The 63,664-nt window shown below is 41.3% G+C and overlaps 1 protein-coding gene across 7 annotated transcripts; it reads left to right on the top strand.

Annotated features, from left to right (window-relative positions):
• Positions 1-12,389: 12,389 nt before the first annotated feature.
• On the top strand, positions 12,390-60,748 carry PHAF1 (phagophore assembly factor 1). Of its 7 annotated transcripts, XR_014713758.1 has the most exons (18): positions 12,488-12,669; positions 14,060-14,191; positions 20,135-20,217; positions 25,138-25,221; positions 31,640-31,683; positions 34,077-34,156; positions 38,507-38,601; positions 41,984-42,081; positions 43,915-44,027; positions 46,721-46,854; positions 48,060-48,143; positions 48,922-49,004; positions 50,286-50,329; positions 52,864-52,907; positions 54,447-54,505; positions 56,235-56,307; positions 56,840-57,015; positions 57,177-60,748. XR_014713758.1 is itself a non-coding variant. In XM_084644665.1 (17 exons), exons 2-17 carry the CDS (start codon positions 14,128-14,130, stop codon positions 56,927-56,929), a joined length of 1,272 nt encoding a protein of 423 aa, XP_084500791.1. In that variant the 5' UTR covers positions 12,390-12,460; positions 14,060-14,127; the 3' UTR covers positions 56,930-60,748. The 7 variants fall into 7 exon arrangements, 6 of the variants coding, with proteins under 6 accessions (XP_084500791.1, XP_084500794.1, XP_084500795.1 ...); XM_084644665.1 differs by lacking the exon at positions 12,488-12,669 and adding an exon at positions 12,390-12,460 and having other exon boundaries at positions 56,840-60,748; XM_084644668.1 differs by lacking the exon at positions 12,488-12,669 and adding an exon at positions 12,439-12,460 and having other exon boundaries at positions 14,065-14,191; positions 56,840-60,748.
• The last annotated feature ends 2,916 nt before the right edge of the window (positions 60,749-63,664 follow it).

Consider the following 63,664-nt stretch of genomic DNA (forward strand, 5'->3'; position numbering starts at 1 on the left):
ACACTTTCAGAAAATACAGTGGGTTATACCCAGCCATGCCCAGGAAGATATTTGGCCCAGGATTCATAAGAAAATGTGTGTGTGCATACAGTAACAAACCTGTTTCATTGCACCTTCTTGTGGAACCTACAGGTATCTAACAGGAGGTGGACTAGCAAGAGACATGGGGGCAGACAGGGTGTAAGGCAGGGGTGGTCAACCTGAGCCTGAGAAGGAGCCAGAATTTACCAATGTACATTGCCAAAGAGCCACAGTAACACGTCAGCAGCCCCGCATCCGCTCCCCAGCGCCTCCCACCTGCCGGCAGCTCCGCCGATCAGCACCTCCCCCTCCCTCTCCGCACCTCCCGATCAGCTGTTTCGTGGCGTGCCGGAGGTTCTGGGGGGCGGAGAGTGGGGGAAGCGAGGGCATGGCAGGCTCAGTGGAGGGGGCGGGAAGGGGTAGAGGGGGGGCAGGGCCTGTGGCAGAGCCAGGGGTGGAGCAGCGAGCACCCCCCGGCACATTGGAAAGTTGGCGTCTGCAGCTCCAGCCCCAGAGTCGGGGCCTGGACAAGGAGCCGCGTATTAACTTCTGAAGAGCCGCATGGGGCTCCGGACCCACAGGTTGGCCACCCCTGGTGTAGGGGGTTCTCTGAATAAGACACTGGATCTGATTTCCTCCATCATGTTTTTGTATATTGCTAAATATAAACACCTCAGTGACACCTGGGTCTTTTGCTTCCACAAGAAAACTACAGGCCCAGTGCTTATCCCAGATGACCATTCAAACCCAAAAGCTAGGAAAAGGTGCTTTTAGTTACAACCATTCTATTCAATAGCGCATGCATAGTCTGTTGGAGCATAATATTTACATAATTTGCTGGCATTCAAAGGCATGTTTTGGCATTCTGGAGTTTGTAACTATCACATACAGTAGACTAAGTGGGAACAGCGTAGAACATAGCTCCAATATCCTGAACATAAGAACGATGCTACTTAAATACTGTGAACAAGTGTACGCCCAGGGAGTATAAACAGATTTAAAGTTGGATGTTCTCTTTCTAATCACCATTGAATATGGTGGGCATCAAATCAGATTGGAGACAGAACCAGATTACTGGAGACACAGTTGCATTATAAACCACCTGTTGGTCCACTGAGGCAGACTAGCTTGATTGTGGGGAGATTATCTGTCTGCTCATAATACAACAACAAACTCGTCAGACATGATTTATAGGCCCTTTGTGGAAATAAAGCAGGCTGAAAAATGTAGCAGAAGTATCAGAAATGTGTGTCTTACAAACAAGCAATAAGAGTTCCACGTATTGGCCTCACGCTGCGGCCACTGAAATCAACGGTAAAACTCCCATTGTCTTCAATGCCAGCAGAGTTAGACCAACACTGAGTGCTTTTGAAAATCCCACCCTGCATGGACAGACACACGTTCTTTTGTATTCAGTGGACAGATGCCCCAGAATAAAATTATCTGTGGACACAAAAGCAATCAAGGCCCCGATCCTACTGCCATCCTTATTCCAATGGAAGTTCGGCCTGAATAAGGAATGTGGGATTAGACCCTAAAATAAATATGGAAAACGTTATTTGCAAAAGGAGCACAAGCGGCCAACCCAGGGGAAAGATGTGCCAAAGGTTCAGGAGACAGACTGTGAAATGTTTGAGGAGCTTCCTTGGAGGAAAATGTTCCCATCAGGTCCTTTTAAAAAACCATTGTGGAGAGTCCTTTTAGCACGCTCCTGCAAGGTGTCTCCCTCACCCACCCACTTGTGGTCCTGGCTCATCAGAGGGAGATCAGTAAAGAGACAGCAAAACCAGACTCAGCACCACAGTAGAACAAGAATCCATTTCCCAACCAGAAAATCCCTGAGCGTGGGGTCTCACTCAGTGTGGTGACCACTGGGCGTGGCGCTAAAATGGACTTGCTCCCTTCTCCACTTCTCACTACCAAGTGGCTGTTCTTAGGGACTTGCCTGCACTGGGTTCTGGTCCCTGCTCTATGTCCCTTAATGTGTAATTCAGGAGACTGGAAGTAATTATAAGTGCTGCATTCTACAGAAACTCTGTCTCAATGCACGCCAATTATGAACTCAGTTTGGATACTGTTCCTCGCACTGTCTGCTCCTAGAGAGGGGAAAGGAACTTCATGACCTGCTCCCTAATCTCTTCCTGACCACAGGGGGATTGTATGTGGTGTAAATCAGAGCCGAATGTGGCCAGAATGTTGCGGATGCTCTGACCAGTATAACGAAGAAAAAGAACATGCTGAGGAAGAGCAAATTATCAGTAGCTGAAAGTGCATGTTCTCTAGGGATTATATTTGTAAAATAAATGGGAGGAAAGGCTAGATCCACATGTTATGTATACCCCCAGATCTAGAAACCCAAATTCATTGCTGGATTAAGATGAAGCACCTCTACTGAAGGGTTTTTTTATTTTTTTAAAATATATAATAAATAAATAATATTTTCTGAAATCTCATCCTGAACAAAAAACTGATGTATTTGCTCTTTTCACCATTTTAGATGCTTGCCAAGAGCAAATACATCAGTCTGTTGCTGTATGGGACTGATACCTGCATATTAATGATGACTTTGAGAAGCTACAGGGTGCAGGGCTCTAGAAAGCACAATTTAACTCCTTAGTCACTACACACATGAAAACACCAAAAAGGCACATTACCCCATCTAAGGCTAGCACTAATTCACACCCAAGTTTTCTAATCCGCCTGTTTCGGGCAGCATATTTGGTGAATGCCACTCGTGCTCTCTAACCCATCAATACCAATAAGTATGTCTGGCCTTGCCGGCTGTCATTGCCACCAAAGAGAAATTCTATGAAACCATTCCAAAAACCTCTCAGTTAACAGACCAATGCAAGCAACAAATTCAACTTTCAGTAAACTAAAGTTATCTGTAGATCATCATTGTGGTATGCCTGGCAGTAATAGGCTTGAGTGGTTTACCATACACAGTCGTTTGCCTTGGAAGACAAGAGGGACGTCATTGGTGCAGCCTCTGCTTTCTCAAATCACATTGTTTAAGTGATGACTTTGGTTTAATACTCTTCTCTTTCTGAGTCATTCGTCATCTCTTTCTAATAACTTTGCCTGCACTTGCTCAGTCTTTCCACTAAGATTTTGTTCCACAGCCTTCTGTTTGTATTGAGTTTTTCCCAGATGAATTGTCAGTAGATTTCCCTCTATTTGCATCCTGACAAAATTTATTTAAGGCACAAGTGCTATATTCTACACCTTGGGATGGGGTGTAAAACCCCACACTGGAGAGGGAGGGCTTAAGAAGCTGCTCTGAACCCAGGCAGCTCCGCCCTGCCACACCTGCAATTTGCCCAGCCTTGAAGAGGAGCTTAAAAGGGAGCAGGTTGTTGCTTACTTGTGGGCTGCTAGAGGTCCATTGTGGGAAGTCCATCTGCTAGAGCTCTTGACTATTGATGGTCTCTCTAACCTGCTGAGGGAAAAGGACTCTGGACTTTTGCAAGGTCAGAGACCTATTCTTTGATTTGTTTTGTTTACATGTCCTTGTTTTTTCCTCTTGCATGAGGCAGCTGGTAGGCAGTGATCCAGGGAGGCAGCCACATAACACTCCAGGGTTCAGGACTCAGCTGCTTACCTCTGGGTCCTGGATTGGAACCTGATGGACAGGGTGGGCCTGGATTCTTGTACCAACCCCCTGTTGGAGCTGGAAACAAAGAGCCTTTCCCTGATGCTAGTGACCAAGGACTAGGAAGACACCCCTATCCTGGGGAGTCCTGACTCTGGGATTTTAGCTAGGTGAGGCCTGGAGCCCCTTTCTGGACAGTAGGACTAGTCTTGGTGACTCCTCATGTATCATGAAAGGCCCAAACATAGGTGGTGCCTGTGAGGAGCAGACCCCTTCACAAACCTATATAAAAGTATCTTAATGCAGCTGCACCACAGGGTGGATGCTCTATCTTGGAATTCTGTGGTGCTTCTTAAATGGAAATGCATAGTGCTATAAGAAGCTGTTAAAAGTCTTGGCCTGGCACCGCAAAATAATGAAATGGCTTAGCAGATAGCATGTCCAGCTGACATGACAAGCAGGAAGAAGTTGTAACATCAGCTGGCAGTTATGCAAATACACCTGATCTAATTATCCTACTGGTGTTGTATATAGCCTAATGGTGAGATGCTATCTAAATATACATATACTCTAAAATTTTGCCCCATCACTGTCAAAAAAGGCCTGCAACCTCAGTCTTATTAGACTCATCACTGCTCCTAAATTCGCAGATCATGTCAGTGACCTGTCTTTTATCTTCTGCTAGCAAAGAAATGACACCACCTTGTCTCAGATGCGGCTCTCGGATGCCTTCGTTACTTCTACACTTGAGAATTGTAACAGATTCCAAATGGGATCAAGTGTGATGTGCTGAGGTATCCTGTCACACCGGTCCTGTATTTGCTACACTGCATTTGGCTGATTTTAGTTATGAACCTTGGGGTTGTAATAATTTGTGTTAATTTTCCTTTTCTTTAATCTGTCTAGATGTGGGAATGGTAATGGGGGGAGCATTCAGGGTCTACCAAAGACAATGGGTAAAATGGACATAGTCTAGTGGCTGGGCACGACCTCAATATACGTATTGAAAGGGCAGATACAGGATCTGTGCCTCACCCCCAGGGGGTTCCACTCTTAACGGTAGGCCATGAGGCACCAGTGCCTCTGAGACTGAGCTCTAGGCTTCAGCACTCCTGTTTCACATGAGCTCCGCCCAGCGAGTCCAACGGAGAGAGACGCCTGGTCAGAGACTTTTTGCTCTCTTCAGAGATCAGTGAACCTCAGCAAGTATTTGCAGTGGTACCAGGCAGCCTAGGGTGTATAGTTATGGAACACAGCACCAGGAACTCCTTACGTTAGCACAGAGAAGCAAAGGAGACAACGTCATGTGTAGTGGACAAGCCAGAGCTCCCTTGAGCCTTCTGCTAAAGGAAAGCTCTTGGTTTCCTCTCTGTCTTTGTCCCTTTGTCTGGCAGTCCCACGTGAGCTTTCTGGGTTTGTCTACACACTGCAATAAAAGACCCATGGCACAGCCACGGCTGGCCTGGGTCAGCTGTCTCCTTCTTGTGCGGCTTGGGCTGTGGGGCTATGAAATTGTAGGCTCAGGCTCTGAGACCCACAATGCGGGAGAGTCTCAGAGTCCAGACTCCAGCCCGAGCCCAAACATCTACACTGCAATTTTATAGCCCCACACCCTGAACCCGGGAAGCCTGAGTCAGCTGACCTGGGCTCTGAGAATCACTGCAGTGGGTATTTTATTGCAGTGTAGACATACCCTGTGACCCTCCAAAGGTCAGCTCTAAGCCTACCCTCCTGTCACCCCTTGGGCCATTGTCTTCCTCCTGTAGACCCATGCCGATTTCACATGTCCTACTGTACCTGATGGGGTGGTTCCCATTGTGTCTCTGAATCCTCCATTGGTATAGGTCAGTTTCAGCTAGACCTTTAGAGACCAATTCATACCACCCGAGGCAGTTATGTGACACAAACACCTCCTGTTTCCTGCTTTGCCCCAAGGAACTTTTTAACCCTTTACACGGTGCATAGCAATGCAAAGCACAGAGGGAAACTGAGGCATGCACAGGAATTAAAAAAAAAAAGATTACCAAAATTGCCACATTTGTTACCATGTGAACTGAAGCCATCATAAATATTCCATCCTGCAGGAAATTTCAAAATTTGGTTTTGTCCGGAACAGGAATGAAAAGTCGACATCACAGAATTCTTCAGGTAAAGAAATATTTTGAAATGTTTTCTTTTGACAATATCATGTTGACACTATGATAAGTCAAAAGGATAAAGTCAAAATGAAATGTTTTCAGAACTTCTCATAGACCATTTTGATGATATACATTCCTGTGAAACACTTTGATTTCAGTGAATCAGTGTTTTGTGACAGAAAAATGTTCAGTTGGAAAATTTTGCCCAGCTCTAATAAATATATCTTGAAATGCCCAGTGAAAATGGTCTTACCAGAGAGGGCAACCAATCCCATCCTATCATGCCAGGAAGTTGGATGTGAAGGGGTATATAGCTAACAAGGCACAGTGGGAGGGAGGAGTTCTTCAAGCTCTATACTGAGAGAAGCAAAGGGATATGCCCATTTTAGCCACAGCAACAGAGCTTTGCAGTGACAGAGGAAGTTGCCTCAGTCTCACCTGACCTGCCAGGAGCAGCAGCAGAAGATGCAGATTCCACCAGGATAAAAATTAACTGCCTGAGCTTTGTCTATATATTTGTCAACTATGGGCCTATTCTTGCTTCCACTGAAATCATTGGCAAGATTATTTCCTAGTGTAGCTCCAGTAACCTTATAGAACACCTATGGGTTAATTTCTCTATCTCACTCTTTCTCTTGTACATTAAAGTGTGCATCTTTTTCTAATAATAAAGTTTAACTGTGGTTTATTTTGGCACGGTCCATCCAGTGAGATGTAAATCTTGCCTCTGTCAAGAATCGGAAAGAGCAAGAGGTGTAGGTGTGTATGGATATACACTCATGCACAATTTGTCTTGCAGAGATTCTTATTTAAAGATATGAAGTTCTGGGAATTGTGTTTGTGTGTATCCAAAGAGCCAGGTGGGTTAGCTGGAGCTAAAGAGACAGGTGCAGTGCAGATGCTAGCATGAAGAAAAGACCAAGAGAGACCTTTTAATTCATGCCAGTTCTTGAATATAAAAGGTTTGTTTGCTGTAGCCAAGTCTGCACTCTCTGCTGGATGTCTTTTTGTATAACATTTAGGCAAAGTTATTTGAAAAATTTTCCATTCCACAATTGGTCACCATCTAATCTTTGTTCAATAGATCTTTGCTTATGAATTACAGCATTATTATTTTATGGGCAATATATGTTCCTTATTTGGTTGGTTCAGTGAGTCCCTTTCAAATGTTTTGATCCTAGTGTGCCTGTTGATGAAAAATTTAACAGTTTATGACACCCTAATTTAGTGATTTGTTGTCTAGACTATGGTTTCATCAGCAGAATCTGTTTTACGAGTAACTTTTGATACAACAGTAGGCGGAAGAGAAGAGGAATTTCATCGTGCCTACTGTTCCTTAAAGGAATAAAAGAATGGAGCATTTGTGTTCTACAAACCCTTTAATGCAAAAGCTTCTCAAAGTGCTTTACAAATTAATGAGGTTTTGGTGGTAGTGTAGGATTGTGGAAGCAAATGGAACAGCTATTATGGGTTCAATATTAATAACTTCCAGCCTTGCGCATTAGTACCTGTTTTATCAAGAAACTCTAGCTAAGACACTGGGGTTATCACTTTATTCCTTTAACTTCTACCTAGCCCCAGAAGGGAGTGTGGTTTCATGTCTCATCTGAAGGACAGCACTCATCCCTATGCAGTAAGCCCTATTATGGTAATTACCACTATCTATGAGGGATAGATTTTCAAGGAAATGCACATAGATCTTCCCCCACCCATTTCCCTCTCACAAGAGGATAGTACTCAAAGCAATATAATGCATAATCTTACTGAACCTGAATTGCCGATTTAGCCCCTGTTTAAATCTGTTTTGTTCCTCTCGCCCCTTGCCACCTTGTCCTCCCTCCCCCATGCATGCTGCCTGGTTCCCTTCTTTCCTGCTAACCCTGGACATGCGGCCTGGGTTCCTTCTCCTCATTGACATTCTAGCAGCTCCTCCCCTGTGGATTACTCTGTCCCCGGGGAATCTCCTGTTTCCCCTCTTCCTCCTGTATTAATAGCCCCTAGATCCACCCACTTCCAACTGCTTTTCTCATGCAGTGATGAACCTGATATGTGTAGTATTGCTCGAAACAAGGAAAAGTCAGTATGACCTACCAGCAAGGTGGACAGCCTTCAAAAGCTCCCTGAACCATTGGTAGTCATAGAACCATAGAATATCAGGGTTGGAAGGGACCTCAGGAGCAGTCCAACCCCCTGCTCAAAGCAGGACCAATCCCCAACTAAATCATCCCAGCCAAGGCTTTGTCAAGCCTGACCTTAAAAATATCTTAAGGAAGGAGATTCCAGCACCTCCCTAGGTAACACATTCCAGTGTTTCACCACCCTCCTAGTGAAAAAGTTTTTCCTAATATCCAACCTAAACCTCCCCTGCTGCAACTTGAGACCATTACTCCTTGTTCTGTCATCAGCTACCACTGAGAACAATCTAGATCCATCCTCTTTGGAACCCCCTTTCAGGTAGTTGAAAGCAGCTATCAAATCCCCCCCCCATTCTTCTCTTCCGCAGACTAAACAATCCCAGTTCCCTCAGCCTCTCCTCATAAGTCATATGTTCCAGTCCCCTAATCATTTTTGTTGCCCTCCGCTGGACTTTTTCCAATTTTTCCACATCCTTCTTGTAGTGTGGGGCCCAAAACTGGACACAGTACTCCAGATGAGGCCTCACCAATGTTGAATAGAGGGGAACGATCACGTCGCTTGATCTGATGGCAATGCCCCTACGTATACATCCCAAAATGCCATTGGCCTTCTTGGCAACAAGGGCACACTGTTGATTCATATCCAGCTTCTCGTCCACTGTAACCCCTAGGTCCTTTTCTGCAGAACTGCTGCCGAGCCATTCGGTCCCTAGTCTGTAGCTGTGCATTGGGCTCTTCCGTCCTAAGTGCAGGACTCTACACTTGTCCTTGTTGAACCTCATCAGATTTCTTTTGGCCCAATCCTCTAATTTGTCTAGGGCCCTCTGTATCCTATCCCTACCCTCCAGCGTATCTACCTCTCCTCCCAGTTTAGTGTCATCTGCAAACTTGTTGAGGGTGCAATCCACACCCTCCTCCAGATCATTTATGAAGATATTGAACAAAACCGGCCCCAGGACCGACCCTTGGGGCACTCCACTTGATACCAGCTGCCAACCAGACATGGAGCCATTGATCACTACCCGTTGAGCCTGACAATCTAGCCAACTTTCTATCCACCTTATAGTCCATCCATCCAGCCCATACTTCTTTAACTTGCTGGCAAGAATACTGTGGGAGACAGTGTCAAAAGCTTTGCTAAAGTCAAGGAACAACAAGTCCACCGCTTTCCCCTCACCCACAGAGCCAGTTATCTTGCCATAGAAGGCAATTAGATTAGTCAGGCATGACTTGCCCTTGGTGAATCCAGGCTGACTGTTCCTGATCACTTTCCTCTCCTCTAAGTGCTTCAGAATTGATTTCTTGAGGACATGCTCCATGATTTTTCCAGGGACTGAGGTGAGGCTGACTGGCCTGTAGTTCCCCGGATCCTCCTTCTTCCCTTTTTTAAAGATGGGCACTACATCAGCCTTTTTCCAGTCGTCCGGGATTTCCCCAGATTGCCATGAATTTTTGAAAGATAATGGCCAATGGCTCTGCAATCACATCCGCCAACTCCTTTAGCACTCTCGGATGCAGTGCATCCGGCCCCATGGACTTGTGCTCGTCCAGCTTTTCTAAATAGTCCCGAACCACTTCTTTCTCCATAGAGGGCTGGTCACCTCCTCCCCATGCTGTGCTGCCCAGTGCAGTAGTCTGGGAGCTGACCTTGTTCGTGAAGACAGAGGCAAAAAAAGCATTGAGTACATTAGCTTTTTCCACATCCTCTGTCACTAGGTTGCCTCGATCATTCAGTAAGGGGCCCACACTTTCCTTGACTTTCTTCTTGTTGCTAACATACCTGAAGAAACCCTTCTTGTTACTCTTAACATCTCTTGCTAGCTGCAACTTCAGGTGTGATTTGGCCTTCCTGATTTCAGTCCTGTATCCCTGAGCAATATTTCTGTACTCCTCCCTGGTCATTTGTCCAATCTTCCACTTCTTGTAAGCTTTTTTGTGTTCAAGATCAGCAAAGATTTCACTGTTAAGCCAAGCTGGTCACCTGCCCTATTTACTATTCTTTCTACACATTGGGATGGTTTGTCCCTGTAACCTCAATAAAGATTCTTTAAAATACAGCCAGCTCTCCTGGACTCCTTTCCCCCTCATGTTATTCTCCCAGGGGATCCTGCCCATCAGTTCCCTGAGGGAGTCAAAGTCTGCTTTTCTGAAGTCCAGGGTCCGTATTCTGCTGCTCTCCTTTCTTCCCTGTGTCAGGATCCTGAACTCAATCATCTCATGGTCATTGCCTCCCAGGTTCCCATCCACTTTAGCTTCCCCTACTAATTCTTCCCGGTTTGTGAGCAGCAGGTCAAGAAGAGCTCTGCCCCTGATCGCAGTTGAAATGTCAGCTGCTTTTAACACTTTTGTCAAAGTTTTGATTTTAGACTAAAACACTGAAAGGTAAATTCTCAGAACAGCCCAGAGATTTAAATCATATAATATCTACACTTTATTTCAAAGGAGCTCGGGTTTTTTTTGTTTTGTTTTTTGTTTTTTTAACTGCTGCTATGTACCACTTGCTAGGAAAAAATCTAGAGCTCAGCTCCTCTCACTTTAATTACTGCCAGAAGAATTAAAATAAAAACCTCTCTCCAAAAGCATGTCTTTACTACCCTATATGCACATCAAAGAGCATTTTAAAAGTCCTGCCTCTGGGCATCTGAAATTCTGGTCAACATGAGGTCAGCAAGCACAACATCCAGGGTATTTTCTCCTGAGAAGCTGTATAAAAATATATATTTTTGGAATGATAAGAAAAGATGCATGTTACTTTGTGGAATGGTTTATGATGTCACAAAATCATGCAAATTAAGAGATGGAAAAGACCTACAGTATTAGGTTAATTAGTCCATCTCCCTGTTAGTGCAGGATTAGTCCCTGAAGTCCATTTGATTTTTATAAACACATTCTGTAGCGCAGATACAGAAGTAGACGAGGCTGTAGAACTGTTTTGTTTTCACTTTGCACTGACTCTGAGAAGATAGAATGAAACCTTGTTTATTTGATCCTTCTAGATTTTGCTGTTTCAGAAAGAGCTTGTGAAGGTTGGAGATCAATCTGCTGGTGAGGTGTGACCCCTAAAGTACAGGGAATAATATCATGATACTCTCCTTTCCATAGGGCTTCTATCAGCACACAGCCTGCAACCCTTGTCCCTTGCCTTGGTCTATTTATGCATGTTAAAGTGAGCTGATAACAAGGGTCCTCAGAAGACATCCCTCCTCCAATTTAGGAGGAAGTCGGGAGCCTAGGATTCTTCTCAACCAGCTACATCTAAGTACAACATCTTTCCCTGTCTATGCTAGGATTTTACAATTTTAGCCACCACAGGTTGGCGCTCTCATCATAAACCCCACCTTTTTCCTAAACACAGTCATAGTTGCTCAGGTTTAACTAAATGCATAATCTTAAACCAATCTAGTGTTCATCCACATTCGGAAAAAAGGTGTGTTCTTACCTCCTATTAGCTAACACAAGATAACTAACACAACTTGGACTGGAGCTCGGTCTCCGATCTCCCCCACGCTACATCATCTACACAGCTATCTTTAGCACACTAACCTAAGTCTGTGACCTCAGGCTGGGAGGCTGGCTCCTAGACACAGTGTAGCCATACCCTAAGGAGCAGTAACATTAGAACAAGCCTGGCTAAAGATGATCCCATAAGCCACTCTAATTATGAAATCTTCTGCTTCCCTGAAGCTGGATCATTGCTTGCTGGGGCTCACTGCCTCCATCCTCCTCTTCTGTTAAAATAAAGGGCAGCTCCAGCAATCTGCTCTGTTTGGAAGAATGACAGGGGTGCCAAAATCACAAGTCTCCTGATATTTTTGTTTTTGTTTTTCTTAAAGCCCTGAGTGCTGCACAGCAGAGAGCACAGGAGCCTCTCAACTTTCATTTTAAAACGATGTAGGTTTCTAGCCTTTCCGGCTGCTGAGGAAAGCTTGAAAATGTGACCCAAGTGCACCCCAAAGTCCCAGAAACCAGAAGGCAAATAAAGAGAGAAATTGGTTGAGAAATTGGTTTAAAAATCAGGCAATCTCAGGAGTTTGGGGGGGCAGAACCCTGATTTTTAACTGCTGGGGAGCTGACGATGCTAAAATGAGGTGCTGTCCCCAATCCCCTACCATACTACCATGACACCCTCCTTGGTCCAACCATCCCCAAAGAGGGGACATGGTTCCCCCTCTCACCTGCTGGTATTGGAGGGGTCAGGCCCCCTTTCTCTGTTAGCCCCACAACGCCTTGTTTCCCCTTGTCCCTGCCTCTTTTGCCCCACCTTATCCCAGCCTTGCCTGCCCCTGCCCCTAGTGGTTCCCCTGGTTTGGGGGCACAGCCCCCAGTGGGTGCCTAGGCTAGGTGAGTTGGCCAAGGCTCCACAGGGCATCTGTGGCACAGGCGGGACTCGAACCCAGTGCTCCCCAGCTCCAGAGGCGGGCCCTAACCCCCGGCCTCGCGCCTCTCGCCCGCGCGCGCGCGCGCGCACACGCCCGCGAGCGCCAGGCCCCCGCCCCCTCGCCCCGGCCCCGCCCACCCGGGGCGGTCTCGCCTGACGGCCGTTGCAAAGGACTTTTTCAGCAGCCGCAAGTGAGGTGAGTCGTGGCCCTTCGGGGCGGGAGGGAGGAAGTGTTATTGCCCCGGCGGGGGCGCCCTCCACCCTCGCGCACACAGCTGCGGCGGGGGGGGGGGGGCCGGTCCCCCTTTCTCGGAGCGGGATGAGCGTGGCGGGGGGGCCCAGAGCCGCTGTCCCCCGGGTCTTGGCCCCGGTGTGAGGCTCTCCCGGGCGCTGCTATAGCGGGCGGTGAGGCCCGGGAGGGGGCTGGCGTGGAGCGGGGGGGGCGGGGTGACTGTGTGTCGGGCCGACGTTTCTGTGGCCGTAGCCCCAGAAGCCCAAAGCCGGCTGGGCACCGTTCAGACGGTCCTAGCCCCAAAGCGCTGACCGTGTAAGAGGGGGTGGGTCGTGGCCCTGCTTTCGGGGCGCCCCATGAAGCATTGGGGGAAGGCTCTTCTCCCGTGGCAAGGGCCCGCCAGGGGCGTGGAGGGTGCCAGGAAGGACTCTGGGGAGGGGGCAGGCAGAAGGATCAGCAGGGTGGCCTTAAAACTGGGGGCTTGCACTCTGTGGGAGCCCTGTGGTTTGGCTACGATTCAGCGGTGGATTTCTTCTCCTCCTTCCAGCAAAACCAGAAGGAATGAGACAGCCCAGCTTTTCTCACGGCTTTTATCTGTGAATTTCTTATGAACATCATTGTAGTATCTGTTGTTTAATAGCTAAAAAGTGTCATAGGTATGTAAGGCACTCTAGGGAAATAAAAATACTGTCCAAACAGTCCTATCCCCAACAGCTTTCAATCTAAGGGTATGTCCACATTACAGTGCTTCAGGGTAGATGCTTCCTGTCAGTGGAAGGGGGTTTTCTGTGGATATAGATAATCCACCTCTCTGAGGCATGTTCGAGACGACACAGTTAGGCTACCGTAAGGCAGTTTAGGTCGAACTAACTCTCTGCGCGTCTACACTAAAACATAGCTCCCAGTGATATAACTCGCCCGCTACACTGACTTAATAACTCCACCTCCATGGGAGGCGTAATGATTAAGTCGCTGTAGTTAGAGCGATACAGCTTCCGTGTAGACACTGTGTTGCTTACATCGAGTGTTGCTGCCTTTCAGAAATCATCTCACAATGCCCCACGCTAGCAGCTAAATTGGTGCAAGCGCTTCTGGTGAGGACATGGGCCGCTGATGAGCATAGTGTGGATGTATAAAACCAATTCAATTACTGCAGTGGCTGTATGTTGATGTAACTTAGGTCAACTTAATTTTGTAGTGTAGACTTGCCCTGAAAGGGAATAACTAAATAGACAGAATAATTCCATCAACCTAGCTGCATCTACAAGGGAGGTTAGGTTGACCTAACTGCATTGCTGGGGGCACAGTTTTTCACATCCCTGATTGATGTAGCTAAGTCAACCTAAGTTTTAGGTGTAGACCAGGCCTTAGCTACACTTGCATGGGGTCTGGTGACAACAGACAAAGGAGGGAATGGAATAAGATCACAAAGAAGACACAAAGCCAGCCATGAGCAGTGATTTCTCCATCAGAGTTTGGAGGGGGATAATTGCATGTTGTTTTGGGTTGTTCCCTGAGAGTCAGATGAGGATTGTAAATTAGGTGTTTTTTGTCGTGTGCCAGCACAGGTCCAGCTGCAGTAACGTTGTGATCTGCTGTGTGACTACTGGGCCGATACTCTGGCAGAGCCAATGCTAGATCTGGAAGTGGTTCCCGAGCGATCTCTTGGGAATGAACAATGGGAATTCACCTTGGGTAAGTCCTGTGCTTGGCACTTGCCTTGTCATCACATTTTTCCATGCTGTAGTAGTGATGGCCAGAGGTTTCCCTAATGCTTCTAGCATTATTCTGAATTACTGAAGACGGAATTCCTCAAGACTTTTTTTTTCTCCTTTGTTTTTGGCAGTTATTTTAAAAAGGCAAAGTAATGCTAACTTTTATATAATACTGAGAATGTTAATGTATATATGTAAGAATACTTCATGTTTGTTTTTAAGGGTGCTCTTAGACTGACTGATGTTTTATTTATCATCTGCGTTTCCTTATATTCATAATTCCTCCAAAGCCTCTTGTTGCTATTTTGGACCAGTCATTTTGAGTAACACCCAGAGGAGGTGTCCTAGATATACTGATCATAGTCTGGGTAACGTCAATCAAGTGACATCAGCCTGCTCAAAAACTTACTAATACTTTGCATTTATAGAGTGATTTTTGTACAAGGATCACTAAGCAATTTACAAATACTATTTAAACATCATGACATCCTCATTGGGGTAACTGAATTGTGGCATTTCCATTTTACCAATGAGGAAACAGAGTTTAAATTACTTGCCCAAGGTCACATAATAAGCCTTTCTCCTTCCAGGGGTTCTATACAGTCTTCCTTAGACCACATTTCTTTGGTAGATTCCTCTTCCCTTCCCCCCAGCAGTGTATCAGAGAGAACTCTTACAACCAATCCAAATTTAGTTGATGGTGTTCAGAACCAATTCGAGGCACTTAAGTGTAGCGGTAGATTTTTATATGTTATGGGTCCTCCTACAAATGATTGATTCTTCCGACCTATATTTTAATAATAAGCAATCAGCATTTAAACATTACTACAGTTTGTCCTAATTGTAAAGCAGTTATGAGGTTATTCTAGCGGGGGTTAGGAATTTCTGCACCATACTGCTTTGCCCGGAATTTCCCAATATTGCTGGTTCTGAACCACTGGGGTAACAATGGTGGGAGTACTGGTAAAGAGAGTTGCAGATGGGAGCCAGCGTTTTCGGCACCATTTTTAATCTAAACAGTGCAGAAGCTGTTGTTTCAGACATGAACTGATAAGCGGAAAAGGTTTTGGTTTCATGTCTATATTAGGCAATTGTCTTTTCGATAAGCAGCTCTCAAATGGGTATATTATGGTTATGGTAGCAGCAGTGCAGTTAAGCCCGTTCAAAGCCACAATTGCCTCTCAATACACTGTCTTTCTGAACTGTTCTTGAAAGCTGACATTTTCCATGCTTATTCTTAATCCAAAGAGTGAAGTTCTTTTTTTATAAAGTTTCATAAAATTCTGCTTGACCATTTGAAGTCACTAGTATATAGGGTGAGGGGAAGAAAAGATGTAGACAATATTTGTTTTTTGCTCTACTAAGTCAAAAGCTAATTCATTTTGGCTCTAATCTGGCAAAGACTTATGCGTATGTTTAATTTTATGAGTTGTGAATAGACCTACATTGCATAAAGTGTGTGTAATTTTTTGCGGTTTGTGAACCTTGAAAAGCTCAAAGATTTGGCGTATACTTAGCTTTCAGTTTGCAAGGCTTGAATTCCTACATCTGAAAACTAGCAGCTTGTGCAGTATTTCACCGTTTACTATTTTAATTGTACAATTAATTTGATTAACCGAATATTTGTATATCCAAATAGTCACTGAAATAAATGCATTTACACACACAGTTCAGGGTGGTTACATGTATTGCAGTGGTCTCCAACTTTTTTATGCCCAAGATCACTTTTTGAATTTAAGGGCAACCCAGGATCTACCCCGCCCCTTCCCCAAAGCCCAGTCACGCTCACTCCATCCCCTCCACTCTCTGTCACTTGCTCTCCTGCACCTTCACCCACTTTCACCGGGCTGGGGTAAGTGGTTGGGGTTCAGGATGGGGTGTGGGCTCTGGACTGGGGCTGAGGGGTTCGCAGTGGGGGAGCAGGCTCTGGGCTGAGCCTGGGGCAGGGGGTTTGGGGTATAGGAGGTTTGGGGTGAGGGGGTGCAAGCTCTGGGAGGGAGTTCGGGTGCAGGAGGGGGCTCTGGACTGGGGCAGAGTGTTGAGGTGCAGGAGGGGGTATGGGGTGCTGGCTCCGGGCCGGTGCTCAGGGCTGGGGCTTGGGGTGCAGCCTCCCTCCGGGCAGCCACTTACCTTGGGCGCCTCCCAGTTGGCAGCGCAGCAAGGCTAAGGCAGGCTTCCTGCCTACCCCGGCCCCACGCCACTCCCGGAAGGGGCCAGCGCGCCCCTGGGGGTGCGTGGGGGGACACACGGTTCTGCGTGTTGCCCCTGTCTGCAAGCACCGCCCCCACAGCTCCCAGTGGCCACAGCTCCCCGTTCCCGGCAAGTGGGAGCTACGGGGGCAGTGCTTGCAGGCAGGAGCAGCGCGCGGAGGGAGACCCCTGTCCCCAGCCTGGGGCCATGCTGGCTGCTTCCGGGAGTGGCATGGGGCAGGGGCTGGCAGGGAGCCTGCCTTAGCGGCTGCCCTGCTGCACCACTGGAGATCAGGATCGACTGGGAGATCATCTAGGATCGACCGGTTGGTGACCACTGATGTATTGTATACCTGAAAATACAGAAATAAACTTGTCCTGCGTTTAATTCATTGTGCAACAATTTGAATCTTATCAAGAAGTAAATACATGGCTGTCATCTTCAGGTTAGTTACGTGCTACGTATTCTGACTAAGACTCTCCTTGTTGGAGCTTAGATATCAGTGCTCTCGCTATACTAATAACCTGTTGGTATAGCGAGCTCACTGCTGGTTCAGCCTTGCCTAACTTAACTGATCTTTCTGTGTTTGTATTATCTGAAGTTCAATAAAAGCTACTTGAAAATAGTTATCAACACTGCACAGGTTTATTTCCGTGTGTGGGCACTCATTGTTTTTCTTTCATTTATAAAAAATAAACAAGCGCAAGGAAATAAAATGCAAACAAACCTGCTAATGCCACCTTAAAGTTAAGATTACATATACATGCACACACAACAGGAAATTCATAGTTATATTTCCTAGTTTAAACATAGCTCTGTCATATGAATGTGTAATATATAATTAGTGTGGCCAGGTAGGTTAGAATAGGGGACTAATTGGCAGTCAAGACACTTAAGCTCTGTCTGCTTTGGGGATATCTTGTGAAATTTCCCACTGTTGCTAAAAATTGTTTCGGTTCCACCAGTTGGAGCAATGTTGGGACCCCTACTGTAAACGGATTGCTGGCTGCTCCTGATATTTTGAGCACCATGTTGTCTTTACCCGTTCTGGGCAAAATTAGATTACGTGGTTCTTCAAATGCTGATGACTTGTGCTCTGCGTGTTAAACCATAGTGGAGATGATTAGTGTGAGATGTCTACACAATTTTCCTGGTGTACACAAGACCTTGGATTCTGTTCCTGGGTGTACTGCATATAATAGTACCATATTGTCATCAACTTTCTATTTGATATACTTTACAAAAATTTACTTACATTTCTCTTGCTTTTGTTATACTTCCTTTCCCTTCTTAGTTTCACTCATGTATTTTCTATCAGTCATGGTGCATCTTTTCCTACATTGACCTCAGTGGCTGTTTCCGCTTGTTATCTTTGCTTTCCCTCCCCGCACCTCACCTCCCCACACACAGAGGTGGGGCTTAGAAACTTCTTCCCACTCTACCCCCCCATATAACTTACTAATTTTTAGTGCATTAAGTGTTGGAAAACCTTATTTGTTCCATGCAAGGACTGATTATGCAGCCTCTTCAGCACACCCAGCCTCTGATGATCATAGGAGAGAGCATGAAGTTTGGAGATCAATCTGAGTATCACACACAGCAGCTGAGAGCACTGCCACTGTGGGTCAGCTTGTCTGTTCTTATTTAAAATAATTTAAAAATGAGTAAGTATTTCTTTCTCTATCTCCTGGGAGTAAAATCTGTCATTTATGAAGAAATTTGTTCTTCTCACTGACATGTACTCCTGGGAACAACTTTATATCCAGTACTTACATTTGATCAGTCATCTTCAAATTTGCCTATTCTGGAGAATCTTGCACCCATAATTCTCCACCAGTGAAAGCAGCAGTGGGGAGAGGACTGAAGGAAAGGGTTTGACAACACAGTGGTAAAAATGTCTGCATCACATCTCTGCTACAGCTTCCACTATTGCTATGGTGGAACTGTCCTGGCAACAAATTACAGTAGAACTTCAGAGTTACGAACACTGGAGTTACAAACTGACCGGTCAACCGCACACCTCATTTGGAACTGCAAGTACACAATCAGGAGCAGCAGAGACAGAGGGGAAAAAAAGGCAAATGCATTAAAGTACTGTGTTAAATGTAAACTACTAAAAAAATAAAGGGAAAGTTTTTGAAAAAAGGTTTGACAATGTAAGGAAACTGTTTCTGTGCTTGTTTCATTTAAATTAAGATGATTAAAAGCACAATTTTTCTTCTGCATAGTGGAGTTTCAAAGTTGTGTTAAGTCAGTGTTCAGCTATAGCTTTTGAAAGAACAACCATAACCTTTTGTTCAGAGTTACAAACATTTCAGAGTTACGAACAACCTCCATTCCCGAGGGGTTCATAACTCTGAGGTTCTACTGTAGATGTAGCTTTTTTTCTAATATAGACAAGTTCTCATCTCTTGTTTTAGGGGTTGATGTTACATAGCTGATTCTATACAGAGAATAGAGCCTTACTTAAATTTAAGATGTAACTTATATCCGTCAATTAAAAATTTACATTTCATAGAATATCAGGGTTGGAAGGAACCTTAGGAGATCATCTAGTCCAATCCCCTGCTCAAAGCAGGACCAGTCCGCAATGTTTGCCCCAGATCCCTAAATGGCCCCCTCAAAGATTGAACTCACACTCCTGGGTTTAGCAGGCCAATGCTCAAACCACTGAGCTATCCCTCCCCCTAAAAGCTCTCTGTGCCCACATGCCGTGATATCACTGTCAAAGTAATGCCATGACTCGGATTCGAACCGAGGTTGCTGTGGCCATAACGCAGAGTACTAACCACTATACGAGCTACTGGGGCCCTATTATAATATAAGAGATAATCTGACCAAAATAGCACATACCATCGTATATTTTTCTGAATAGGGACACTTTGCTTTATTTAAAATTTAAAAATTAGAAATAAGAAAATAATTTAGAAAGGCAAGGAGCTAAAATAAATAACAAATCAGAACTATAAAAGCTAAAATGACATGTAGCAATCAATTACATTTCCGTATGGGTTTATAAGCTTTTTTTAGCTGCCAAATCGTGATATTGGAACCAGGAATATATGTGCAACTTGTTTACACATGATCACATTTCATTAAAAGATACAAAAAAAGTTTTGACCACATTGCTGAAGGGGAGCTGATGCTACACTATTCTCTATGTAGTATCGACTGTGTAACATCAACTGTGAAAACAAGAGATTATTTAGTTTAAAGTCTGTAATGAGCTTTGTTAGAAACTGAATTGCAGCAGGCTCTTACCATTAAACCACATACTTAGCTTAACTTGCATACCTTACTTGACTCTGCAAAAAGAGTTTATTTTAGAAATAATGGTGTGTAATGGGCTTTGGATCAGGCCCTTAGACACATTATTGGAGAATTAAATCCACCAATAAAGGTGATTCAAATAGAAAACTACTGTAAACATGTAAGAAAAACGTGGACTGCATAAACTTTGGCTTTTTATTTTCCCTTTGTTGGAGATAATCGGTCTGTATTTTTTGAGTAAAAGAACTTTGTTGCTTGGTGGATAAGCACAGACCTTTCTGTTCCAGAAACACTGCTGAGGTCACAAGTGAAGTAGGCTTTTGTTATTGTTTGCAAATCCTTATGTTGCAACTTACTACTTTTAGGTGATGAGCCAATTTTACCTCACCTTTAACCTGCCTGTTGGCCTAATTTATTATCTGTGTGGACAAATTAGAGAAATATGACTTGTGTTTATTTACAGGAATGCCATTGGCTCAAGCTGTAGCAATTCTTCAGAAACACTGTCGTATTATCAAAAACGTCCAGGTTCTCTACAGTGAGCAGGTGAGTAGAGAATGACCAGGCCAGGTTGTTAAAGTAATAATTTTGTGATAACTAAGCAATAAGATACTAAGGTGTGTCAATGTTGTGTAATGCTACACGCTGTGTATTGTTTAGCCACGTGTTGTGGCTGTTGTCTAATATCACTCATCCTGAAGAGTGTGGCTTTTAAAAGTGGCTAGTTAAATATTGTGTGTTTTTTTGAATAACTCTTTGTGGAGGGTAATCAAAATATTTTATCAGCTCCTAGGATTCGTTGTTATGGCATGATATTGCTATAGCTTGGCATTTTCAGGCACCAATCAAGCTTTCTTTGGTGAATGCTACTTTTTTATGTTGACATGTTTTAGTCGGATGGGGAGCTCTGGAAAATAGTGTGTTGAGAAAGGGGAGTGTATTGCTAAGGTTGCTATACTGAGTAGTTCTGACTCTCTTGATATAAAAGGATTTAAACAAGTAACGGCGGTTTTGAAACTAAGTTTAGTTTTTATAGTATAGGAAAGGACTTCTGCAGCTCTGCTCTTTAAATAGCTGGGCAGTGATCGTCCGGTCTTTTTGCATTGTTTCTGTCAAGTGTTGTAATATTTTGTAATGGTGAGATGCTTCTCACTTTCTCCATTCCTGTCTGATGCAATGATGATGAGCCCATTGGAAATGCTGCTCCTGCTCTTCTGTGCATCAGCAGTTCTGCTTGCAAAAGCAGATGCAGTAATTTAAAACACCTAGATGTCTTAATCATGCTTTTGCACTATTTAAACATTATCCAGTGTTACATTAGTTGCTATGCTTTTGATGTGCCTCCCGCTTTGTATGCTGGAGGCAAAATCTATTAACTAGGTGCAATAAAATACATTTTTGAACTTCTCTAGTTTTGGGGGGAGTGTGAGGAAGGGAGGTGGGGATACCAAATACCCTGAAAATACATATGAGTTGCCAGTTCTCAGCTACAATAAGCTTGTAATGCGTCCTGTTGTTTTTAGGAAGCAGGAGATTAGAAGACTTTTTCACATTGTCCTTAACTAAATCTGTTACAATTTGAATTTGTATCAACAATCTAAAGATTGAGCAAGAGATCCTCTGATATATGGGTACAAAAATAATCAAGGAAGAATCCTGACTGTTTGGTTTACTGCCAGATACATATCTCATTAATTAAATTACTTTTATCCCTTTTTTTCCTTTCCAGCTAATATAGATTTATGGCTTTCATAATGGCAACATATTTACTTTGCAAATTAGAAATGTAGCCCATTACAAATAATACACTATACCGTCTGTAGGAGAGTGGTTAGTAACAGCAGTAGTTTGTGTCCCACAGTTTCTCAACCCCAGTCAGTACAGTGCACTGCAGAATATCTTCTGGTTTATTTAGAAGAATAATGTGATCCTTGTTTCATTCTATGATGTGGTGTAATAGAAGCTTGAGCTTTGTGCTTTTACAAAGCTTATCCTGAGACTGACCAGGGATCTTTCCTCAAAGACCTTTGTTCATCTTCACTCCTCAAATGATCATAAATATAGAAATGTCTTTATTGTATCATGTTGCCTGAAGGAAAATGTTTGATAGGTACAGTACCAAAGATAAAGATATTTTGAGCATTGGGAGTGGTGCTAAACACCTGGGTTTAGATTATAACCACTCCATACTAAGTCCTACAACTGACTGCATGTGGACTCAACCTTGTCTTGAGGCAGATCCTCCTTGATTTCAGTGGGGCCTCATGGGTGCAGGGATCTGCTGGTGCGGTCACTTGGTTTCAGGGCCCTAATGAAGTGTCTCTTTTATGTTGTCTGGTCAAAAAGAGTTATGTTCAATTTAAACATTGAGAATAACTCATCTTCCCCATGACTTTTTTTAAAACGTATGTTTAAACAATAGAACATAATAGCTTAAAATATTTGAGCATCTAGGCCAGGGGTGGCCAACCTGAGCCTGAGAGGGAGCCAGAATTTACCAATGTACATTGCCAAAGAGCCACAGTAATACGACAGCAGACCCTCCATCATCTCTTCCCCCCCCCCAGCTCCCAGCACCTCCCACTCACTGGCAGCCCCACGGATCACCCTCCTCCAGCTGTTTCGTGGCATGCAGGAGGCTGCGGGGGGGAGGAGTGAGGGCATGACAGGCTCAGTGGAGGGGGCAGGAAGGGGTGGGGTGGGGGCAGGGCCTGTGGCACAGCCAGGGGTTGAGCAGTGAGCACCCCGCAGCACATTGGAAAGTTAGCGTCTGTAGCTCCAGCCCCAGAGTTGGGGCCTATACAAGGAGCCGCGTATTAACTTCTGAAGAGCCCCATGTGGCTCCAGAGCCCCAGGTTGGCCACCCCTGATCTGGACTACTATCCTGAAACTCCCAAGAGCATGTGTTAATTCTTTAAAAACTTATCTAAAAAGACTTCTCAAATTCAGCCAGCTCTGTTCATATTAAGGGTCTGATCTTAACATACGTGGAAAGCCTGAAATGCAGCAGGAAAGCTTTATGAACCTGTCTCTGAAACTGTAAATTGAGGACAAAGCTTAATTCTGGGATTTTCTGTCATACTTAGTGTGATTTTTAGTACTCAAAATGAAACTTAGAGTACTGAAAGTCACATTAATTTAACTTGTGTCTCCCAAGTTTCTTTCTCCTGGCCATAAAATCTGCCAGAAGGGAAGATGAGCTGCAGGCTGTGGTAATTACCAAGCCTTCTCTCAGCTCTTTGTTTTCCTTCGTTAATAATGTTTTCAACTTTCACACTAATCCTGAATTAAATTTTTAAACATCCTGCCTAGAACCTTAGAACTCAATTTGCTTAATCTCCTGGATATGAGCTACTAAAATCAGTATAATGCAGAGCCCATCACATATATTCAGGAAAGTTATTTAGTATGTCTTCATCATTACACAGTGGATGTTCTTAACTCTGTGCGTAAGCTCTCTGAATTAATTTTCTAAGGCATCAGAAAGGACTATCGGTGCCAGCATTAGAGTCATTCTCTTGATGTATGACATGCTTAAGTACCTCCTAATTCTAGACAACATTGCACATTTGCATGTTTACTTTCTGCTAGCTACCTTATTGCTTGGGTAGAACTTAACTGGTTTTCTTTAAGGGTGGATGAGATGCTTTGTATGGAGTGGTTATAATCTAAACACAAATGTGTTTAGCACCATTCCCAGTGCTCAAAATATCTTTATCTTTGGTACTGTACCTGTTAAAAAATTTCCCTCAGGAAACATGATACTATAAAGACATTTCTATGTTTATTATCATTTGAGGACTGAAGAGCAAGAATGCTTGCTGTTGGAGTTTCTGATGGCATTCCCGAGTCTGTCTCTCCCCCTCTCATGCTAAAGTATTTACCATTTCCCCCTCTCATAGTTAAAGGGGCATTGTCAGTTGATTAAAGGCCCCCAAATGTTCTTTCCATAAAGGAAAACAAATCCTCTGTGGCATTTCTGGAGAGAGTACTTTTGTGTATTGTTATAGTAGCAGTTAAAACAAATCACAGGGAAAATGTACAGTACATACAATATTTCAAACCACCTTTGGTCTAACTACAAAACAATCATGGAATAAACCGCTTTTATTTTGCACCTTCGACTTTCTTTTATTTAAAAAGTGGATTAGATAGGAGCCTGGATTAAATAGTCAAAGGGATTTAAAATCATCTTGTTCTGAGGTCCAGGATTCGGTCTATTCAGTTGTGGACCTATGGCAGTTTTCAGGTTAGGTTACAAGATATCAATCAGGGATAGCAATGAAAGTGCTTTCCTGAAGTTTTTCAGTGGCATAAAGCATCTATTCTCAGTTGTTCATGAGAAATCTGTCTTTAAAACTATGAAATTCTGATGTATAGAAAACATTACTTATATTTTACAAAAATAGTATTGATTTCTCTCATCTGGAGGCCTGTACAGTTGGCTTACTTTAATTATTGAATCTGACTAAAAATCATAGATATACTGTGGATATAGCTCTCCCTTCTGCTGCCATTACAATCTGTTCATGTTAGGTCAACTTCTCATAGTACTGTCCCCACATTTGAGTTCCTCCAGAGGGGCAGGATTCACAGCAAGACTTATGGTGCTGTGCATTATCTTAGGTTGTGAATTCTAGTGTTGTTGGCTGCCTTTGCCTATCTACCAACCTTCTCCCCTGCAGGGAAAAGTTGGAAAGGTGGGTTTCATTGTGTGTGTGTGGGAATGGGGGGTATGTGGTCAGACTGGCTGTGCTAGAGGCAAATTACTGAATATGCCTGGACTCTGTTGGCAGTAGAGAACTGCTACCAAGGTATGCCACTGAAAATAGAGACAGCCTTAGAGTCTGATCCAAAACTCGTTGAACCCAGTCAAATATCTGTTCACTTCAGTGGGCTTTTGTTTAGGCCCCTAGTTATTATGACTCACAATAACTAGGGAAACCTAAATTTGCAGCATAAGGGTCTGAAATATTCCATTTAGAACCTTACCCAGACTGGTTATGATATTCTTTGATATTTGAAGTGCATACCACTTTCTTAAGTACAATATGTAATCGTTGCTGAGGAGAGGCTCTTCAGTTTTCTCTTCATAAGATGGGCCCACCAGTGCTGAGTGCAACAAACTCTTCTACATGATGTGTTCCAATTTTTCACTCTAAGCCTGAAATGTCAGTTTCAGTTGCCCTTTTTTCATTTGTAAAAGCAGCAAGAAAGCTATATTCCTACTTGGTTGTGAGTTCATGCAAGGTGTGAACTTATCAACACCACTTATGTTTCATTCAGTAGGAAAACTGAAGGGGGTTTGCCACATGTACTTTGGTTTAGGCGTATACATAGAACAAAACAATTGGTTGCCATGCCAATTGAATTGACCATTTGGAAAAAATATTTTTCTTTGGTTTTTATATATGTGGCAATAATCAGCTTTTTATCTAAATGATTCTACTGTTTTTGTTTTTACAGTCTCCTCTTAGCCATGACCTCATCCTTAACCTGACTCAGGACGGAATCAAACTGCTGTTTGATGCTTTCAATCAGAGACTTAAGGTAAAAAAAAAAGTCATTAGGATAGATTCTAACCTATTCTTACAATTAGTTAAGTTAACAAATCCTTTTATTTTTACATCATGTTTATATGCCTACTTTAACACACTTTTGCAGTATAAGACTATTGCTGTGTTTCAATGGTCAAACTGTTTGTAAATAGAGAATATTTTAATATTTTGAAATATATTGGGCATTTTCAAGAGTGATCCAGTGATCCAAATGTGACCTCTCTTCTCTACTCTGTTCCAAATTGGGTCATATGCTAAAAATGGCTGAGATCAGATCCTGCATTATTGCAATCTGTGTGGATGTATGGTGGTGTTGGGGTTTTTCCATTTACCCTTTTATTTTTTGCTTCCATTTTATCCATATAAACATTTATTTATCCCCTAATTATTGCTTTCAGCTGAACTAAGTTCACGGTATACTCATGTAGCCACTAGTACACCTGTAGTCGTGTGGCATCTCAGAAGACCAAATTCAAATAAACAGGTACTCCTCCATGGAGTTCAGCTTACACTGAATTGGCATTTGTACCAAAGACTGAGATCATCAGCCCAACAATGCTCCCAGCAGTATCCATTAAGTGATGCTGGTCTCAGTGCTGTGCATCTCCCACGAATGCTTTGCAGTTTCATCACATTTACAAGAAGATAGGCTGGTTACAACTAGCCTACTCATAGAATTTAGGAGAAACAAAGAAAATGCTTCTCTTGAGGTGACATGGTTCAGCCAAGCAAATAGACAAGTAAAGGTGTGCGACTCTGTAGAGATTTGATTAGGTTATTACAAAATTAAAACACCTTAGCTGTGTATTGGTTGTAGGATACGGAGCCTTCCACTGAGTCACCAGTTCAAGTTCTGGCCCAAATTTTGACCAGCAGTCAGTGTTGGCCATTCAGTAGTCTTTCTGAAACAACTTTGTGACACCCTACCACATCCTGTTTCTAGTGGACAAGGTGTGATGTGACAGAAAACCCCTACCCATCTGGCACAAATTGACGTGCTACTTGGCATCACCTGTACAAAAGAGAAGTACTGTGTGAACATGATTAGTTAATCTACACTGTCAACCCTGACAGTGGTTTCTCCAGGAGAGGGTGCCTTACATCACCCTTCCAAACCACGATTAAGGGAGATATATGGCACGGGTTCTCAACCTTTTTCTTTTTGAGCCGCCCCCCCGGCCACCCCAACATGCTATAAAAACTCCATGGCCCACCTGTGCTGCAGTAACTGGTTTTCTGCATATAAAAGCCAGGGTGGTGTTAGGGGGTAGCAAGCCTGGGGCCCCATGCCACAGGGGCCCCCAGGAAGCTACATTGCTCAGGCTTTAGCTTCAACCCCAGGTGGCGGGGCTCAGGGTCCTGGGCTTCAGCCCCAAGCAGTGGGACTTCGACTTTCTGCCCTGGGCCCCAGCAAGTCTAATGTTGGCCCTGCTTGGAGGCCTCCCTGAAACCTGCTTAAGGCCCCCTAGGGGGCCCCAGACCCTGGTTGAGAACTACTGATATATGGAACCTTGTTTTTTCTACCCTTGGCTGTACCTGTTCTGTCTATAGAGAACTGCACTCTCCAAGCTTTCAATTTAGGTTTCTCAGGAGCACAAAAATCACTTTAAAGCCACTACAGGGCTGAGGGGAGGAAGTTAATCAACTGAAATGTAAGATATTCTAATAGACTAAATATTTGTGAATTGCAGTTAATTTGGATTGTAAATTTTAACTAAATTTAAGATTTCTTTGTAGTTCAGTACCAGTATTCATTCATATATTATATAATTGTTAGATGTATACCTTAAATGTTACAAATAAGTTAATATGGGCATTTTGCAGACTAATTTTCCATTAAGAGTCAATGGAAATGAAATGAGATGTGGTCAGATATTTTTCCTTCTTCAGAATGGGCCGGACTATAGTTTATAATTGAATTGTGGAGATTTCTGTTTATGAAATCCTTCCTGTACTAATGGGATCTTGCTGTCTTTAAAACAGAAGTCTCATTGATATTCAAACAGCGGAAGTGAAGTTAGGGTTTTTAACAGGATTTTTTAAAGCTGTTTTTCTGTCAGAAGGAGCTGCATTTTCCCACAGTGGGCTGTTGCTTGACTGTAGAAACTCTCTTCAGTAGCATAATTTTTTTAAAGAAACTGAGCTTGATAAGATTGGAATAATCACTTCAAGTATACATCTCATTTCCTGCCATTTATATGAGCCTCCGAATCTCATTTCTTAATGAATAAAACAGTTCCCCCCTGCCCCCCCCCAAAAAAATCTCTCACTTCAGTTTTTGAGAGGGTGGGATCAATGTCATTTGGATATCAATTGCACATATTCAGGAGTTTCCCTTCTATTCTTCCTCACTCTTATGTGTTTAAATTATCCTCCTACAGCCCATTTGTTTAAAAATAGAAGGGTTAAACAAACTGATCTGGTTTACTGGTGCAGCAAAAATGCATTTTGGTCTCTAATCTTAGATGGTCAACAATTCTGTTGTAAATTGTGCAAACTGTACAGTTGTAAATGGATATAATAAGTATTTTGTGAAATTTAACTGATATTTATAAAGCTGCTTTGAAACATAGTCTGTGTGCGCACACATTTATTGCAGATCACTTCTTAGTGGAGTAATCAGACTTGTTTGAAGAAGAATTTGGTTTAGGTGGGGGTTATTAAAGCCTGCTGTAAAGATGGCATGATTCATTTTAGTTTCTCTATGGTTCAGAACCCAAAGTTCAGCTGTGAAACTGACAAAAATCATGTCACTTCACTCTGCTGTTACTTGAATAGTATGCAGCTATTAGAGCTGGTCATGAGGAAGATGACCATAAATAAAGGCTTCTAGAAGGTAGAATGGCAGAGTTAGGAGGCTAAGGGAATAGTGGCAATACCCATGAAATGCTTTTTGTGCCTGTGTGGGTGAGAAGAGACCCCGCTGTACCTTCCAGCAGCCAGAGGCATGCTGAGGTCTTTAAGTCTACTGCATGTATTAGCCAGAGGCTGAAATGAAGCATGGTGCTCTGGACCAAGCTTTAGGGATCGCGCTCTAGTATGAGTCCAAGTACCTTTCCCCTCTCCCCCGGCTCCCATTCATCTAGGGAAGGAGCTAGACTTCCACTATGCTGTCGTTTCCTGTTGCCTTGCAAATTCTACAAGCCCTGTAAAGTATTAAATATTTGACCTGTAAATGCTCTAAAATTCTTTTAATATTAGATTAGAGTAAATTGTGTAAACTACTGATCTTTCTCAAATGTAAGCCAAAAGCTTCTTGATTATGCAGAAATTGATCAATAATTGGGTTTGAATGCTGCTGATTACACATTTGCTTCTGTGGGCAGTGGAATAAATGCCATGATTTGTCAATAGTAGCTAAGCTAGTTTTTAAAAAGTCCTACTTTAGCCTTATGGCTTATTGCAGTGTTTCTTCAGTGGGTGTGTCTGCAGTGACTAGGAGCTTTTGTAAATTCACTGGGTATTGCTGGACTGCATAATTATCTGTAAATGTTCCAGAATAGAGCCTGTTTCCTTCTCGTTCCTGCAGTTAATAAGTGTGTGCTGGACATGAATAGATTTTGAGTTTGAATAATGAGGAGATGATTTGGTTAGGCTTGGAAGAATAGGATTTTTATCTTTCAATATGAATTTCACAATACACACACAAACCAATTAAAACATATTTCTATAAATGATAATTGAAATTTATGGATAGGCATAGTAAGAGAAATATTGCTTGAGAACTTATTGGAATTTGATATTTAAGAATATTTACTCAGTATATTTTGACATGTGATGTTGACAACTTGTGTTTTAATGGTTATAATACTTTAACTTGTTGATTCTCAGTGTCTGTCATTCAGTAATTGTTTAACTCCTCCCATAATGTGAAAACTTAAATCAATAAAAAAGAAAAACAGCTTAAAACCCATAATTTTGCCCAACTTTGAAAATTTAAGTTTATAAAAGTCAAAAGTGATTAAAATAAACATCAGTCATCCACTGAAATAATAAAAAAAAAAATTGAATTCTGTCAAGCCTACTTATGATGAATTGGCACTTTTTTGACTGCTGTCAATGCCTGGAGCTCATTTATTGAACACACTGTTCCCTTAGCTGACTGTTCTCTTTCTATGTTCTTTGATTCATCCTTTATTGTATTCCTGGATTCCATCCTTTATTGATTCCAGCACTCATAAGAAGCTTTTGAGTTTTCTCCATTCTTGGGGTTAGGCTAGATATTTTTTCCCTCACTTCCAGAGATGTCCATGTGCAAAATAAGAGTGTGTGGGGGATTTGAGAAAATGGAATTTGGAAAAAAAAAAAAATAGGACCAGTACTGACTCACAATAACCCCATTTAAATGATCTTCATTCTTAGTGAGGCATCTATTAGATCATAGCAGGAAGTCTAGAAGAGTTGAACCAAATTCTCATAATACAAAGTAGCCAGGATTTTAAGAAGCAGAACTAGGACAACTATATTAATATATAAACTTGCTTTAATGGATAGGAGAAAAACATTTGTTCATTGGGGGTTGGTTGGTTTTTTTGAAGGTGAGTTTGCCAAATAAAAATGTGTTTCGTGCTCAGTTTCTTAGTTGTCTAAAGTGCGTGGGCTTTTCCCTACATACTTGCCATTTTGCTTGAGGAAACTTTCATTTTCTTTAGAGTCAATGGTATACCATTAAACATGAAGTACTTATTATACAGGCTGTTGTGTGTAGTTTTAAATGTACATTATAGTATTTTATATGGGGATATTCGCCAAACAAATTACTAAAACAAGACTTCCTTCTTGGTTGGTGGCATTCGTATGAATTTAAAACCATGTATGTTCAGTTAATATGCAGCATTTCCTCCAGCCACAGAGGGAGTGCTTCTGTTAAAGCTTCATTAAGGATTATCCAGAGCAGCACAAGGCTCCCTGTTTTCCCCACAGCAGTTAGATACCATTCTCTCTCTTTCTTTCTGCAGCAGCTGGCACAGGAAGAAAGGTATCCAGATTTGGGAGAAAGCCTGTGGGGATGGAGGGGGCCAAGATTAATCCCTTTTTATTCACTGAAAATCTGCTTTAGGCCCAATCTAGCATCAGGACCCATTAGTGCAGATTCCTATTCCCCAAGGAGACTCATTGAGATCAACAGGAATCCATCTAGGTGCAAGAGTCTGCACTAATGTATGCAGGATCAGGCCCTCATAGTGGAGGTTCTGAAGAGATCTCTAAATTTAAACAAAAACGATATATACATAAAACAAAAATATTAAGAGTTATTATGCCTCTGGTCTGCTGTTACCCTTTTTTATGGATTGCTATTGTAAGAGTCTGTTACAGCACCGAAAGCCTTTGGATAGGCGTCTTGTGTGTTTATATCTGCCACAAATCACCTTGCTCGGTGAAAAAATGAGAGAGAAGTTTGAATATAGTGAAAGCTGTACAAGGAACCACCATTTTTAGGCATTCTGAAGAGTCCAACCCAAAGAATCTTCAAATGTATTGAAGGCACATCTGTAGCACTTCCATTAGGAGACCACCTCTCTTTGGTAACCATTTACAGTCACTCCCTTCAGAGACTGCTTAAATAAATTGCTCTGTAGATACTACTTTAGCCCCCAATCTGCCAAAATGATCCATTCATACAGACCCCCATTGAAGTCAGCAGGTTTCATGCAGATGCAAGGATCCACCCTTGCACAATCAGTTACAGGTTTTTTGGTGCTTGTTTTAGAACTGTGATAAACTCTTCACTAATTTATCTTGATTTGTTTGCAGTGTTGTTATATCTGTCTTGGTCCCAGAATATTAGAGAGACGAGGTGGGCGAGGTAATATCTTTTTGTGGACCAACTTCAGGACCTGAAGGAGAGCTCTGTGTAGCTCAAAATCTTGCCTCTTTCACCAACAGAAGCTGGTCCAAAAAAAAACTATTACCTCACCTATCTTGTGTGTCTAATCCAGTGGTGGGCAACCTGCTGTCCACACGTTGCACACGGCCCTTCAGAGTAATCCACTGGCGGGCATCTGCAGGCATGGCCGCGCGCAGCTCCCAGTGGCTGCAGTTTGCTGTTCCTGGCCAATGAGAGCTGTGGGAAGCGTCGGCCAGCACGTCCCTGCTGCCCGCGCCGCTTCCTGCAGCTCCCATTGGCCGGGAACGGTGAACTGCAGCCCCTGGGAGCTGCAGGCGGCCATGCCTGTGGACAGTCAGTGTAAACAAACTGACTGGTGGCCCGCCAGCGGATTATGCTGATGGGCTGCCGGTTGCCCACCACTGGTCTAATCTGTCTTGATTCAGTTAAAACCAAACAGATTTCCACTTGAGAAGGTGAACTTGCAGTAATAACTTTTAACTTGGGTCAGTAATCTGCCCTAAACATCCTATTTCAAACTTGTGTGAAACTGCAATAATTTTTTCTATTTTCTGTCTTTTAGGTGATTGAAGTTTATGACTTGACTAAGGTGAAGTTAAAATATTGGTAAGTGATTTAAGATTACCTTGTGTCATTGGGTCACACATGATTTATTAGTTACCTTCTCTTTTTCACTCTAGTCATAATTACTGGACTGCGCTGTCTCATTAAATTCTTGTCTCATTAATTTCTCTTCGGAAAAACAGTTGTGTATTTTTTCATCAGAAGTTAATTTAATTATTCAGAAGTAAAAGTTATAGGTGGTGTTCTCATAATATATCAAATTAAAGAACATGTTCTCAACAGAAATGAGTTCTGGGTACATTTTGAATAGGAGACTTAAGTGTTTAAGGTGGTAGGCATGATGCATGTTGGATCAGTATTTTTGTGGTGCCAGTAGGATTTGTTTGGGTCAATTATACTGTATTTTGTTGATTATGCTTATTATAATTATTCTGTTTAGCTGGGGAAGAGCTTTCAATTCTTTATATGCTACTCTAACAGTGAGAACAAAATTCAGATCACCTTCCTAAGCATATTCCCTGTGTAGATTACCAATCCCCTGTCTCTTCTAAAATTTGTAGACTTTCTGCTCTAAACTTATGGTATTTAAATATTTATATGTAGCACGAAAGGGGGGCGTGGACTTTTACAAATAGAATAAAGGTTCAGTCTCACCTGTAAGGACCCTTAAAATCTAGGGGCAGATATTACATCAGGGCAGGGGAGAGAGAAGAAGGCTTGCACAATACAATTGAGGTTTCATGTTTCACCCAGACACGCATTATGTGAGTTATTTGGAGATTACTAGGTCGATGTAGAAGCCTGGGTGGTATATAGTGCTTGTGTTAGTGACTGGCAGAGACTCCCATTTTACTGGGAATCTGGCTTTTTTCTGGTTGCCATCAATTTTTCATCTTGTGTGTTCCATTCACTGATTGTTTTGCAAGTGTAAATGTGTTGGTAGGGAATGTTAATTAGGTAAAATAAACTGAACAGCATCCCACTGCCACGTACAGTATGTGGTATTATATCTAGATTTATTTATTTTTTTTTTTTTAGAAAGCCTGTATCCCATAATTATCAAAGGTTAGTTATAATAAATGATCCTTGTGAAATATTTTAATTGACATACTATTGTAATGGTTTATGCAAACGAAAGGCAGGATTTCTTTGATAAAATCAAAGGTACATCATTTTCTTATTCTCAAAAGCCCACCTTATGAGTATGGAAATGTCATTGTCTATATTTTTCCTCTGAGTAGTTTCTTGAGCTCCAGAGCTGACCCTGAAACAGAACGTATCAAGACTTTTTTGTAATGGGAGTTGAAGGTTGGAAAGCCACATACATAGAATTATTGTAGAAATACCCACAGATGTTTGCAATAGTTCAATTTAACCAAAAGATCTTTTTTTGTTGTTTTTTGTTTTGGAAAAGAGATCAGTGCTCACTTTCCCACATGGCTGTCCCTTCAAACCTCTTTGTTATATAAAATGGCTGTAATGCCCTTCTTTCCAAATTTCTTGTAGCAATCATAGAATTATAGGGTTAGAAGGGACCGCAGGGGTCCTTTAGTTTAACCCCCCAAGCAGTGGTATCAAATGATGAAATCAAGGGGTCAAATTCTTCTCATCAAAGCAAAACTCAAAAAAGCTGCAACTCATGGATTTGGGAAGTTTTCATATTATGTGTATGAAGGTAGAGTCTGATTTTATAAATCCCTTATTATCTTTTTATAGACGCCTAAGGGCCAAACCCTGCTTTCTTACTCCTGATATTCATTCAGAGTTATGAAGGAGTAACAAAGAATAGAATTTGGCTTTAAGAATTATTTCCCTTCTGTTACAAAAAAGTCGTACAGTTTTTTGGCTGAGCTTGTGAGGCCAAAAACTCAACTTGATGGCATTTTTCTGTTTAGATGTCACACTAACTTTTGAACATAGCATCCAATCAATTCCAAAATTACAGCGAATCTTTAATAGAACCCTTCATCTTAGATTTGCCCATCCTCCCATGTGGTTTGCAAATGCTGACACCCTGAAAAAGACAGAAAAGGAGAATATGAGTGGCAGACACTGGCTGGGGGAGAATGGGGACACACAGAGCCCCTGGCATGAGGGAGAGGGTAGGGGGTTGCAAGGAGCCTCCTAAAATAGAAGGAAATGGGAGGCTGGCTCGAGGATCAATGTAAGGAGCCCCTTGTGTGTGCAATGAGCTTGGCTGACAGAAGCAACAAAGCGAGTGACCCCAAAGTATATTTGATTCTCCGTACCTTATTAAAACATGAGGTGTTTTCTCTGGTACTGGATTGCTATGTGAGATAAATGTAATAATTTTCCCTTGAAAAATGAGTTTTCTGAGCATTCTTATTTTTGTATCTAAATGATTTTAACTAATGAACCCCAACTAATAGCCTGCTCCTTAGTGATGATTCAGTGGCTTTCATTTTCTTTTTCAGTGGTGTCCATTTTAACTCTCAGGCAATTGCTCCAACCATAGAACAGATTGATCAGTCATTTGGAGCAACACATCCAGGAGGTAGGCTACGGTATTTCTGAGATCATCACTTACTAGCTTCATCCAAATGAATTCATCTCTTAGTTAACATTAAGAATGACAAACTGTTCTAAAGAATATGCTGTATTTTCATATGAGAAGCCGATAAAGCCTTCTGATCCTAATTGACATGAGTTATATTGTTTTTCAGAGTTTTATCACATTCTTATACTTTACAAGATATTCCCAGTATATTTAAATTTGAATGGTGGCCTACTTAGTTAACTAAAATAATGTGAAATATATGTGGCCCAATAATAGTATGTTCAGGTAGCATTAGTGTGCTCACTCGAACCCACAATAACAAGGAACTTCTGAGGTCTTTCCTTTATTCTTGTCTAGTTTAGATGGAGAGAGAATTTTCTCAGGCCATGTCTACACAAACGCTTACTGTGCAGCAAGTTGGGGTATAAATCTCTAGCATGCCGTGCACTAACTGTCCGTGTGGACCCTGCTGATACGTGCTACAAGCTTCAAGCAAAAGTATGTCCGTGTGCCCTGGGGAACTTTTATCATGCATCAGCAAATCCACGCAGGCTGTGTGCTGGAGTGCTGTAGATATATACACCTCAGCTTGCCACTCAGTAAGTGTTTACGTAGAGACGTCCTAAGTCACAGTGTCTGGTTAACTGGACTATGTTTGGCTAAATGCAGAAAAGTGGGTGGGGAGTGAGATGCCCCCCAGACCCAAGGTAAGGACACCGGACTGCTTCAGTAGCTCCTCATGGCCACTCTTCAGTCTGGAGATTGGAACAGCTGGCAGACCTTCTCAGCACCTGCAGAGGTGTCACTGGATCCATGTAAACAGACCACATTGTCATGTGATATGGTCAGCAGGATCCGCAGCACTCCCAGCATGAATCACACTGGCTTCAAGGTGTGGCCTTCTAATTTATTAACACAAGTACAATCAGTGTACAGAAGAAATGAGACAAATAAAGTACAGACTATAAACAGATAAATTCTCCAAATGGGCCCAATACCCCCTTCAAACTTCCGCTCAACTGAGTTCTATCTCATCAGGTTGCCCCTTTGTATTCTTGATAGTTTGTTCTATATAGGCACTTGCTCCTTTCTTTGATCATTTACTCAGCCTTCTATTATATAGAATCACTGAAGAAAAGGGAAATCCAACAGAAGTACATTACTCAGTGTTTTTGATAGGTGATGAAAAGAAACAATGATTACTGCAACTCCTAGGGCAAAAGGTAACTAGAGTTGAATTACCTGTTGGGGAGAAGCCTTGGACAACCAAAGTTGAGTGCAGCCATAAAAGTGAAATAATTCCTCCCATAACTGGGGACTGGGGCTTGTGTCAGAATAGGCAAAATACCATTTATGGCATCCTTTCTCATGTCTCTCTTTTGGCCCTGTGTTCAATCCAGTTACTGTGCTCCAGGCTGGTCCTCCATTGGCTAGTATCAAGACACTCTATGGTGTGTAGGGATGTACATCTCCATCTCTTGCAGTCTTACCACTCTGCAGGCAGCTTCTTGGACAACATATTGCAGGGATTGAGCGGTGCGGAAGGCTCTGCAGGGTCTGTATTGAATTATATTCCTTTAACTCGGTAATGGTGCCAGGGATATAATTGGATAGAGACCCTGCTGTAATTGGATACCAAACGAGTAAGTGAAGGCTGGGAGAGTTGTAGCCTTTACACTGTGAATGTCCTTGATTTTCCATATATAAATCAAGCTGTAACACTATATGAATGCAGTTACTGGGAAATGTTTAAAGGAGAAAAAGAGATCTCGCAAACCTATGAAGTGATACCATGGACCATAACAATATTTATACAGCTGTAAGACTTGTTTATCTAACTTGCTGTATGGCCATGTAAATCTGCATTCAGGACTTTAAAATTGCAGCGTAACAACACATCTTGACCTTTCTGACATATTTGTATGCATGTCATATGCTTAAGAAAAATTGTGCACCAGCTTTGTTCGATGCTAATTTTCATAAGATCATCATCCAGTGACAGTAAACGGGAAGGTGATGAAAGACTACAACTTCTCTTTTGTTTGAGGTTTCCCTCTTTGCTTTTGCCACTGTTGTTGTCTTCACCATTTATAGCAAATATTAAGTAATTCTTTGCAGTAAATTAGGGCCCATGACTGCCAGAACTCTTCTGTATTCCATATTTCGGAACATCCTATGCAAACTGACTGGTAAACTGTTTCTGGCTAATGCTGCTTTTAATGACCATGGTTATGCCCTATAAAGTCCTAAATGGCCTGGGACAATCATAGTTGATGGATTACCTCTTTCCATGTGCCAGACCACCACAGCTGTGGTCTGTAATAATAGCTAGCTCTTCAATAGTGCTTTTTATTAGTAGATCTCAAAGCACTTCACAAAGTGCTCATTATCCCCATTTTACGGATAAGGAAGGGGTGCTTGAGCTGGAACCACTTTGAAAGGAAGCACTGGCAGAGCCTTCATTGTGATGACCCTGAGACTCTAGAATTTGTGTACACAAATAGACACACACCCCTGGTTCAAAATCATGAATTTAATGACCATCTGGGCACAGTGCAAAATGTCTGTTTGATAGGGTTTTTGTAGTGGGCTACGGTCATGCTTCCTATAATGAAGAAGGAGTGGGAAGGAGGGTTTGGGGGGAATGGGGTTGGTGACTGACTGGCTGAGTTCCTGTTGAATGAACTATTTTAATGCTATTGAGATTTAATTATATTGTTAACACTGTGTTAGGGTGCTTAGAGTCTTCAATAGCCATTTCTTTAGTTATTTCTCTTTATATATTACTTCTTAAGATAGCTTGACTTCCCTGTGAAAGTATTACCTTCTTCTCCACTCCCTGTTTCGAGACACTTCACCTATTTGTTTCCTGTGATGCAGCAGAGTTCCCACTAAACTGTTTTTGGCCTGAGCAGGCTGCAAATGCCACTACACAACGGTTTTGTCTTTGGGCAAATGCACGCTTCTCAGGGAACAGGTCTTGAGGCTGGGTGAGGTGGCTGGTACGGTGTTAGCCAGAGGAATAGGCAACTGGAAACAAGGGAGGTACTGTACACAGTGGTAGCAACACAGCAGTAAGTTAGTTCAGTGTAAGAAGACTTAAAAAAAAACAAAAAAAAAAACAACAGTGAGGGACACCATAGCCAGCCGCCACCTCCTCCCTCAAGCCCTGCTCCCCTGGCTGGCACCTAGGTCCATGCCCCTCCTCTTCCCCCCCACCCCAGCTGAAACCATACCTGACCATGCACACCCCAGGGCCAGTTCCCCTGGCTGACAGTGGCCCCGTTCACCAGTGCCATGAGCAGCCCCAGAAAAATGAGGAAGATCCAGTCCCCACCCACCTCAGAAATCAGGACCTTCTAGCTTTGCATGGTGCAGACTATCAGGAGAGCACATGAGCCTGTGTACCAGTTGGGGTGGCGGGGGGGCACAGGGAGGGGCAGAGCCTGCGGGGCCAAGAGTAGGAAGGGCGCATTCTCTCTGCTCAGCCCCATGGAATGAGAGGGATCCTGGAGGCAGAATCAGCCCCACCTCCAGGACTGGCAGTGTATATGATTGGGAGCGGGCGGTATTTGGAACATTTGAGAGAGAGGAGGGAGGATTTTGGGGGTACTCAAGGAGAGTCACTTTGGGTAGTTTGGGGAGGATTCTCAGGGAGCTGGGTGTGTGTGTGAGGGGCAACCAAGGGGGAATGTGGCAGGAGGAGCCATCAGGACAATTCCTGGGGTGTTGTCTTCCCTGGAATGTATATGATGGTGGGCAGGGTCCCTGGGAAAGATCAGGGTTACAACTCCTGCTCCTGGGATCTGTGGAGCTCCTGAGGGCAGCAGGCCCAGATGGACATGAGGTTGTTCTGTGCTGAGGGTGGCGGGGAACTTGCCTTCATGCAAGGTAGGGGAAGAAGCAAGTGACATGCTGCCTTTCACTGGCACATTCCCTGTAACCACAGAAACCTTCCTCCTCTCGTGACAGGGAGCAAAATCTCACATGGAGCCTCTTCTTGCTGTGGCCTTGGCATTCACATGGTCCGGAGTCAACTCTTCTGCCATCATGTTTGTTGTAGGCAGTGTGGCTGGGTGCCTGTCACCTGACTTGGGGCTGAGCAGCAATATTTGTGATACACGGCATATTCAAGGTTGTTCTGTGTGCACGCGGTTTATGGGGAACGTTGCTGTGATGTGAGATCTTACAATTCCATATTATGTCATGGTATTTTATTCTTCTCGGATATTTTGCTGAGTCAGGAGCATGCAGAAACAGCAGACTGAAGTGATACAAAGAGCTGCTAGATCTGAACTAGAGAAATTACTGTCTCTTTCTGTAATTCCATTTTCTTTCTTTTTCCAGTGTACAACTCAGCTGAACAACTCTTTCACCTCAATTTCAGAGGGCTGTCTTTTTCTTTTCAATTGGACTCATGGGCTGAAACTCCGAAGTACGAGGTCAGGAATCATTCTTAGTTAATAGATACTCTGCTTGTTTGTTTTTTGTCTTGGTAACCATTGCAAAATATCACCTATATTTGCCTGCAAGCAAAACAGGCCCTTCATCTGGGTGAAATTTAAGTCTTAAATTGTGCTCTGACGCATTTTCTTACCTTAAGCATAATCATTTCAAAGCCAAAGATCATGCCTGGCTTTTAGCAGAAGGGTGTGGATGGAGGGTTTGCTTCCAAAACTAATAGGGAGTAGCATTTTCATTATTGAGCAGAATCTCTAAAATTTGCTTCTCAAATGTGAACACCCAACTAATATCTAAAATATTTCAGTTAAAGTAAGCCTTGCTTTTGCTTTAGTTAATCTCAAATTATCTATAAATTCTGTTCCAATTCCTCCAAAGTGATTGTGCAGCTAACTAGAATAGAGGGCGTAAAATACGCTTGCTAGATAGGAAAGTCTGGAAATCAGAATTACATGTGTTATGCTATATAGGTTTCCTTATTCACTAAATGTTTTGATAGGTTACTAAATGCGTAAGTGGGCCTAATCCTATATCCATTGAAGCTGGTGACATATATCACACTGACTTCACTGGAAGCAAGATCAGACCTACTATGGTAATGCTGTATAACTCACTTCTGTGTTAATGAAAATACCCTCTATTGTGTGATCCATTCTCATCACCTAAAGGCAATGCATATTGTACAGTGTTGGATTCCATGACCAAAACTGGAAGGGGGGAGGGGGGGAATAGGTTAGCCAATATAGTGGCATATGTTCTCATTATATGAGCTAATTCCCAGATCAGTAGGCTAGCTATGTGTAGAGAGAGCATTTAGAGGTTAAGGGCATTGCAAAGAAGCTTAATGACTTTTGTATGCATCTTCAACAAGTAAGAGACTAGGGAGATACCTACCCAAAAGGTATCCTTTGCAGATAATTGATAGTGTCCGCAAATGAGGTGTCAAAAAAAGCATTGGAACAAATTGATAAACTAAATAGCAATACACCACCAGGTTCAGATGGTATTCACCCAAGAGTTCTGAAGGCATGTAAGAATGAGCTATCTGAACTGCTTAATGAAAGATTTTATTTTTATCAGGTATTCTACTAGGAGACTGGAGAATAGCCAATGTTGTGCCTATTTTTTTTTTTTAAAAAAGAGCTGCTAGGAAAGAACTTAACCATTGTAGACCTATGCATCTTATTTCAGTACCAACTTTGACGGACTAACTGGAAAAATAATTATGGGTAGTTACAAAACACCTAATAAGAGCATGTCTTGACAGGGTAAATTGTGCCTCTCAACACTATTAGAGTTCTTTAACAAGAGTCTCCAAATAGAAGCTAGAATTGATTTTCACTTTCTAAGCCTTTCACAAAGTTACTCACAAGAGGCTATTAAGGTTACTACATTTTCTTATGATGAGAGGTAAAGTTCTTCCATCGATTATAAATTGTTGGAGAGGTAGAAAACAAAGCTTAGGAATAAATGATCAGCATCAGAAGGAGATCAGCAATGGAGTTCCCCCATCAAAACATCCTGGAAAAGTGGTTGAACAGTGAAGTAGTGAAATCTGCAGATGACAGTTGTTTGTTTGAGGATTAGGAAGGATTGTGTGGAAATCCAGAAAGACCTCACAAAGCAATGAATGTCATGTCTGTTGCAAAGTACTACATATTGTAAAGAACACTACCCAATTTCAGGTTTCAGAGTAACAGCTGTGTTAGTCTGTATTCGCAAAAAGAAAAGGAGTACTTGTGGCACCTTAGAAACTAACCAATTTATTTGAGCATAAGCTTTCGTGAGTTACAGCTCACTTCATTGTATCAAAAATTCAAAGAACGCCTGTAAGCCTCCTTGTGGGAAAACGCAATGAAAACTTCGGCTCAGTGTAGTCAAAAGGCAAACAAGAATTTCATCTGTATTTAGAAATGACTAGAGAATAATACTGACCATATTAAAATGACATTGACAGTCATTTTTCTTAAATACTATTAATTTGGTTTTCTCTTGTCTTAGACTTCCAGATTGTTAGGATTTAGGACTAATTACGTTAGAAAGGAGACAGTGTGTGAAATGATAGCGATATAGTGAAACGTCAGTTATTCCTGCTACGCTTCCTGTTCTTTCTTACAAAATATTTTTTCATAGTAAAAAACGTTGACACGTTTAGTTTAGGTGAGGTCCTATTGAAGTAAAACAGTTAAAGTAGGAGACTCTTTTGCATATTTATTTTTTCTGTGTGTTGTTTCTGTGTCTTTGTGTTATGGCAGGGAACAACATAGCACGACAAATTATTTTCCTTTCCAAAGCTAGTGGTGTGTGTTTGAATAATGTTGTGGAGACAGTCTTTTATAGGTGAAGTTTATGTTCAATATGCATACCTATAAACAGACTCACCTAGGACAGTGTCAGATTTCCTTCTTCAGCACCACTCTTCTTTAACAACAGATTTTAAAATCATTGTAAAAATTATCCATACATAAATAACATTGAATTGTGTTGGAGGGATTGGAGAAGGAAAGAATACTGAAAGGAAACAGATAAGGTATTTTCTCTGACAAAGACATTCTCCAAACCAGCAGAGGTACAAACATTAATTCTTAAATTTTTGGGGAGCTATTAACGGGTTTTAGAAAGCAAGCGTGAATAATACGACAAAAGATTGATAAGATTTAAAAAAAAAAAAAAAATGTCACCCACATGTTAAAGGCCCCATTTTCTATAATTTTCCAGGACCATAAATAATGTAGTATACCAGAACAAATGCTTTCAAAGCCTATAAACTTTTTCAAACACTAGTCCTGAACTAGAGTGTCTTGGGTATATGTTTCAGAGTAACAGCCGTGTTAGTCTGTATTCGCAAAAAGAAAAGGAGTACTTGTGGCACCTTAGAGACTAACCAATTTATTTGAGCATAAGCTTTCATGAGCTACAACTCACTTCATTGGATGCATTCAACCACTGAATGCATCCGATGAAGTGAGCTGTAGCTCACGAAAGCTTATGCTCAAATAAATTTGTTAGTCTCTAAAGTGCCACAAGTACTCCTTTTCTTTTTGGGTATATGTGTGGCTTATGTTAGGGAGCTGAAAAACTATAGCCATCTGGCAGAGGGTAGGTTAAAGAATTGAGCTTTTCCACCCCACCATGAGCATCAATGAACAGTGTAGTGCAAGCTAATATTTTCCAGTGGCTTTTTTTCCTGCAGTTGTAGTGTACAGATATTCAGGTTAACTATACCTAGAGATGTATGGTCTGTATTTACAAATACAGTTGTCTAGTGCAATATTTTGAATGGAAATGTGTGTTTTTAGAGTAATGTATATGTTTGTCATACAGTATATAATAGTCAGTTCAAATGTTTTTATATATCCACAGCCTAACTTTGCTCATGGCCTAGCTTCTCTGCAAATTCCCCATGGTGCAACTGTGAAACGAATGTACATCTACAATGGAAACAGCCTGCAGGATACCAAGTATGTATAGCTGATTTGTCAAGGGTGGTTAACCAATATCTAAAATGATTTTTTCTCCTTTCCCTAAATCAACGAAGATCAAAATTGAACTCGGAGGATAGGTGGGGTAGTATGGAAGAAGCAAGTGAGACTCAAGAGAAAACTCTTCCCCAAAAGTGAGGTTACATGCTCCAAGAGTGAGGATACGAGCTGTATTTGGAAAAGGCACTGTACTTACACAGTTTGCATGTACACTAATGCCCTTTATTTAGCTAAGTGAAGCTGACTATAGCAAGGAACAATATTTTTGCTATTTGTTTGTACAGTGTCTATCACAATGGGGCCTCAATTTCTGATTAGGGCCCTTAAGCTTTACTGCAATGCAAATAATAAAATAGCAATCTCCGTGCTTATTTAGCGTATGAATAATATGTCATATATAGCTTATTTCTATCCCATTGATGCTCAGGGGATTTGTATGTCTAACTTCCGTGAGTATGAATGGGAATTACTTGTATAAATCCCTTATTAATAGGAGAATGAATCCTTATGTCTTTTTTTCCCATCTGAATGAACTGTTACATTCATATTTGACATGGCATTTCATTGTCCCATATTAAGCAATACTGTACTGTTACCGTTACTTCAAGGTTCAGTATTTCTGAAAGTATTTTTCTTCCTGGGGAAGACTAATGCCCGGATGGATTAATGAGCAAGAGAAGGGGATACATTATAATGGACCTTGTTTATGTGGACATTGTAGTCTAATTAGAATCAAGCGCTTTGGGAAAGTTTTCCTCCACCCATCGGTGGAATGGTGGGTTTTAATATATGTGTGCATGCATAAAAGCCTCAGCTCACAGGCAAGTTATGTATTCACTCAGGCACAGAAAAATGCACATTATTGGGAAAAAATAACTTTAAGGGAAGTACACATATTGTCTTAAAAGTATATTACCTTTCTGTAAATTCCTTACCTGCTACTGTTGCAATTAATTAGGTGATTATAACTGAAAGAGATTTAAAAAGGAAAATTGGCAAGTAAACTGAGGAACAGATGGTGCAGCTTAAACTTCTTCAAAAAATATTAATTGTCTAGAGTTCATGTTGATGATGCCCCTTTAAAATAATTCAGATACTTTGACATTTAGAAATGGTGACAAATGACAATGTGAATCAATTAAAATCTAGGGACTAGGAGGCACGTGTTTTATGATCTTAAAATAGACTTTAGATGCTAACTCACATCAACAAACCACAGCAGAAATCAGTACACTGAGACATCTGTATTCAGGAATGGTCCAAGACTGGACTAGCAGGAATACTTGAGCTGGAGAGAGAGAAGTGCTGGCAGTGTCATGTGTAGAAGCCTCCACATTGCACACACATGTTGTTTAGTTCTAGCGGCAGCTGTGAGTTAAACATGTATAAGCACAATATGGCCCTTATTTTCACAAGAAGTACATCTGAAACCAAAAACTGTCTGAAACAATATGTTCCGGTATAATGTGAGATATATAATTATAAAGTCCCAAGTGCTGGATGCAGCTGCTGTAATTTCTAGATCTTTTTGAATTGGTTTTTAGTTAGTACAGGACCCAATCTTTCATGTTGCATTTTTATTTATTGTGCTGCTTAACAAGGCTGTAGACAGTGTGAGCTTTTTTTGAGTTGACCGTCTCAAAAATTACTTCAGCCCCTTCATTCTAGGTGAGTTAGGCTCTCCCATGTCAACACTAATATGCTTTGCTTTAATGTATTGTACTAGCTTCTGTCATTGGAGAGTTAGCAGAAAATTCTTATCTTAAGCATTTCCAGTGTTTGTTTTTGTTATATCTGATCTAACTGTTCCAGGGCTCCCCTCATGCCCCTCAGCTGTTTCCTTGGTAACGTGTATGCAGAGAACGTTGATGTTCTGAGAGATGGAACTGGACCCTCAGGTTTACGGCTCCGCTTACTCACTGCAGGTATTACTGAGAACAGATGTTTTGTTGCCCTCACTTTTAGTCAGGAAAGGAGGGACAAATTCGAATGAAATATGCGTTAGCTATCTTATTGTCTTTTCATAGGTGGGTTTCAAAATGTTTTGCACATCTTCTTTTAAGCCCCCTATGAAACAGTATCTTACCGTTGCTGCATATCCACACTCACGGAGAAATCACAGATGGCTGTGGAAACTTTTTTCAATTCCAAGTTCATGGAGTTTCTTTTTGGCAGTGGAATTTGTTTTATTCTGTGCATATGCCCAGAAAAATAAACAGATGTTGTCTGTCACAGGAAAACCCTGTCAGAAACAATGAAACCTCAGGTAGGTGTGTGCCCTGAACACTGAAACACCATCACTACACAATGCCACTGTCATTCTAAATTCAGTGGAGGTGGCATTACAAGTGACATGAGTTGATTGGTATTTACTCTGTGTTCTCTTGATGGCTGGACATCTAGACTAAGAAGAAAGGTTCATTGCCTGCTCAGAGATGCCACTAGGTGACTGCTCCTTTAAAGGGCTTTAAAATATTGTCAAAAACATATTCAGTTTATTTCAAATTCTTCTTTTGAGTAGCAGGGCTTATTTTCTCAGTGATATGACTTTTTTAGACATGGTCATGTTGAGAGAACTCATATATTCTTAGTACACACAAGGTAAAAAATGGAGGGAGGGAAAGCTTTAAAAAAAATGAGGCGTAAGAAACAATGAATAAAAATGTAGCAGATTTGTTAAAGTTACTTTGCTTCTGTCTTTACAGAGGAAGATAATGGAGAGCTGCCTAGGACAGGGATCATATATCCTGGTGTAGTAGGGAAGGAGTTAGCTATATTATCCAGATAATATAAATGGTTTTGAAAAATTGGATACTTTTAAGGTAGAGTGTCATGTCTAGATAACATACATACCTGAGACTTAAAGGAAATGATGTTAGCAATAAATAAAATCTTTATTAAAATGTTATATTAGCTGTCAGACTTCTAGAACTTGCTAAAGGACAAACTTGCCATGTATCATTCTTTCCTAGCTGAACTTAGTTCCTCCAGTTAATTCATTCTCCACCCCTTCTAGAATTAGTTTCTGTGTAAGTGAGTTAACTTACAGTAACTCTTGCTGAAGAAGTCAAAGCTGGCTTGATTGGGTTTCCTTCTCTTTATAATACTTACGAGATACCACAGACCAGGAGGCAGCACTAGCTAGCCGCCTTTTGGCTCTCAAGAAAACTCTCTCAATTACAGTGAGAGAGCTGTTTGGGTAAGAAAAACTGAATTCTCCATGAATTGAAAAACCACTTCTGGAAATCATAAATAAAAATACTAATTATGCTCTCAGTATTACATTTAAAATTTTTCTCTTAGAGGCAAGGCATGTTTATCCCTGACTTACATCGCTGCCCAACCACTAGCTAGACATAGCGGGTATGTCAAAATGGGCAAAAAGTGTGTGTGTGTGTTGGGGAGAGAGAATCGTGGTAACACATTTGAAAAGCCCTGTTAGGTTGCATCCTCGTACTTTGGAAGCCATGTTAGCTGGCCATGTTGTACCTTAGGCTCCCCATGAGGCTTGTGAAGACATAGTCAGATAGGCAAATACTACTTTTATGGCCTCTGTTGTGATTCAGCACCCTTTCACACCATGATTGCCTTACTTAAGTGATTTTTGGCAGTGAAAGGCTAGAGCTGTAGAGAACTTCTGGTCATGGGATTCATGTTGGAGCCATTGGCGACATAGTACAATTAATCTTGCCTTGTGAATTGCCCGTTTATGCCTATCCAGCAACCAGCTCATCTAAAACTTTAATTCTGGTATATTGCACTTCAGTGCCCTCTAATATATAAAGAAATTAATTTCCTGATTTGTTCATCTGATTTTTGTTTGGGGGAGGTTGTTTATTTGTTTTGGATTAAAGCTACTTTGGTTGAAAAATACCTTGAGTTGTAATGCCTACGCAGCAAAGTAGAGAAATGGAACATTATATATACAGTGATTCCTTTCATAATTTCAAACAATGTTTCAACCATGCATCTATGTAGCTGTGATTCAGTGCACTTATTTAAATAAGCATTGTGTGTATATATGAATTTACTTACTGTGTAGCTAATAAAAGCTAGAAACTCTCCAGTGAGAATGTGATGTATATTTCTTTGGCCTAAAACAGTACTGACTAAGAATTCTGTTGCACGAGCCTTATTTTTTTGTCTGGTCAGATTACACACTGTTTTATAACCTTTAAAACCGTACAACTCCCACAGTGCTTCCAATACTGCAGTTAAACCTCTTACAGACATAGCTAACTGCTCACACTTATACTTGATACCAATTGATCAAATTTGAGACTGACAGTGCAAATAAGTAAACTGCATTTTGAAAAATGAAAAGAGATAGGGGAAGAGTTGTTCTTATTCCACTGCTCAGGGAATCATACTCAATTAATTTAGCCATTAAAATAAGGGTCTATGACAGTTAACCACATTACCTAGATGAGACCTTTTTGTGTGTAAACTGCCATCAGAGTTAAGAACTGAATTCAGTACAGCAAAATTGTCTTAAAGGAACTTCTTTGCATTCCATCCCCTTAACCAGCTAGGTGCTGGGATTTGTGATTATTCATTCTTTGTGTAGTGTTGTGATCGAGGAATTATGAACATTAGGCTGTTGTTCCCCATTCTTCAGGCTGTGGCCCAGGTGTATTAGCTGATGCCAAGATGCGGGTATTTGAGCGCTGTGTGTACTTTGGTGATTCATGCCAAGATGTTCTGAGCACTTTGGGGTCTCCGCACAAAGTCTTTTACAAGTCAGAAGACAAGGTAGGAAAAGGCACTCCTAATTCTAGGGCCATGTCTATATTCAGAGTTGCTGCAGTTTAAAGATGGTGTGGGGTTTTTTAACTGATTTTAAACAGGTGCAAAACACAGGCTGGACATTCTCTTAATCTGATTTAAACCTGGTTTATATGGGTTTAGTTTAATTTAGTAAGGAATCAATAATTGATGTATAAACCTAATTTAAATCAAACTACAGGTGCCTACACTGTCTTGCACTGGATTAACTTAATCTGCTTCCAAACCAATGTAAACTGCTTCAACTTTGAATATGGACAAGTCCTAAAAACTGTACGCTGGTTTCTGGGTTTTTTTTTCTTTTTAATTAAAATTAAAGGTACATTTTAGGTAAAATTTGTGTGTGTTCTTTATGTTTATAATATGAAAAAACACACTCACTATTTATGTATATAACACACACACACACACCCTCATGTCAGATCAAACTGTTGCCAGCAGCTGGTGATCCTGCAGTAAGCATGAGGCTTTACATTTTTAACCTAATTATCATTTATATTTATTTAAAGCTACCTCCACAGCAGTTTTCACTTTTAAACTCTTCTGAATTCCTCCTGCCTCATCTTTATTTCACTGAAAGGTGTACATAGAGGCATATAAACCTTTTTCTGTATTAGGCAATAGAATAAGTTTTTCACAGATACCTGGAGGACTTTGATATCTACTCTTCTCGCTTTGCTGCCAGGAGGAGGCATTTTCAGTAGTCTTTTCCTATCTCTCACTTCTGGGTGCAGGGATATATGGTGTGTTAACACAATAAGAACAAAGTATTTAAAGATGGATTCCTTTAATTTAGAGTAATCTTTTTATTTGCTATTTATATAATGCCGGTAGTATAATCTTATTTCTGTGCTAGGCAATCCCAGCTCCTCCTGTTGAAGACATTTGGAGCTGACTACTACATAAATATTCTGATAAAATTCCCTTATCTCCTAATTGAAATGGAACCCCTCAGTAGTCTGGGTTGTACATAGCCCAGATTATATAGACTCCTCACAGTATTAAAATATAAAATACTTTTTCACGAAGATAATTTAGAATTTGAATCTGAGAGAAAATGTATGGACACTAGTGTGAAACCAGACCTTGGAAAATTGTTTTTAAAGTAAACGTATTGATAATACTTTAGCTATGGTAAGCACTGATAAATCTATATGTGGGTTTCTTTGCAGATGAAAATTCATTCACCCTCCCCCCATAAGCAGGTTCCATCAAAGTGCAATGACTACTTTTTTAATTACTTCACGCTTGGAGTGGTAAGTTGAAGACTTCCATAAATAAGCCATTTTTAATTTGAATCAGCCATCCAATGTACCCTTTAGAGAATGACTAAGTATCTCACGTTGGTGTTTGATACAAGTACTAACATTGTGCAAAACTCTCAGTGGTTGCCTCAGGAATCTTTGAATATGAAAAATGGGATTGCAAATGCTCAAATTAAGTCAGACTTGAACAATGGTATTTTACCATTTTCCCACAATCCATGGAGTGGTTCTTGAGTGTTTGTCTGGCATCCCCTTTAGCGCTCTTATCACACCCCTAATGTGTAGGAACAGAGGCCCTTGTTTCCAAAATCTAGCCTTTTCTACCCCACCAGATACTATTTCGCCGTTCCCATGCCTGACTTTTATTTTTTTGTATTTCTGTGGAGTTCGTAACAAATTTTCCTCCCATGTTCATCTTCATTTTAGCACCTCAGGTAATTTGTGTCATAAGCATGTTGGCTTTCCATCTTGCATCAATGTAAAGTGAACTATAATAGGCAGATAAAATAGACTTGCTCAGCGAAACTGCTAACATTAGCAATTTCAGCATCAAACTAGCCATATAGTTATAGTTGCATATGCACTTGCTGGAAGAAATACAGATTTGAATTTATACATAAAATGTCCCTCTTATATTGTAAAGGCTTTTTTTGTTTTGTTTGTTTTTACTTTTACTATATCGTTAGACCCTTCTTACTGCATATTGAGGAAAAACTACATTCCCTCACCAAACTGTTTTGCTCATGTCTATCTCCTTTGTTTTCAACAGGATATTCTTTTTGATGCAAATACTCACAAGGTGAAGAAATTTGTCTTGCATACAAATTATCCTGGTCATTACAACTTTAACATGTGAGTACAGAGAAGTAGTCTAGAAAAATGCAAACTCTGCTACTAGTAAATCCTGCGTCAACCTTCTATAGTTCCTGTAGTTTCTGTTGAGCAGCTTTGATTCATCTAGTGGGAACTTGGAAGGATTTCAGGCCACCATTTTTAGGACACTTCTTAGCTCTGGTTTTTAACTCTTGTGCATTAATAAGTATACATTAGAAAGAGACTTATGAGGGGACAGCAAGCACTACTTCAAAGTCACATGCCACGTAATGTTTAATAATAAAACATCACAGCATAGATAGGAAGTACATACATTTTTAGAGAGGATAGTCATGAGCATTAGCAAACTTTTAAACTTAATTCTGAATAGTTTAGTTATTAGTTCACTCATTATAAGCAGTGCTTGTACAAGGTGGACTTTGTATATTTGACAAGTAGAAACAGAACAGCATTTGGGAAGTTTTAGCTGTTAAAACTATAAAAGTGAATACACTGGAGTGTGGTGGATGTTGCAATAGTCTGTAGAGAGCCTGTAGATATTTCAGTGGCTGTTCACAAGAAGACAGAGAACAGTGAGGTCACATAATCTAACCAATAACATGGTATTCTCCCATAAATTTCCCCAGTATTTTTCCCCTTCATTGAAGAGCTGGTGATGCCTACTGGCAAATGTTGTTCAGAAATTTTTTTGGAGAATTTTTCATTTCCTCTCTCTGGATGACAAAAGAGAATGATTTGCAAAGACTGTTTCTTAAAACTTCCCACTGTTTATTTCCCAACTGATGATATAGGCCTTCGACGTCATATTTTCCACATCAGTCTGTGATTTCATAGTCTTTGTCTACCCTAGGAAGGGTTTCTGGCATAGCAATACCAGCAAACCCTCTTGGCGACACGCAGTTTATATCAACAGTTATTTTGCCAATATAGCTTATACCAGCTCGCTGAATGAAATAAGCTGAAGTAGCAAAAGGATTTTTTTGCAATTATAACTGTGGCTAGGGCTTTTGCTGATATAGCTATTTCAGTTAGTGGTGTGGGGTTTTTTCCCCCACACTTCTAATCTCTAGCTATCTTGACTACAGTCATGTTCATGCCCGCAGCATCCACATGGGAGAGTTACAGTGCAGCACTGTGGCGTGCACTACTATTTGCACACCGTGTCTGAACTGTGGGGCAGTGTGGATGTGCCCTTAGTCACAGTGAACTGCTCACTAAAGCATTTCTAGGTCCATTTGTGCTACCTAGTTTCTGTTGATTCCTGTGTTTTGTAACAGCTTTACAATTTCAATGTTCTAGATACCATCGTTGTGAATTCAAGATTCCACTAGCTGTTAAGCGAGGTCAGTAATCCATCCTCCTGCTCCAGGGGTTTGTGAAAGAAAATACAAAAGGGAAAAGAGTGGACCAATTTTCACTTCAAATATAGTCTCAAACAACAGAAGATAATAGAAGTGCTGACGATAGTAGGAAAGAGAGATCTTTTGAACCGTTTTCTAGTATGTGTAGTAAGGAAAATGTTTAAAGATTTTAGTTCACTGGCCACTCCCGCTTCATTCTTAGGCTAACCTTCCTTACCCTGAGCAGGCCTACGTGTGTGTGGCTATAACATAGCATTGCTAGTTTCCTGGAGGAGTGCTGCTGCATGCATTGTTAACATGAATTATGTTGTTCATTAAGGCCCAAAAGTTGTAGGGCAAAGTGAATCTGATCTGATCCTTCCAATCTACCTTTGTTGAATTTTTAAACTGTTATCTTGATAGTCACTTATGAAACTCTTTTCCCTTCACCACTCACAAGGTCTGTTTATTATATTTAATGTAATTTGAGTTATTCATAAGAATAACTATGACCCTACAGTATGTGGCATATGCCTCTATGTAACTATCATCTGGGAATCTCCAGGCTCAGGAAAGAGTTTAGGACTTTGCCTCCTAAGTCTCTTATTGCACACAGGCCCTGATTCAGCAACGTACTCAAAAATGTGCCTAACCTTTAAGCATGCGATTAATCTCTTTAAAGTGCGGGGATACTCACATGCTTAAAGAACCATAAATTTTAAGGCCAAAAGGGTCCTTTATGGTAGTCTAGTTTAACCTCCTGCATAACATAGCTAGGCATGTGTGTAAGTACCTTGTTGAACTGGGGCTTTAATATCCTAGACAAGATATAGAATGCTGGCTAAACTGCTGCCAGAGATCCCTTTGTCATCGTACCCACTGACAACATTGATTGTCTCCCTTGAAAGCACTCACCTGCATAAAGCACAGTGCTTTGACGGAAGTCACATCAGTGAGAATCTGAGTTGGGATGAAAATAAGGGAAAGGAAGGGGGGTGGGGTGTACACTTGTGTGTGTTTAAATGAAAATCAAATTTATGATGTACCTGAGAATACCAGCACTTACTTCCCTTCACTTCCTATTTAAATATGTTTCCCTAAGGCTCTTATGCAGTTTTTCACACTCACATTTCAATACTTGTATTCAGTCTAAGTAGTTTTGTGCCTCTATTATGGATATATTTGATTTATTTTATTCACCCTTTTCTTTCCCCAACATGCACCCACCAGACTGAAACTTAACAACACTGATAGTATGAAGTCCATTGAAAAGTCTGTATACCCTTCCATGGGCTGGCAATGTGCAGTGCAATTTTATCGCTGACAGTTCATTGGTGTACAGTGGGCATATTACTTAAACACTGAACCCAGCTGTATTAGAAACCACTTGCTTGGTGGTGAGTGACAATATAAATGAGCCTTCGGTTGGATTAAAGAACACTTTATGGTTGCCCCCAGAGAAGATGTTTTCCATTTTAAAAAGTCCAGAGATGGAAGGAAAACACTCATAGGCTGGAAAAATGGCCAGCAAGGAATTTGGAGTGCCTGGTTTGTTGGAAGTGCAAACCATATGTGATGCTGTTCCTCCATTCTGTCTTTTTTCATTCTTGTGAGAAACAAGAAATTCAGATTCTCAAGATTCTTGCTTTCTCTGCTCTTCAGAGAGCAAAGTTCTTGTACACTTCAGTTCTACCAGCTCATATAAATGGAGCCAGTCTGGAAAGCAGAGGAGGTTGGCACAACTTGTGCCCATATATTCATAATGTTTTTGGGGGGAGTGGGGAGGAGTGTTCCATCAAGGTGTGCCTTGCGGTTTTTATCTTGTAGGGAGCACTTAAACCATTTTGCTTTGGGAGTGACTGGGTCAAATCTGAGGATTTGTTGGCTTCTCAAATGCATACGGTGCTTAGTCTTCGCAAAAAGAAAAGGAGGACTTGTGGCACCTTAGAGACTAATAAATTTATTAGTCCGGCTCTGATGAAGTGAGCTGTAGCTCACGAAAGCTTATGCTCAAATAAACTTGTTAGTCTCTAAGGTGCCACAAGTCGTCCTCTTCTTTTTGCGGATACAGACTAACACAGCTGCTACTCTGAAACCAGTCTTTGCAAAGTAGCTCATCCACAAGAGTTGATTTGTTGCTACGGTATGCATATTACCTGACACTGTACAGTTTTGACAAGTCAATTCAGTGCACAGAGAGATAAATAATGTCTTGTTTCTTTCACTCCTATATTTTCTTTTTTCTCTTAGAAGCCATTTAAGCTTTAAAGCTTACTTTTTAAAATAGTGAATGGGCAAATCTGTGTCTCCAGAGTTATTACTTAATCTAGTGGATTTATGTTTAATCAGTGGGATTTTTTTGTTTTGTGTTATTTTGACCGCTTTGGTTATCGGTAAATTTTACTGCTCCAGTGTTATGTTTTCATGTTCCCTGATCTCTGAAATCATTTTTCAAACTCTCATATTGGATACATTTCAAAGAAAGTACCAGTTCAAATTTAATTTCCAGACGAGCCTTTTTTGTTTACCTTCCACAGATAGTTCGGATTCACAGACTGAAACATGCACAACGTACAGCAAGGTGAGTCTTCATAAAACGAACGAGAACAGTTGCCAATATAAATTCCTTGGCTGCTGAGTGTGCAGAACTCTGACCATGTGTCACAGAAATAATAGCAGTATAGAAAGATGGTTTTTAAAATAAGGGAGTTCAAATTACTCTCCTCCCACCAAAATTTAATTTTAATTTTTTTATGGATTTGGATTTCTTCAGTGAAATTGTTGTAGTTCAAACTTTTTACTCGTAACACGGTCAGAAATATAGTGCAGTCAAACCTTGGGCTTTGTCTTCCAGTAAATTATGTTATGTTTCCCATTTTAAGGCAGGTAAGAGTTAGAAAGATTAGAGATACCTTTGAAATGTAATATTAATGGTGAAAATCAGAAGTTTAGCTAGAAATAATTTTGCATGGATGGATTGACAGTAACTGTTACAGATTAATTAAATATCTATAGAGTAGTGACAAGATAACTCTGCATTCTTAGGAATTTCATTTACCCAGGTACTTTTTTCAGAGTACACCTGTGAATTTTTTTTGGCACTTGCTTTGGGGGTTGTCTGCACTTCGTAAAGAACTTTTTGACAGTGGTTTCTATTGCATAATGAATGACCCATCATTCAAACCTTCTGAAAATAGTGTAAAAAAAAAAATCCACCAGATAACAGTAAATCAATTTTTTTGGTTAAATACATCATGTATTTTACCAAGCAAGGAAGCATTAAGTAGAAAAGCTTCCGCTACACATGCAGAGATGCCTTTGACATCCAGGTAGGCATAAACACCACACACTTCTACCCTGCAGCACTTTTAGTTCCTGCCAGCCTAGGGAATGAGACTGGGCTTGTGAGGTGAACCCAGGTGTTATGGTAATTAGAATATCTAAATGCCGGTGCAGAGTATTGACTGCTTTACTGAAGGCAGGAGGCCTGTATCCTCCTTTGCTTTCTGGTTGAATTATTTGATATACTTCAGTCCTTCGCTGCATTGTTACTTCCCTTCAATATAAAGCTAGCTTCATAAGCTGTCATGCCACAGGAGTGGATAGTACTGGGAATTCTCAGTCAAATAAATACTATGCCTGTCTTGCATAGTGAACCAACCAAAGGCTTTTGTAACTGAGAAAAGGCAGTGATGCTAACTTGATCTCAGCAAAGTTCTAAGAGAGTGCCTTCCTGTGGGAAATTTCAGATGCCGCCTTCTTTGAAATATCTCCTTAAAATGATGGACACTGTGCTTTGTGTTTCTGCCATCAATCCCACAGAGGTTATAATAATATTTCATTCTTTTTTTTTTTTTTTTTCAATTAAAGTCCACTTTCCATCTAAAATGGAAGCTAGTTTTAAACTCAGAGCAGTCTCCTAGCTGCAGGTTCTGCTGAGTAAAGCTGGCTCCAGTCACAAAACACTCTGTAAACATAACCTTCATGCTTCATGGCACTCTGTGCTGCCTTGTGGTTTGCACCAACGCTACAACCAAAATGTGCATGAACCTCCCCCTTTGTATAAAGAAAAGCTTTCCTGTCACTCTCTTATTCTAACACCCTTTTAATGTAATTACAGTGGGATAGTATTCAGGATCTTCTCGGACATCCTGTGGAAAAGCCAGTGGTACTTCATAGGTAAAGATGCTGTCTGTCTTATTATCCTGTATTGCTGGCAGGAAGTGAGCTGATGACAGATGATTACCGCAAGGATAGGTCTGGTAGTAATTACCATCAGGATTTATGCCATCTCTTTGCTGCTGAAGCATCAGTTCTGCTGCCTCTAGCTAGGAAAGCTCACTACCATTTGGGGAAATCAGGAATCTGTAATATGAAGCATGGGTGATCTCAGCCCAATTCCAATGGGCAGGTATCCACAATGCAAATTATCCACATACTTAGCACCCTTATTAGCACTTGGTCTCAAAGGATTGAATGGGCCTGGAGTCAAAACTTCCTTCCTCACCCTTTCTGGAGGTAGCTCCTCCATGCAGGGTTGAAGAACATGGGTGGAGCAGTATGTGAAATTTGCACTACTTCTACCTGTATTATGCCAGTTCTGTGGATAAAGCACGGGCCACAAGTTTGCATGGCTGTCATTTCTAGCACCTTTCACCAGCACTGAAATCACTTACAAAATGTGAGTAATTTTGTCGAGTACAAGAGTGAGAGCAGTGTGAGGCTAAAAGTCATGGTCTTTCATAAATCTTTTCAAAATCTTTCATAAATTTCAGAAATGCTTAACCGTGGCTCTGTTTTCACCAGGCTTATGCTAATTACTATTGAGTTTGTTTTTAAATGATTGTGGGCCTGATTCCTCACTGCATTACTCCAGTTTACTCCTGTAAAATCACTAGAGCAGCATCAAGATAGAACTATGGTAATGCACTGTTGAATCAAGCTCTTCCATTTTTAATGTGGATTGTTCAGAATAGTTCAACTAAACTTGCTTTATAAGGCACATTTGCTATGTCACATTCAGTTAAAGAAATTCTCCAATTGTAGAAGAAGCCAGAACTTAAGAATAGAATATATCTGGAAGAAAACTATACCCAGAAATCAGTCCTAACTACGCTGAAACTACAGTATAAACAAGTCTTTAAAATTTATATTTTCCAGGTGTTTTAAGGATCTGACCTAAAGTCCATTGCAGTCAGTGGGAGTCTTTCCTTTGACTTCAGAGGGGCTTTGGATTGGGCCCATATTCACTGACTGCTGCAATTCTCTTAAAAACAAAACAGCATTTAGTTCTTGTATAACTTAAATGTTTATGAAGCATATGTGAAAGTCAAGAAATGCATTAATTTTCTAAAGGTAACTCTAAATTTAATTAGGCATGTCACTTCAAACATAAATAACTACTTTGCTAGAGATTCAATATATTAAAATCTCTAGATTAATATACATGGTGCAGAAGATACCTTTAAAAATAGGGTTCCTAGTAATTTTCACTTGAAAAAGGAGTGGGGGAGAGATGCACACGTGTGTGCATGCACAGAAAGGTCTCGTTGAAAAAGTCCTCGTTTTCTTGAGCTCCTTCTTCTGTGTTACTTGGTTTATGTTCCGTTTTTCCTCTCCAGCCTTGGTTGAATAAGAGCGGTCACCTGCAGTCACTAATAACTGCTTATTTTGTTCCACTAGGTCCTCCTAAGTCCCCCCATATTTCAGCACCACTCTGAGGTGTGACCCATTTGAAATCCAAAAGCAGCATAGCATCATAGTACAGATAAATGTAATCCCTCCCAATTTAAATAATCTTGGCATAAGAGAAATGTGAGCAACTTGCCACATAATAATGGGTGGCTGCTATTTCACATGAAGAAATTCCAACCTCTTATGCACCCATTTTTTTTTTTTCTTTTTTAAGGTCATCCTCTCCAAACAATACTAACCCATTTGGATCAACGTTTTGTTTTGGACTGCAGCGAATGATCTTTGAGGTTAGGAAAAAACTTTCAAATTCATTTGGGTGGGAGAAGATGGTGTGGCGTTTGCTTCTGGATTTTAATGCAGCTTTTTGTCTTTCCTATATACCTACGAGAGCCAGCATTCAAGAGCATCTGTAATATCAGGGAACATGGCACAAGTGGGACATTTGCCAACCCTCTCCCCAGGTTTAATGCATCTCTTGTGTTTAAGGCTGGTGCATCTGTCTTGTCATACATGTCTCATACTATTGGGAGACGTGCTTAGTTCTCACAAAATACTTGTGGGCGGTGGTGAGTGCCCGTGTTAAACAACAAGTGTGACTGTAAAGGAAGCCTGGAAATTTAATAGTAATTTTTCAGAATTGGCAAAGATCTTTTAAGTGTTTTAATTCCACCTATCAGTTGCTTAATTTTTTTTTTTATCTCTCTTCATTCAAGCATATAAATACTGTAACTATGTCACTTGCAACTTTCTGAGTTCCCTTTGGCATATGGGATTTTTTTTTTTTTTTAATTTCTCTTTTTTTCTGCCATCCTCTTGCAGGTGATGCAGAATAATCACATAGCATCTGTTACTTTGTATGGCCCAGCAAGGCCCAGCAGCCAGCTGAGAACGTCGGACCTTCCTCAATGAAGCGTCATCTTCAAAATCAGCTAATCTAAATGCTACAAAACTAGTACAGCGTGCCTTGATTTACTGCCACTTATATGGAAAGCATGGTATGATTTTTTTTCAAAATAAAATTCCTCCCTTCCATGCGTGGTGCGGAGGGGAAATTCTCTCAACCCTTCATCATAAGGCATGGAACTAGTGATGGAGGAAAGCAGCTAGATGCCTGTGTTGTCATTTTACTCCTCTCGGTTGGCCGTCTCCTGCGCAGCACAGACCTGAAGAGACTGTCTATCCTTCCTGAGCTGGCAGAAGGAACATTAATGACTGCAAGAGTTAGAAGCACAAACTTTCTGAGCCTTGGAGCATCTGGAAACAGGTATTGATATTAGCCTGTGTTTGTGTTACTGTATTGATGTGGTGGTCCTATTTTAAGAAACCAAGTGTGTTTCTTAAACACATATAAACACGTCGATATTTCTGTGGCTTAGGACATGGTACCAAGTGTGACAAGGGTGTATATATGTCCAGGATTTCAGGCACCACATCTTTGTGTAACTTCGGAACAAGCAAGTAGCATGTGCATAATACTTGGTTGTGTACCATTTGCACTACATACACTTTAATTACTTGATAAACGTTATCTTCACTGAGGAGCATCTGTGTACGGGGTGTGATGGTTATTTAATGTACGCTGTGCAGTAAGCTTATTTATGTGGTGGACTAACGAATAGTCCACCTTCCTGCACTAATATTTACTTGACGTGCTGAAGCAATTGGTTTTCTGCCATGCCTGGTTTGCTAACTTTTTTTCCTATGCCGTTTCCCAAAAAAAAACAAAAATCTGGAAGAGATTATTCCTATGATTGAAAGAAGTGGGTGTTTTTTTTTATACCATTTTTCTTCATACTTAAAAATTTTTAAAAATACGTCCCGTAACAGAAAATGCAGGTGCCTCATCTCTCGATGTACTGGAACATGTTTGTTCCAAACCCCCCAGCTGCTCCCTATTTCCTGTAGAAAAGGAGAAAGGAAAGAGAATTTGTAGTGAGTACGTAGATGATTGAAAGAAAAATTCCCCAACTCCTCCAGCACGAAGCAACCTCTTCCCATGTCTTCTGAACTATGACTTTTATTTAATGCCAAAGTTTTAGCCAAAGACATCCTCAGTCTAATTTCACCATCTCTGTATATGTAATCTAACTGCACACCCCACCCCCAGGAAACCGGATATAGGCTTTTCTCTAGTCAGGAAATGCTGCTCACTGCATTTTATCTCAAGTGGAATGCTTTGGGTTTGTAGTTCTCTTACAGTCTTATTGGGGAAAGTAGTGTGTGTTCTTTGACATATTAACCCTTTTTAAAAATGGAAAGAGAAATGTATAATTTTGTCCCATTTTTAATATTTTGGTGTAGCAAGTTGTGATACATAGACAACGATTTTGTGAGTTTTACAATGTGTGTACAGATTTTGTAAATATGACATTTTTGTAATTAACGCCATGTACAGTGTAATCCTGTATAGTTTATCAGTGAATGGGAGGTAGGAAATAGAATGTTAACTAGTGTTTTGGATCCTGGACCAGTAGCAGGGATAAATGTGATTTGGTGTGTGTGAGTGTAAGAGTTTGTGCGTATGATATTCTTTGCCATTTAGTCTTCCTGTATACTGTGACATTCTAGAGTGTTTTACTAAAACAAAAAAGCCCTATTGAGAATCTATCTAAAGAAAAAGTTACTGTTTACCTTCGTTATTCTTAGGTGTTACTCCTGTTGAATTCCTGCTCAATCTGTGCTGTTTCCTGTGATCATTGCTTGCTGAGAAAATTCTACACCTCAATCTATTTCTTTGTTTCCTCTCTCATTTTCATTTTGGTTTACATAGACCTTCTGTAAATTAAACAGAATACATAATGAGCATGTACACTGAAAGACAAATAAAATGCGACTCTCAGTTACTGTTTTGTGTTGCATACAGTTGCTGGGTGTTTTTGTAAAAAAGTGGTGAATGCTTTTGCTTTATTTCATATCATTTACTTATTATATGCAGATTAATTTTACCGGGGAGTTGGAAATAAAGACCCCAGGGTTCTGCTCCAATCTCTAGCACTGGCTTGTGTAAACTTGGACAAGTCACTTAAACTATCTGCTCTTTAGTTTACTCTTATGAAAATGCATTTATTTCAGAATGTAGCTACCTCACAGAGTTTTGAAATGTAAGTATTTATAGAGCACTTCAAGATATTAGAATAAAAGGTGTGGTATAAATTCATGTTTGTTCCTAAATATAATGCTAAAAATATGATTGCTAATTATTAGTTAATTTTCTTAAATCTCTTTTGAAAATTGACCTGCATGAGACTCCAGATTAGGAGTTCTGTCCTGGGGGTGAGGGTTAGCAAAATTTTCACCATCTTATAGAGAAATATAGACTTTTGCTCTTCCATGGCTCATCCTTCTGAAAGGGACGGAGGCATCATTCTGCCAGCCCGACATGTCTCAGGAGACATGCTGCCTGCCTGGAGCCCACATCCCAGATGTTACAGAAAGTTCGCCGAGGCTCATCTGTTGGTCTAGCCACTGCCCCATGCTGCTCATCCACATGAGCAGATGTTGCCTAGCTTGACCCCAAGCAGATCCGCAGTGACTGCGGTGCCCTGGGAGCAAGGGGGAGGGGAGGACACAGGCTGTGTTCTGATCCATCCTCCTGGTTGAGTGTAAGGACCCATGCAGGGACACATACATCCTGGATATGAATGCATGGCTGCACAGATGGTGTCAACAGGAGGATGTCTGCTTCCTTGACCCTGGGATGCTGTTCCGAGAAGGTCTGCTGGGAAGAGATGGAATCCACTTGACTAAAAAGAGGGAAAGCATCTTTGCTCACCAACTTGCCAGCCTAGTGAGGAGGATTTTAAACTAGATTAAAAGGGGGAAGGTGATAGCAGACCATAGGTAAGCATAAAAAATCCCGACCTTAACAGAAGGCTAGATGTTTGGGGGAGGGGGAAGGGAGCACAGAAAACTACACTATGGTTGTGACACTGCACCCCATATTCATCATAGTTGTATGGTTATGATATGATTATAATGTATGATGCATCTGATACAAGATGCATCTTGTGAGGTTTCATTGGAAAAGTTATGATTTGCTGAACGATTGTCCTATTTGTGTGCATGTATTATTTTTGTATCTAAAGTTATGAATATTTACTATGTATCTGTATTTCAAATGTGGTTACACCTGGGTGACACCCACTAGGCAAAGTGCTTCCAGTCTAGACAGTTGGTTGTGAAGAGCCTGTTCAGGGTAATGAGCCATTAGGGGAAACAGTAGGCCTTAGGAGAAGCATATTGCCCACCTGGTTAGCCTTCCTGTAAATGTTTCAGCCAGCCTGTGAGTAATGGCTACTATGACTCAGCAGGGCATGCGACCAGACCACATGACACCGAACTCCATTTTGGTACCTGTATTTTTCCACAAGCTGGACTGAAAACTGAGTTTGGAAAAAAGGGTTCCCACCATATGGAAAAGCTACATAAGTTGGGGTGTGACATTATCTCTTGGCCTCATTCTCCACACAAGAACTCCTGGAACCTGAGGAACAAAGACTAAACTGGGGGAAGTGCTGGACCCAGGCTAAAGGGATTTCTAGCCTATGTATGGAAACTTGGTGGACTGCTTGTATCATCAGTTAGGGTGAGAAATTGCTAATTCAAATCCTATCTAGTATTTTAGGCTTAGTTTGCGGGTTTTTTTATTTGCTAGGTAATCTGCTTTGATCTGTTTGCTATCATTTATAATCTGTCTTTCTGTAGTTAATAAACTTGTTGTATGCTTTATCTAAACCGGTGTGCCTTTAAGTGAAGTGTCTGGGGAAAATCTCAGCTCTGTGAGCAAAGGCTGTTACGTATCTTTCCCACATTGAGGGAAAGGCGAATTTTATTAATGAGCTTACATTGTAGAGATTTCTGTGCGGTGTAAGACAATATAATTCTGGGTTATTATATTCAGGGAGCTGGGAAATTGGCTGCCTGTCTTTGAGTGGCTTAGGTAAAGCACTCAGGTAACTCAGTTGGGCGTGTTGCACCACCTGTCGGGTGATATAGCCAGCTTTTCCAGGCCCTGTTATCTCCGACAAAGCAGTGTGAACAGGGCCAGCCCAGCTGGGTGGTTAGAAGGGCATAGAGGTTCCCACAGCTCCCAGACTGCACCCTGGGGGTGACAATCCCCATCACAATGGTCATAAGCCACAACAGGGAAATCAGTGGGAGAAACTGCTTAACGTCTTATATGACTATACGCAAATGCTTAGGAGTATGAGGAATAAACAGAAAGAACTAGAAATATTCGTACATAAGCTACTTAATTGGCTTCACACAAACTTGAATGGATAAATTTCGTGACTGGAATATTGGTATAGGGGTGTATAGCTTGTTTAGGAAGCAGAGGGAGAAGGTATTACATTATACGTGAATATATACACTTGGTCTGAGGCCCAGAAGGAAGTGGGAGGCAAACCAGTTTGAGAGTCGTTGATAAAGATAAAAGGGCTAAAAAAAAAAAAGGGAGGGGGGCTTAATATTGGCAGGGGTCTATTATAGACCACCAAATCAGGATAAAGAGGATGATGAGATATTGCTAGAAAAAATAACAAAAATACCCAGAATACCAACATAGCAGTAATGGGGACTTTAACTGCCAGGCATCTGTTGGAAAAGTAATAAGGCAAAACACAAAATTTCCAATAAGTTCTTGGAATGTATTTGGGACAACTTTTTGTTTCAGAAGATAGAGAAAGTAACCACGTGGACTGCCATTTTAGACTTGATTCTGACCAGCAGGGAGGAATTGGAAGCGAATCTGAAGGTGGAAGGCAATTTGGGTGAAAGTGATCTTGAAATGACAGATTGCATGATCCTAAGGAAAGGAAGGAGTGAGACTAGCAGAATAGGGACAATGGACTACCAAAAAGCAGACTTTAACAGACTCTGAGAACTGGTAGGTAAGGTTCCACGGAAAGAAAATCTAAGGGAAATAGGCGTTCAGGAGAGCTGGCAGTTTCTCAAGGAGGCAATATTAAAGGCACCACTGCAAACGATGCTGAAGGGAAGGAAAGATAGGAAGAAGAGTAAGAGGCCAGTATGGGTTCATCAGGAGCGCTTTTAATGACCTGATCTGGAGGCGGAGGGATCCGCTGTAGAGACGCTCACACCAAATAGTTAAAATGAGTGGGGATGGGGACAGCAAATTGTCTTCCTTGGCTTTATCAGGCGCCTGCCGTTGATCAGCTGAGTTAAGAATGTTTGGCTGGATGTGGGGAGAGGGGCCTTAAAAATGGTGTGGGGGAGGCCAAAAATGAAGCAGCTTTCTTTGTAGTAGCTGGTTGTAACCCTTTTTTCTTGAATATCTGTTTCTTTATTTGCTGCTGTTTGTCTTGGGCCAAAAGATGCTTGTCCCTAATGTAGGTGCATTAGAGGAGATGGCGTGGCATCTTGTCATAATTTGTCTTCTGATGTGCAAGGTATATGGGGTTTGTGGCTTCTGACAGTTCTGAATCACCGATGGGGGGTGGTGTCTGTGTTCCGTGAGTGCCGGACAGCACCCAGATGGCTGTGCTGCAGAAAACAGCTACGTCTTAAATGTGTATCCAAGTCTATCTCGGGCTGTGCTCTCCCTGGTGTCTCTGGAGACATTTATGCCTTTACACGGACCTTGCACTCTCTGGCCCCTACAGCACACTGCCGCTTAAGAGGTATAAATTACCCCCTTATCTTATTTAGTTGTATATATTTTCTCTTTGGAAAAATAATGTGAAATATAATCCTATTTCTCTAATCCAACCAGTTCCCAAGTGCAGCCCTCTCCAGCATGTGTTGCTGCCTTGTTTCATGAGTAGCCCTTTTGCCTGACTTGTGTGTAGCAACTCCCACAGTGCTGATCTTTTCCCAATTCCCCCTCTCTTTATAAAGCTGATCCTCCTGTCCTCCTTATCAGATATGGGGCCAAATCCTACTCTCCTTACTTCTGCAAGCAACCCATTGACTTCACTAGACTACTCACATGAGTCAGACAAGCAGGGTTCATAGAGCTGTGTGCACTCTGTGCACTGTTTCCAACCATGTGATTCCCATCAGGAAAACCCAACTTTCTGTTGCCAAGGTCCATTTTACCTCTAGTTCTAAACAGATTTCATGCTGAAATGGAATATTCAGGCTATATGTTCTAACTGATAGACGCACTAATGATTGCTCCCATTTCAGAACTGCATAAATCTTTCCTACAGCTCAACATCATGGTCAGATGGTGATTCATCATTATCAGAGCCTGGTTCAAAAGACACAGATGTCAGCTGGCATTTTCAAAGGGAGCCTATGCATGTTAGCTCCCAGCTCCTGTTGGAATTCAATGGAATTTGGGCACCTAACTCATTTAGGCTCCTTGCAAATCCAAGCCTGCCTTCCTTATCAAGGTTTTATGCTTGCCTGAGCAGTCCACGAACTGTGCACAAGCATAAGCTTGCATATCTGAAGTCTTGCCTTTGGACCTGACCTAGAGTGCTCTTTAATCTAAAGTTTTTTTGCTCTAGAATATGAAGACTAGCTCCAAGACACTATTTAATGTAGCAAAAGCATTTACAGATTGGTGACATTTTACAGCTCTTTAGTGGAGGAATTTTTGCTCATCTTTTATTGAAAAAGCTGTTCTTCGTAACACTATTTAGTCTCGTGCTTGAAATTGAGGGTTATCACTTTTCA

The sequence above is a fragment of the Lepidochelys olivacea genome (assembly GCF_965140295.1).
Source record: "Lepidochelys olivacea isolate rLepOli2 genome assembly, chromosome: 12".
Lineage (NCBI taxonomy): Eukaryota > Metazoa > Chordata > Testudines > Cheloniidae > Lepidochelys > Lepidochelys olivacea.

Coding starts and splice junctions, on each gene's coding strand:
- PHAF1 (XM_084644665.1), top strand. CDS start 14,128: ATGCTAGATCTGGAAGTGGTTCCCGAGCGATCTCTTGGGAATGAACAA. Junction 25,222..31,639: donor CTTTCAATCAGAGACTTAAG/GTAAAAAAAAAA, acceptor TCTGTCTTTTAG/GTGATTGAAGTTTATGACTT. Junction 34,157..38,506: donor TGGAGCAACACATCCAGGAG/GTAGGCTACGGT, acceptor TTCTTTTTCCAG/TGTACAACTCAGCTGAACAA.